The 71,065-nt window shown below is 46.4% G+C and overlaps 1 protein-coding gene across 2 annotated transcripts; it reads left to right on the forward strand.

Moving 5' to 3' along the window:
* Positions 1 to 2,498: 2,498 nt before the first annotated feature.
* On the forward strand, positions 2,499 to 47,655 carry TNC (tenascin C). Of its 2 annotated transcripts, XM_062505432.1 has the most exons (26): positions 2,499 to 2,961; positions 3,909 to 5,129; positions 6,346 to 6,609; positions 7,601 to 7,716; positions 7,798 to 7,954; positions 8,551 to 8,820; positions 9,845 to 10,030; positions 10,766 to 10,855; positions 11,480 to 11,743; positions 20,671 to 20,943; positions 22,893 to 23,165; positions 24,232 to 24,504; positions 26,795 to 27,070; positions 28,634 to 28,906; positions 30,324 to 30,596; positions 34,897 to 35,019; positions 36,239 to 36,382; positions 37,595 to 37,714; positions 38,269 to 38,412; positions 39,235 to 39,365; positions 40,304 to 40,436; positions 42,364 to 42,515; positions 43,339 to 43,435; positions 44,626 to 44,787; positions 46,035 to 46,198; positions 47,412 to 47,655. In XM_062505432.1, exons 1-26 carry the CDS (start codon positions 2,499 to 2,501, stop codon positions 47,520 to 47,522), a joined length of 6,153 nt encoding a protein of 2,050 aa, XP_062361416.1. In that variant the 3' UTR covers positions 47,523 to 47,655. The 2 variants fall into 2 exon arrangements, with proteins under 2 accessions (XP_062361416.1, XP_062361417.1); XM_062505433.1 differs by lacking the exons at positions 24,232 to 24,504; positions 26,795 to 27,070; positions 28,634 to 28,906.
* The last annotated feature ends 23,410 nt before the right edge of the window (positions 47,656 to 71,065 follow it).

Raw genomic sequence — 71,065 nt, forward strand, 5'->3', positions numbered from 1 at the left:
AAAGAACTGGGGAAAGGTGTCTTGTTTTGTAGATGTCAGATCCAGGAGTGGAGCTCAGCTAATCATGCTGGGCCCTTGGCAGATGGGATGGGAAACACCTGATAGGGATGAATTAGCTCAGACATCACACGAGGTGTCAAAGCACATGGGTTACAGAGCAGGCATGGAATGATGCTCCTAGACCACCGTGATGTTTCTCCAGAAACTTCCAAAGGATGTCAGCCAAGACACATTAATTCTTCCAGTATCTTCTGAGCTGAGAGGTTTGGCTGCCTCTGACGCAGCAAGTGTCCACTCAGCATCCTGGTGCTCATGTGGCTTTCATCAGTAGAGAAGGTGACAGTGACAGTAGCTCTTGCCAGAGTAGGTTTTTCATTTTCCAGGCATATTAAAGAAATCACAGTTTGTACCATGATTAAATGATTTGTCAACTCACACTGGTCAGCAGAAAAAGTGCAGTTTCCTTGGTTTGGGCAAGGCCCATATTCCTGTAGGTTGGGATTTACAGAAGCCATAAGGAAATGGATGCTCAACTTTCACTAAAATTCAGTGAGAATGAGATGCAGAGCTGCCTCCGCTTTGTTCCATTTTCCACTGATGATCCATCTGTCAAGCAGCCTGTCCCTTTATTTGAGGGTTAGGCACCAGTTCTAGATGTATGACCTTGTCCTGGGGAAAAAAGGTGCATAGCAGCACATGGAATTGCATGGGAAGCACTTTGCAAAGCCCACATGGGAGTGCTTGAGACTAAAATCCCACTTCAAATACAGTGCTGAACACGTTTCATGAACTGACAACCCAGTTTAGGGATTGAGTCAGAAATGAGACCTGGACCATGTCTGTCTCTGTTATTCTTTATTAACAACATTGTGATCTCTTCTGGTGCAGGCAGAAATATTTGAACAAATGGGGTAAGTGTTAGAAATGCCTTAAAGCTGAATGGTTTTCCGTAACAAGGAAAAAGCCTTCCCTGCTGCTTGTTTACTTCTGATTTATTCCCCAGTAAAAAGGGTGAAGTTTGCCCTTTGTGAGTTCAACGTTCCCTACAAAACCCACGGAACTTCAGTGAAGCGTCTGATGTGTTATTGTCATTCCCTCACAAAAGCAGCTGGGATAGCATGGGAAAAATAATCCCTCCACTTTGGGGGAATCAGAAGGGCGGAAGAGGTTGGTCTCTCATCTGACAAATAAATTAGCATCAAAACTATGACGTTTAGAGAATAAATTGCTGTTTCCTCCATTACTGGCATTTCATAGCTTGCAACCACTGAAAGCACAGTCACTGATCTATCCATTAAACCAAGTTCTTCTGGGAGTGGGAAGGAAAACAAATGCTGGGATGACATTTATTAGGTGTGCTTGTTCAGGCAGTCCATTACTGCTTTGGCTCCTCGCTCTACATGCTGAGGGGCTGATCCTGCATGGAAGTCCATGGATGTCTTTCTGCTCCCCTGGCTCACTCCATTGACAAGGAACATGCACAGACTGAGGAGGAAGAGGAAATATTGGAACTAATTGAAAAGTTTCAGGAGGAGCTGTAGAGCCCAGCCAGGTGATTGTAACTGTACACGAGTTACTGTGTTATAGCTGAGGAAAGATCAGGCAATGGGAAATGCTGCCTGGTGGAAAGGGCTATTGGCTGCTAAAAAGGCATTTTTACAAATGTAGTTTTATTGCTGCCTCTGTTGTTGAAGTCTCTGCTTCTCTTGTGTCTCACTACTTTTATACTAAAATTTCCCAGTGATACAAACACTGACACCATAACCTTCCACCTGCAGACAGCTCCATTTATCTTTGTGCTCTTGATAAATTATCATATGGCGGAACTTACTATGGAGCTACAATCTGGAGTTCAGATTCCACAGAAATCTTGGAGTAATTCAAAACATAAAGGAAAGGAATGGAATGAGCTTGGTGGTGTTGAAGCACCTTTTGGCAATGTCTCGAGTTTCTGACATGGTCCAACTTGAGCAGCCTTCAAGTGGTGGAGGGGTGGAGGAAATACAGAATGTAATGTGGGTTAAATCATAACAGAAAACATATTTATTTTATCTACCTCTGTCTTCAGTTGAGCTGAGACTCAGCAGGCATATTTGTCCCAGTCTTCTGCTTGAGGGAGTTAAACTTCCTACAACCCACTACATTTGCTCTAACCTGGAAATAACAGCAGCTTTCTTCATGTCTGGTGATACTTCCCTCAGAATCACACTGAGACACTAGAAAACAACTGTTATTATACATCAGAGCAAGCTCAGCATCTTGGGTGAAGTGTGATGGTCTGCTCTCTGAGGATGCAGCACACGAGCAGTGTGTCACACCTTTGTTGGGTGGTGTAGCTGCTGTTAATCCCTTACACTGTTCCTTCTTCTTTTAGGGAACAAAGGTACCAGGAAAGAAAAGGATCTTGCTTTGGCCTGGCTTTCCAGTTTCTGCTGCAGATTACAAAGGCCAAGCACACCTAAGACTCTCTCAGCCTCAAAAGGGAACTGAGCACCACAATGGGACTCCCCAGCCAGGTCTTGGCCTGTGCCATCCTTGCTTTGCTGTCCCAGCACGTCACTGGGGGACTCATCAAGAGAATGATCCGGCAGAAGAGGGAGACTGGGCTGAACGTGACCTTGCCAGAGGATAACCAGCCTGTGGTTTTCAACCATGTCTACAACATCAAGCTGCCCATTGGCTCCCTCTGCTCCGTGGACCTGGACACAGCGAGCGGCGATGCCGATCTGAAGGCGGAAATTGAGCCCGTGAAGAATTATGAGGAGCACACGGTGAATGAGGGGAACCAGATTGTCTTCACTCATAAGATTAACATTCCCCGCCGGGCTTGTGGTTGTGCAGCTGCCCCAGACATTAAGGACCTGCTGAGCAGACTAGAGGAGCTGGAGGGGCTGGTCTCCTCCCTGCGGGAGCAGTGTGCCAGTGGCGCTGGATGCTGTCCTAATTCCCAGGCAGCAGAAGGTAAGGCAGGCTGGGGAGCTGCTCTTGGGGGAAATTCCTGTGCTGGCTGCAGATGTTGTTTAGAGGGATACTCCAATCTCTTTCAAGAATGAGCACAAGTCAACCTGTTAAATTTGAAACATAATCAAAACTGGGAATGTGTTTGGCCAGCGTACAAGGTACATTCATTCACAGTTTCACGGCTTTAAGGATCTGTGGGTCAGGAGTCAGCCTGGGACCCTTTGTAACTTGGCACTGAGCATGGGCAGCCCTTGGGCATGGTGATAATCTGTGTCAGAGTTAAGATTAAAATTTACACAGTCCAAGCTCTTGGCTCCACTTTTTGTCCCCTTGAGGAAGCTGCCAATGTAACCATTTTCGCTTCCAAGTTTTCTTTAGTAGAGACCAATAAAAATACAGCAGGACATAAGGCAATAAGCAAGCACGAATAGTTATAGAAGAGGGAAAAATGTGTCTGTCTGGTTGATTTTTAAATTGAGGAAAGGGGTTGGTCATACAAGAGAAGAAACACAAATGTTCTTCGGAGCGATGTGTCTGTCTGAGCCTAGAGCAACCTCACGGTCGCTGATACAGCTGATGACACAATGTGCTGCCTGACTTTGTGTTCTGGGCTTAGTGGATGAATGATGTTCCATGGTGCATGGCCTAATGAAGCAGTCAGGAAAGCTGCTCAGTCAGTGGGTGAGGATTTTGAGAAGGGAGGAGGAATCCAGCATGCTCAATTACCAAGTCATTGCAGGGGCTCTTCCCTGGCGTTAGAGCGAATTAAAGTCTTCCTGGTAAAATAAACCTAGCTGGAAAAACAAAGAGAGTTTCTCATTTAAAAGCTTTCCAAACTGATGTCCTGTAGGGAACTAGGAAAATCAGAGCCCTTTTGGGTCATATGTGCCACGGGAGTGGCATCCTAGTGCCATGGGAGTAATGAGTTTTTGGGGTCCTTGGTACAGGTCGCCTGGACACCACACCCTACTGCAGTGGGCACGGAAACTACAGCATCGAGATCTGCGGCTGCGTCTGCGAGCCTGGCTGGAAGGGCCCCAACTGCAGCCAGGCCTCGTGTCCCTCCGACTGCAACGACCAGGGCAAGTGCGTGGACGGGCTGTGCGTGTGCTTCGAGGGCTACACGGGCCCGGACTGCAGCCAGGAGCTCTGCGCCCAGGGCTGCGGCGCCCACGGGCGCTGCGTGGGCGGGCAGTGCCTGTGCCACGAGGGCTTTGTGGGTGACGACTGCAGCGTGCCCCTGTGCCCCCACAACTGCCACGGCCGCGGGCGCTGCGTGGACAGCGAGTGCCTGTGCGACGAGGGCTACACGGGCGAGGACTGCAGCGAGCTCATCTGCCCCAACGACTGCTTCGACCGCGGGCGCTGCGTGAACGGCACCTGCTTCTGCGAGGAGGGCTTCACCGGCGAGGACTGCGGGGAGCCCACCTGCCCCAACGACTGCCACGGCAACGGGCGCTGCGAGAAGGGGCTGTGCGTGTGCCACGAAGGCTTTGTGGGCGACGACTGCAGCGACAGGAGGTGCCCCAACGACTGCCACAACCGCGGGCGCTGCGTGGCCGGGCGCTGCGTGTGCCACGAGGGGTACCTGGGCGAGGACTGTGCGGAGCTGCGGTGTCCCAGTGACTGCCACGACCGCGGGCGCTGTGAGAACGGGCAGTGCGTGTGCTACGAGGGGTTCATCGGGGAGGACTGCGGGGAGCTGCGGTGTCCCAGTGACTGCCACAACCGCGGGCTGTGCGTCAACGGGCAGTGCGTGTGCCACGAGGGCTTCACCGGGGACGACTGCGGCCAGCTGCGGTGTCCCAGTGACTGCCGCAACCGCGGGCTGTGCGTCAACGGGCAGTGCGTGTGCCACGAGGGGTACACGGGCGAGGACTGCGGGGAGCTGCGGTGTCCCAATGACTGCCACAACCGCGGGCGCTGCGTGGAAGGGCGCTGCGAGTGTGACAACGGCTTCACTGGGGACGACTGCGGCGAGCTGGCCTGTCCCAACGACTGCCACGGGCGTGGGCGCTGCATCGATGGGCGCTGCGTGTGCCATGAGGGTTTCATGGGTGAGGACTGCCGGGAACGCTCCTGCCCCAATGACTGCAACAACGTGGGGCGCTGCGTGGACGGGCGCTGCATCTGCGAGGATGGCTACATCGGGGATGACTGCTCCGATGGTAGGTGCACTGTCCCTCTGAACTGCTTCCCCTTGGGCCATCCAGCAGCCATGGACACCCCGTGGAGCTTTTCTGTAGAGCTGGGCCCTGTTGCTGCTCTTCCAACATAGTCCAAACAGGAATCGGAGATGCAACAGCACCAGTAGCTCTTGGCATCCTGAAATATCAGGGCTAAGTAGTGTAGCAGTTTCTGGTGACTTTCCGTGGCCACCAAGACAACAGGCTGCTGATGGTGTTGCAGTGTGTTTGTCACCTTCATTTCTGCTCCCACCACAATGTCACTGGCTGGGATTTGTCACCATGACCCTTCAGTTTCTCTTGATGCTAGAAAAAAAAGCTGAAAGAAGCTGTTCTAGCTGAGGAGAAAATGGAAATGTACCAGAGTCTTCTTACTACACATGTATTTATATATACATATAAATATATAAATGGATGTGTGTACATTAGATCTCACAGAAGCTTAGAGGAAAATCATGGGATCAGCTGGAGTGGAAACTTAGCTATAAAGTCACATGCTTGGTTTCCCAGGACCACTGACACTATGGAAATTGATAGAAAATGTTGGCAGCCTGATAATGACAGGCAATACACCATAAATGAGGTAGTTTTCTTTAGTAGATCCCAGGGGAGAAATTATGAAACTAAATTTTGGTAATCAAAGAGCACTTTGGGGTTGGGAACACTATAAAAGACAATGAATACCCTTTAAAAGAAATTCTCATCTTTCATCTCCTCCTCCTGGAAGGTGCCTAAGCCCCACTTTGTGATCTTGCACAGGCAGATCTATTGCAAGTATTTACTCAAATAATAATGTTTTATTTTACTTCGGAAAATCTGTGCAAATCCCAGGACTTCTAGCTCTACAATCACATGCTGCTGGCAGTTGAATTAAACATCTGAATCCCTCAGGACCCAGCTATAGCAGTCTTGTGCTGCAGCCATGAGAGGAGCAGCTGGAACACAGTCAGAGGTTGTGTGCAAGTGTGAGAGTAGAAATTGGCCCATGGCTTCTGGAAATGTCTGTAGACTCCATCAACTGAGCATTCCTTTCCTCAGCAGCTAATTTGTGGGACATGCCTTCCCCACTCCCTGCGTGTGAGAAGAGCCTTAGGAACTGATCCTGGGAAAACGTGAAACTGGACAAGTCATTATTTCCTGAGCCTTGAGAACTTCTTATAACTTTGGTTTGGCTTCTTTTTTCCTCCCCCATTCCCAGTGTCTCCTCCAACTGAGCTGACTGTGACCAACGTGACGGATAAAACTGTCAATCTGGAGTGGAAGCACGAGAACCTCGTCAACGAGTACCTCGTCACCTACGTCCCCACCAGCAGCGGGGGCTTGGACATGCAGTTCACCGTGCCAGGAAACCACACAGCAGCCACCATCCATGAGCTGGAGCCGGGCGTGGAGTACTTCATCCGTGTCTTTGCAATCCTTAAAAACAAGAAGAGTATTCCAGTCAGCGCCAGGGTAGCCACATGTGAGTTTAGTATTCCCTGTATTCATCCTTTTGTTACTCCATTTGCAACATTTTCTTGGGGTGTTGCTTGTTCTGTATTTTCTGTTTTCGCTTTGTATGTGTTGACTTGCATCCCTTTTTGGGGATATTTATTCTGCATTCTCTATTTTTGGTTCAGACATATTGATTGACTTTCCTTTTTAGGGGATATTATTTCTTCTGTATTTTCTACTTTCAATTCAAATGTTGTCCTGGAAAAAACAGCTGACTGCAGTTCCATTTTTTACTTTTTTGTATTACCAGGGACTGTGTTACAAGCGCAGTTCACAAGATTTTCTGCTCTCAATGTCTACCAGTATGGGGCCTTTGTGAATTAAGAAACTTGGCTTCTTTATTAAAAGATACATTTCTGTATTATCATGTTCACTTAAAAAATTCTGGTAATTCTTCCTGAGAAAAAATTAAAAATGTAGCAGGATGTAAAAGAGCAATATGAAAGGACTTGATTTCAAACCATTTTAGCTAAAATGGAGGTTATATTTGTTTTGCATCTTTTCTGTGTTCTACTACATCTTACCTTTTATCTGCCTGTCTGTCCTTTTGTTGTTCATCTTCCTTTTTGTTTTGTGCACATCACTGTCACATCTAAACATCCCAGTATCAGAAGATGTTCTTTGACTTCTGTCACTGATCTCATTTCTGGAGAACTGGGGAAGGATTCAGCTCTCCTGACTCCCAAAGTCAACACCAGGCTTCTTTCAAGGGGGCACAAAAAAGAGATTTCAAGGGTAAAATTCATTACATTCTAAGTTGGCATCTAAACCAGCCCAGGAAAGTCTCTCTGAAGCCACAATAACTGGATCTGAGGAGAGTTTAACCACGAGAGTTTAGCCACCTCAGCTGCAGATCCCCACCTGGCTGATATTTCTACAGGTGGAAAGATGTCCTACCCCATCACCCTATTTATGGGAATTTGCTGTTCATGTGAGACTATCCCTTTCTTCTGCCACAGATCTGCCTGCTCCAGAAGGTCTGAGATTCAAATCTGTTCGGGAAACATCCGTGCAGGTGGAGTGGGACCCTCTGAACTTTTCTTTTGATGGCTGGGAGCTGGTCTTCCATAATATGGTGAGGAAGCAGTTTCACATACAGAGTGGAAAAATCCTGGATTTTTATCTTTGTGCTCACTGATTGTCCCATGTGTTCCAGAAAAAGGATGATAATGGTGACATAACCAGCAGCTTGAAAAGGCCAGAGACATCCTACATGCAGCCAGGTTTGGCACCTGGGCAGCAGTACAATGTGTCCATCCATATAGTGAAGAACAACACCAGAGGACCGGGACTGTCCAAGGTCATCACCACAAGTAAGCACAGCCTGTATTTGATCTGGTTTTAGCTGGCCACCAACAGAACATCTGCTATTTGGGGGTTTTTAAACAAGAGAAAGTCAAGTTCTACACTGAGTTAATGCGGGTGCGGGGTGGCGGGGAGAAAGGAAACAGTGGAGTTGCTAATGAATACATGTGGGAAAAAAAATTCCTCTCCACATTACCTGTTTGGAGAAGAAAGGAAATTTATATGCAGCTAGAAAGTAGAAGGCAGTATGCATTTTATTCCTTTTTCAAGATGTGCTTCAGCAGGAACTGGAATCTGTTACTAGAATTTGTTTTATCCTGGAGATATTTGCAAGAAGAGTGTGTAAAGGTGGGGAAGATCTTGGGATTCCTGCTTGTCTTTCTTTTGGCAGCTTCTCATTTGAAGGAGTTTTGATGGATTTGCTTCTGATGGATTGATTCCATTTGTAGTCTAAAATTATGGGAACCAAAGGGAGAGCGTAAACGAGGATGCCAATTTTAACTTGACTCTGAATCACCAATTAAAGGCATAAGAATACGACTGTTTTTCATGGCAAGATTTCTTTTAAAAGCCCCTTTTCCCCCCCTCTTTTGCTTGGTAACAGAGCTTGATGCTCCCAGCCAGGTGGAGGCCAAAGACGTCACTGACACCACGGCTCTCATCACGTGGTCCAAACCCTTGGCTGAAGTTGAGGGCGTGGAGCTCACTTATGGCCCCAAGGACATGCCAGGGGACAGGACAACCATCGACCTCTCCGAAGATGAGAACCAATACTCCATTGGCAACCTGAGGCCACACACAGAGTATGAGGTGACGCTCATCTCTCGTCGAGGGGACATGGAAAGCGACCCTGTGAAGGAAGTCTTTGTCACAGGTAAGGGGCTGGGAAGGTGCCACAGGGACCACCCATCCTCCTGTGCTGTTTGTGTCTTGTTGCTGGATTTGGCAGCTACAGATCAGCACAAAATCTGCCCAGTTTTAGAGGTACATGAAAGTACAGAATAATTTCCTGTGCCTTTCATGCCTTGTTGGCTCACCGTAATATTTAGACCCTCCACAAGAATCTAAATGTATTTTAAAAATGGGAATTAGGTTATTGTGTCTCTTATCCCAAATCCTTACTTCAAAAAGTGAATTCCTCTGGATCATTTGTCTGTCTGATGAGCTAAGTATCTTCCACAGTTCCTATTCCATCTTATTTCTCTTTGCCTAATTAGTTTAGAAGCAGACAACTGTGTTTTTTTACTTCTTCAGTCCTGCAAATGTTTCCTGTCATTCTTGTATAAATTTATCATGCTCCTCAGTGATTCTGAGAATGTTTTTGGAAAGTGTGGGTCCTTTAATATGTTATCAAGGCTTGATGCATGAACAGATCTGCAAATTACATCCCTTTTCATCCTAAAATACAGTTGTTATTTTGGAGCAGGACTTGAGGCTACTGTATGTGTGAAAAATGAAAGGTCATTGAATTTATCTATAATATTCCCCTTTTTTTTGAGACTTAGAGTTTCTTCCAGCCATGAATGAAAGGACAGAAATTCTAGAGATGGCCAGTACTTTGTTTTTATTTCCTTTGGACAGCTGACGTATTTCTGAAGGAAAACAGTATTTTCATCCAAATATGTTTTGCCACAAACCTGTTTTGTAATAAAAACTAATTATTACAGGTGAAATTATAATTTTATTCTCATGAGATAGAAGTTAAATTTCATGAACTGAAGCTGGTGAACTCTGCTTTTCATGCTATAAGAACTCTGTTTTTTGTAGTTAAGACATAACAGGATCATGTGAGACAGAACTTTATGGGTCATTTCACCTTCTAAAAAGTGCTGTCACAAGAGACTGCTGTCAGAAGAGAAATATTCCTAATTATTTATTAATTGCTTGGTTGATTCCAGACCTGGATGCTCCAAGGAACCTGAAGAGGGTGTCCCAGACTGACAACAGCATCACCCTGGAGTGGAAGAACAGCCACGCCAATGTCGATAATTACCGAATTAAGTTTGCCCCTATCTCTGGTGGGGACCACGTGGAGATCACAGTGCCCAAGGGCAGCCAGGCCACAACCAGAGCTACACTCACAGGTAGGGAAATAGAGAGATTGTCACTAATGTCACACTGGTTTTGTTTCACCCCAGGGCACAGGACATGGGGGGAAAATGTCTTTGTGGTCATTACACATTAGAGATACAAACACATTTTGAGCAATCTCAGGCACATTTTTTGGGGACAAGAAGTTACAAATCTGAAATTAGATGTTAGGAAGGAATTGTTCCCTGGGAGGGTGGGCAGACCCTGGCACAGGGTGCCCAGAGCAGCTGTGGCTGCCCCTGGATCCCTGGCAGTGCCCAAGGCCAGGTTGGACACTGGGGCTTGGAGCAGCCTGGGGCAGTGGGGGGTGTCCTGCCCATGGATGATGGAACAAGATGATCTTTAATGTCCCTTCCAACTAAAACTATTCCATGATGCTATAGTTTTGAGTACACCCAATAGAATTAAAAGCCATGTGAAATGGACTTACACACCTGCAGATGGATAGCCAGCCAGCAGAAGGTATGGAACCATTTCACTTCCACATGCATCCCTGAATCCAATGAGTCATTCCCCTAATTCTAAGTGGAAGTGATTTCACACCCTGAGCTCAAAGGCATTTTCATCTGCTAGGGATGGGATTCACTGGCGCCAGTCTGCAGCTCAATTCTCTGCATAGAGGAAAGCAGATCTCTTACTTTGCATCCATTCAACCATCCTTATTCCAACAAATGCCTGCAGGCATATTCCATGGACAGGAGTTCATATTTCTTCTTCTCATCTCATAGGTTTGAGGCCTGGAACTGAGTATGGCATTGGAGTGACAGCAGTGAGGAACGACAGGGAAAGTGCTCCTGCTACCATCAATGCTGGCACTGGTGAGTGTCCTGATCCCATGTGGGCTCTGGATGAGTCAGCAGCTCAGGTGGAGCCATTCTTTCATTTCTAAGAGATGCTGGAAGAGATATTTTAGCAAGTTCTAGAATTTCATTTTGCTACATTTCCTGTCAAGGAAAAAAAAAATTCTCATAAAGTTATGATCTCTGAATTGGAATTCTTCTTCCTGTTCCTCTAAATATTCTGGGAGTTTCATTTCTAGGTGAGCTCCTTAATGATAATTATGCTTACACTGATCACTCTGGCCATCCTCTGTCTGTGAGGGTTTCTGGCAGGAATTCTGGTGGCCAAAATGTTGATGTGACAAAGAGGGGTTGCAGTACTGCTGACTGACCTTCCAGCCTGGAATTTTTCACACAATACCCCCTTTCCCAGGTGAATTATCTGAAGGCTTTACTTCTGCTTCTGGAGTGTAAGTGGGGGAAATGTGTTCTGGTTTTGTCTGTAAAGGAGGACATCATCCTCTACCCATTTCTAAAGGTCCCAAAGGTTGGCAGACCTGAGCTGCTGCCAGATCACCAGTGGAGATGTTTCCCTACATATGACTGAAAAACTGTCTCAGGGCAGTTCAGAGACCTCAACTTTGCTTTCTTTTCACCCTGTAGATCTTGATAACCCCAAGGACTTGGAAGTCAGCGATCCCACTGAGACCACCTTGTCCCTTCGCTGGAGAAGGCCCGTGGCCAAGTTTGACCGCTACCGCCTCGTTTACACCACTCCCTCTGGGAAGAAGAGCGAGGTGGAGATCCCTGTGGACAGCACCTCCTTCCTGCTGCGGGGGCTGGATCCGGGCACGGAGTACACCATCAGCCTGCTGGCAGAGAAGGGCAGGCACAAAAGCAAACCCACCACTGTCAAGGGTTCCACGGGTGAGTACAGCTCTGATGGTCACTGGGCAAAGATTAGCCCAGGGATGACTTCACCTGTTTTCTGATCCATTTCTGGGGATCCTCCTGCAGAGCAGACAGCTCTGCCAGCATGAGAGAATGAAGGATAGCTCTGTATTTCCCTCCCTGCTGTGTTCGCCTCCATGTTCCCAATGATTTCTTGCTCATCCTTTGAGAGGCCTCAATAAGAAACTCATCCACTGGTCCTGTATGGATTTAGAACTCATTCTTTGTTTTAGACGAGGCTGCGTATTTTTGTACATCATGTCTTCCAACGTGTTTTCTGTCTACAGCCAAAAAAACAAGGAAGAGCAACCAGAATGTGTTTAACATTGTTTGTTCCTGACTAACTGATTCTCTTCATAGCAGGCCATCACCCCTCAACAGGGCCAGTGGGGCTCTGGTGTTGCCCTATTTCTGTTCTTTCATCCAAAAGTGGGAAAGGCTCCTGCCCCAGCCTGGTTCCAGCCACCATTTCCACTGGGTACTGTGACTTATATTTGTCTGTTTCTGCCAACTCCAAATGTGCAAACTACCCCCACTGACCAATATCAGATGACTGATTGAACAAGGTTTTATCCTTTGTGAAACATTGTAAGCCGAAGTTTGCTGCATAGAGAATTTTATCTCAGTATAGAGCACAAAAAGTCCTGAATGTTTCGATTTCTCAGCCTAAATCCTGTGAGGCAAAGCCTTAACTGCTCTAAGCAAGCAGAAATGGTGAAATCAGAATCAGCTGGGCTAGTTATTGTCCTTAGAAGGTACCAACATGTTTATCTTTTTCTCCTCAAAGACCATCTGTGAGGTGGGCACCTGCCAGATATTGTGGATTTTGCAAATCAATAACTACACAGCTTAAATGATCAAAGCTGGGTTCATATTCTCTGGCAGGGCTCATGCCAGCACAACCTCTGAATGCTTTCTAGAGATAGCAATCCATCAGAGAGTTACATGGTCTGGGAACCATCAATCCTGAATGAACAGAACTTGTTTGATGCCTGAGTCAAGCCAGTGTCCAGTCCGGGGAAAAACTGGGAAGCCTTGAGAAACACAGAAAAAAAAGAAGCTGCAGGTTTGTGTGGCAGGAGTGAGCAGGCTTCAATTTTCCAACTTTCTCTGTTGGAAGTCTGAGAGGTTTCAAGGAAGTCAGCAGAGATGGTGAAGAGGCAGAAACAATGTGCTGAGGAATCTCACAGCCTGGTCTGTCCAGCATCAGCTTCCAAAACTTTACCGGGTGACTTCTTTTTCCTGGTTTGCCTTTTACTGTTTTTTTTCTTTAGAAATTCCTTCATCTGGCCGGTGTATTTGTTTTATGTCTTCACCCAGAGCCAGTAAACAAAGAAGGCTCTGCAGTGGGCTCCTGGGAGCAGCAGTTGACATAACCTGGCTCTGTGACCTTTCTCCTGCATAGGAATGGACAAATCCCAACACAGAGCACAGGGAACAGAAATTCTTTGGAAGCCTGGGTGGTACAAGACAAGTGGTCTCTTCAATTTGCTTTTCCATCTACCCTCAAGACACGCCTCTTTATCCATGTTCCAGCTCTTGGGAGGTCCCAAGTCCTCAGGCTAAAGCCAAACAATCTTGTTTTGCCCTCTCTTCTGGAGGCAAGCTGAAAGATTCAGAGCTCCTGAAGCTCTAGCATGAATCTCTAGCACAAAATCTTCCGTAGTACAGGATGGAAGCCACTGTTGCTTCTGCCTCCTCACAGGGATGAAGTGCAGCTCAAGTGACAAAGTCTTTTTTCACTGGGATCCCTGATCCTGCACTCAAGGGATGGCAAAGATTTCAGAATGAAGTTTTCTAAATTTGCTGAATAGGAAAGACTGAATATTTCACATTTCCATTTGCTTGTTTGTCTCTTGTAGCTCCATGTGATGTAACCCTAATGCAAGCATTGAGTCCTGAGCCACAGGAGCTCCCTGAAATGAGTCTTTTTACTCCAGAGGCTTCAGGAATGCGGGAGAATTCTGTGAGGGACCTTGTGGTCCTGAGGGGAACAGAGCACACAGCTTTAGTGTCTTGTGGTGTGTGAATACAGGAGCCTGCAGCAGTTCTGTGCTGGAGTACATGGAAGTGTCCCAGCAGAGCCCTTCCTGCCCAGAGAACCCCTGGGAGCTGGGACTGGCAGCCTCCAAAACAACACTTCTATAAAATCAAGGTGTGTGGATTGGCTGGAGAGCAGCACTCTGCTCCTCTGGAAGCTGTGGCTACAACAGGAAACTCCTTTCTCTTATTAGTGAAGGTATCAGAGGCTCCCTCCTAGCACTGCATGAAGGTTTGACTCAAAAATGAAAGAAAAATAAAGAAAATTAGTCATTTTACTCCTTGGAGGGACCTTGCCTTGTGCACGTCCCAGCAGATCAGGAGCTCATCTGCAGGGTGAGCACATAGCCCAGCTCTGAGCAGCTCAGCACTCAGACTGCAGCTTTGTTCTCTCCTGCTCTGCTTCTGGAACCCTGCCTGCAGAGCACAATGTGGGGCCTGGAGCAGGATGGATGGCAATACATCAGGCATAAGAGGCCTGGGGAGATAAATGAATGAGCATTAGAGGAACCAAGAGCCAAGCTCAAATTCCTCTGCTGAAGGGTCTAGATTGTGCAGCAACTGTTGATGAATCGTGGATGTGATACTGTCTTGCCTCTGGAATTGAGTTTGTACAGCAGAGCATGGCTTGGAGAAGTGACTTTTTCATCCTGCTGAATGTTTTTCAGAAGATTTATGCTGTTTACCAAAGGTCCTTGTCCATGTTGTGCGTCAGTCCCTCTTCCTCTCCTGGCTTCTCCAAGGCTCAGATTGCGCCACCCTTTTTTAGACAAACTCAAAGAAACATTAGCAAGAATGATTAGGAGAGCCAGCTCCATGGGAAAGTGCAGTGCTGACCACCAGGAAAATGAATTTGCCAGGGAAGATTGTCCATTTGTTCAGCTGACTCCTCCTCTAAGAGCACCTGGAGCCTGAGATCAGGATGAGGGATTTTGGGGTAGGTAGCTACTCCAGTATTTCTGGCTTGTGATGTGCTGCAGTGGTTTCTTCACAAAATTCAGAGGTGCACAGGCACTGCAAGCTCAGTTTAACCAGCTGATTAAGAAGAGAGTGGAAAGTGGTTTAGCCAAAGGGGACTAAAAAGAAAACTTTGGTGTTCATCATGATTCACATGAGAGATTGGGAAAGTGGTTGAGAGCCCCTCTTGGGGAATAATATAAAATCCCAGATTCAGAGTGAGAAGTAACACAGAATACTGCTTGCTCTATCCCAAGAAACTGGGGAAATGTCCTGGCAGTACACGAACATCCTTTTCAGCAAAATCACCAGAGAAACATTCCAGTGGAATTCTTCAAAAGTCCAACATCACACCACAGACATATTCAGGCCAGGCTCAGCTTGGAGATTTTACCAAGAGATGTTGAGCTATTTCCTAAGCTGACAGTAAGAAGTATTGCAGCCTGGGAAGGAGTGTATGTTTGTTATCCATCCAGTTTCCCTTTTACATAGCTTTAATTGTTCACTCATCTCACCACTGTGAATCATTCTCTGGCTGTCACCCACTTACCTAAAGCTCCCAGAGCTCTTTTTTCCTGCTCATCTATTCCCCTCATTGTTAAATCAAGTGTTTGAGCTCCACTGCTCCTGTTATTCTACAGTTTGATTGTTTTCCAAATTTTCCATTATCTGTTACAGCATTCTGCCTGCTAAACAAAGAACACTGATACTGTCTGTGGTATCAGAATATTTTCCATGTACTCATATCATTTTCATTTTTCTGTCTCCTGCTTGTTTGTACACAAAGACACATATTCCCCTGATACACATTAATTTAATGTGGGATATGTTATATTAATAACTGTGGTAGCAGAGATCCACTCTTTCTCATACACAAATTCATTTGTGCAGTCATTAGGTCCAAGGTAGTATTCAGAATTATATTCCCTGTGTTCCATGGGACAACCTGTACATGGAAACCTCCATGTAGCTGCCAAAGCTGGCACAATACAGTAAATCCACTTGTGAATCCAGCAAATTTCTGGATTCAAATCTCACAGATGTGGTTGGTCCCTCAGGTTTTCTATAATAGACTTGAACTGCTGCTGCATTTTCCATCCAGTCTGGAGTAACCAAGTCCTTGTATGGCTGTGAGAGAACTGGCAGGCATCTGGGAGGGATGTGGGGTGGTCAGGGAAAATGAGGGAAAATGAGAGGCCAGTTTTGACTGATCTTACACAGGGTACCCTCACACACTCTCAGTACATCAGGAGTGTTAATGCCACCCTAATTTTATGTTGTCTCTTCTATTTTTTGCATGTTTTATCTTCAGTTTCCAGATCAGGGTTCGTGGCAGGGTTTTGTCCTCAGTTTCCAGGCCAGGGTTCAGTTTCCCAGGGGACCATCCAGGCACGGAGCTGTTCCTGTGGGATGCACTGCTGCCCTCTCCTCCCCACTGGGCTGCCCACCCTTGTCTTCAGCAGAAACCCTCCCCGTAAAGCCCAGCCACCTCTGTGCCTGTTAACTGGACAACTTTTAGACTAAAGAAGTGCCAATGCTCTTGATGCTGTAATTTTTTGCCTGTTCCCAGAATAGGAAAAACCTGCTTGACACCTGCTGATGCACAAGCAGCTGGGAGGTGCAGAATGGTTCCAAACCTTCCTGCTTTGTTCCAGGAGCTCAGCAGCCCTGAAGCAGTCAGATAACAGTTCTGACATTGGTTTACTGGGACAGAGGGGATGCTGACAGTGGTAGGCATTGTAGCTGTGCTGGTGTGATGGAAACATGGTTATCTCCAGGTTGCAGCGTAGGTAGAGCCTGTTCAGGTCATGGCTGGGCTGATTTAAGGGCATTTATCAGCTAAATCAAAGGTATCAATGACATATGTAAATATAAATATTTATATTATATATAAATAGAAATCACTCTTTGCCTTACAGGCTTCTGTTCTTCCTGGAGGAGAGCTGAAACGTTTTCACACTTGTAGTTGACCTGAGAGTGTATTTGCAAGATAACATTTCTGCATCTCTGAAAACATTTCTAATTGATTTTGCTTCCCTGAAAATGTAGTTTTTTGTGATGTAAGTGTGGATTTGGAGAGGTAATGAATCCTGAGTATATATTTGTGCTGAGCTGATGGTGCTCGATGACTTGCTCTCTCTTGTTGAATGCAAGTGGAGCACGAAAGCAAAGAAGTCACCGAGGTGTGGAATGATGTGTGTTCCCACTAATGAGGAGATAATTCTGCATGTCAGAGAAATCCCCTGCCTGGGGCCTCGTGGCTGGGATCAGAAACACATTCCCTGTGATCTCCACAGCTCTCAGATTTCCAGAATCTGACTGTTCTACAGGACATATCCATAGATCACTCAGCATGTTGAAAGCCAGGGCTTTCCCCTTTCCATTCCTTGGGATCTCCTGTAAGAAATACTTCTGAAGTTCTTTCTATCCTAGTTTTTAGGCAAGAATGTGTGTCCCTTTTTTTTCTGCACATATCACAATGGATAACTCCTCCAAACCTGTTTTTGGTAGGATATGAGGAGCCTTAGCATGTTTCTGCTGTGATTTCTCAGCCTGGCTTTGGATGCGTTTGTGATTTTTGGCATGAATTCCCCTCATGGTTTATATCAGGAGCATTCACTGATGGCTGTACAAAAGACAAAAGGGCATGTTTGGATACTTAGAGTTCCAATGTGATGTAAATGAGCGAAGTCCTGTGGAAGCAATCAAAGAGAACTGATTTCCATCAGCTGAGGCTGTGCCAGCTCCCTGCTGGAAGCATTCCAGCTCATCCCTGTGTTTGCTGCTTGTTGCTCTGGATCTGCTGCTCAGGGAGGCTCTGTGAGAGCCAGGCTGTGTGTGCTGATGCTCCCTCTGCCCGAGCCCTGGATTCAGTCTCCAAAACCAGAACTCCCCTGTTTTTCAGAGCTCCTAATGCACACAGAGTGTGTTGGAGCAGGTGTTAGCTGTTCTTTGGGGGATTATTATCAGGAAATTTTAACTTGCAATTTACCTCTGTTTAGCACGTCTGGCCAGCACACCTGGAGGATCAGTCAGTGCCATGGGGCTCTTCATGACCTTAACACAACCCCCAGGACTTCCAGTAGCTTCACCCTGTCCTGGGTAGCATGGGATGAGGTATTTGATCAGTTCCTCATCACTCTGAAAGGCCTGTCCACTTTAAACAGAACACAGGAAATATTTTTTGCTGGGAAATCTTCAAGAAGCAGACATTCCCAATGTCCCAGCTGGCACAAAATTCCAGTTCTGTGGAAGTGCTCAAAGCCTGCTCTCTTGGTCCCTGGTACCTCTGGCTGCTACAGGTATTTGCCATGGATTCACAGCCACGTGTTCCTTTTCTGCTTCAAAATACAGAACTTCATTTCCATATGACTTTGGTGTGGATTTTAGGCTTTGTGAGTGATGATATTCCTCTTGGTTGGTTTGTTCTTCCTTTTGCATGGGATGAAACTCCTACAGCTATGGAATGAGAGCCTTGGGTGGTGCAGCATGGACAATGCCCCATGCAGTTTTGAAGGTGATGCAGCATCAAATCTCTCTTCAATCTGCATGCAAAGAGAGACGTTGATGCCTCTGCTGCTGCTAAGGGATGTGGGAGCAGAGAGATGCTGCTTGTGCTTGTCTGGATTGTGCTTGAACATAAGAGTTTGCAGCATTGGCATGGAAGTGGTGATGTCAGACAAAACAAAAAAATATTGTGACACACCGGATGTTTACCTTCCCAAAAACTCCCACCTCTTACCCCTATTCCATGAATTTCATGAGGTGACTGGGCTGAGTTCAATAATGACCAAAAGTACCAGGGTGGGTGTGAGCTCAGATCTGGAAACTAAGGATGTACTTGTCCATCCCTCAAAACCAAATTCCCAATACAAGATAAACTATTTTTGCAGAGAGACAAATATTTCACAGAGACAGAACAGTCTCACTTCTCCATGGCTTGTTCTTTCTTTTTAAAATTATGATGATGATTATTATTATTATTATTATTATTTTAAATAAGAAACATCATTCCTTGATCTTTATCATGACATTGTGATTGTTTTGTCATCTGTGTTGGATGCTGGATGGCTGAGGATTTTGGAGGTCCCCAACAATCCTGTTTGCTGCATGATTCCATGGGAGAATCCCTTGGTCCCTGGGGAGCATGAGAGGGTTTGCTTTTCTGTCTTGGCCATGCACAAGAAACAATGGCAGGAGAAGTGGCTCTGCATCTTGGGGGAGAATGAAACTAAGCATTTTCAGAGAGATCAGAATTGCTTTTAACCTGTGATGGTTTCTGCATAACTTATTATAACCAAGCTTCTATTTAAAAGATTTAACCTTACTGTAACTTTAGTTTCACTTTCTTTTTAAGGAAACATATTTGATTTTTTTGTTTCTGTTGCCACCAACAGATTGTGATCTCTGATGCAACCAGTTTCCTTTCTGTCCTGCTTTCTCTTTTCCAGATAACAGTCTTATTTTGACAGAATTAGTGTTTTACCTCGATGAATCTCCTTTCTGTTCCTGATAAGGGACGACAGCTCTGGATTAATGCATTTCTTTTACTGTTGTTGAACATAGTCCTCATGTCATAAATAATCTCTTCCCTTCTAACAGGATGGGAAAAGCTCAACAGAACTTGTGTTCCTGAACAGAAGCAATTTACTGATTTGTTAATGAGTTTGACTGAAGATCATTATGATCTACGAGTGTTCAACTTTGATAATCCAGCCCCAGCTGCCTGCCTCAGGCTTCCAGCAGCCATGCAATAATCACTCTGGTTTTACAGGGAGAAACTTTCTATGAGTGGTGCTGCTGAGCCTAAATTTCATTTCTTCCAGGGCCCCCTTAACTTCTGTATTACAACATGCATAAAGTTGAAGCTTACAATTGACAAGTCAGATCCATTTCCCTTCATGCAGCATCTCTTATGAATTCTCAGTCATGCACAACGGGATTATTCAGAGACACTCTGTTCTTACTGTAACACTTACGTGTGAGCAATTCAAATAAATCAGAAGGGTGCTAGAAAATCCTCAGGGGCCACAGGTCAGTGATAGAGCACACAGGAGTTTCCAGGTAGAAAAATCAGGCAGTGCTCTCTCATTTTCCCATCTGCCTGTTAATGTTAAGGAATCAGTTATATCTCCTTTGTAACAAAGAACTTTCCATTCTCGCTGAGCAAATGACCTCAACTTTCAGATTTCACAGCATCAGAGTCACCTCTGATGGCTCCCAACTTCCTTGGCCACCCCGTGGGGGATTGCAAGAATGTTAATTTCTGCGAATGAACGTTTTGATTTTAAATTAGTATCAGTAACTCTGAAAGTCCTGTCTCCACCCACAGGAAGGTTTTGTGTGTCGAATCATGCGCTAAAAGAGGACAAATCCATTAAAGACATGCAGACATGGAGGCATTTTCCTCTTCTTTATTGTTTTGTATTAGAAATAGTTTGGAAGCATAAGCAGCATCCTTCAAGTGGATGCACTTAAAAGCATAAATATCTGAATCGCAACTACTCTAAACCATGCTCTTCTCTGCCCTTACAGCACAGCTACTTCAGAATGGCAAACACTGAGTAAAGTTGTTATAGTAATACCTACTTATCTCATAGGGTGTTGTGATTAATGTTGACAAAACACTCACAGCTGTAAGATTCTCTATGAGCTGCTTTCTGTGAGCAGCCTCCAAATATTTATTAATTATTACAGTCCTTCTGTCACTGCTCTGTTTTGCCACGTCTCCAAAGAGACTTTATTGAAGTTATCTCAGGCAGCTGATAAGGTAAATGCGCGTGGGGGGGCATCTCTGTGGCCCTGATTAGATGTGAGATTCAGTAACACAGAACCTTATTAAATAATCTGACATCAGCACCGCTCTGCAACCCAAGTAACAGATTGACTTCTCTGTCCTTATCCAGAGGAGGAACCTGAGCTGGGGAAATTATCAGTATCGCAGCCTGGCTGGGATGGTTTCCAGCTCACCTGGACAGCAGCCGAGGGGGCCTTTGAGAGCTTTGTCGTTCAGGTGCAGGAGCCAGGCAGCCCCGAAGAGCCCCGCAGTGTCACAGTCCCGGGGGCACTGAGCTCTGTGAATGTCACCGGCCTCAAGGCCAACACTCCTTACTCCATCACCCTTCAGGGGCTCACTAGAGGCTACAGGACCAAGCCCCTTTCTCTTGAGACCACCACAGGTACCTTTCCTCCAGCCCCACGTTGTTCTGATGTCGATGTGAGCCGGAGCTGTCGTGAGTGCTGGCCAAGTCCTGCTCACTGGCTCAGCCTTGCCTGGGGTTCCCTGAGCTCCTCAAAGCTTGGCTGAACATCTCAGGCATGGAAATGCCTCATGCTCGGGCTTTCCAGCCAGAGTTTCAGTGCTCTGCTGCAGCCCTTCCCTCCCTGCTTCCCCCCTGTCTCAGAACAGCTTTTTTTTGTTCCCTTTCCTCACTTACCTGGCTGACACTAACAGCAAAACCCAGCTGGATGTGGTACCTGCTTGGGAAAGGCCAGGTTGCCAGGTAAAATTATAAAAATCTTCCCTCCATTGGTCCAGATAATCAAAGCCTGAATGTGTGTTCAGCTTCTACCCTTCAGAAGCTGCCTCTGAAATTCTGTAGTAGCTTCTGTATGAATTGAGACTCAATGTGGTAAAGTTGTGTATACCTGACTCAGGGCAAGGACAAACACCCTCTATATGTTCTTATATAGGAAAAGACATAAATTAATTCCTAATAAGACTAATATTATACATTAAGCCATCTAAGATCACAAAGCAAACTGATTGGTCTGAAAAATATACAATGCAAAAGATTCAATTCAGCAGAACTACCCTAGCATAAAACTGGCCCAAAAGGAGGCAGGTGAGCTCTGTGTTATCAGGAGCTTGCATGAAACTCATCAAGGGCCCCAAAATAATTTTCTGACTGATCATGTGAAAGACAACAGTTTGAAATAAGAGCTTATCACAGGCTTTGACCACAAGAGATAAATGTATATTTACATCTCTGCGGTGTGGCTCTCTGATCCTCCCAGGTGTTATGATAACTGTAATGAGCAGTGTGAGTTAATTGGCACTAAAAGGGCACCAGTGGCCTTTCCTTCAGATCATTTCTTTCAGACAATTTCTGCTGCCTCTGGGCTCCCCTACAGCCGTTTGCAACCTCCTGTGTCTGAGAGATAGCCAGAGCTGGCTCATGCCCGAGCCCAAGGCTCCCCCAAGCACAGAGAGTTCCTCTGATTAGTGAGAACTAATCAGAATTAAAGCATGCACTGCAGCAGAGCTTGCTTGCTCCTGTAGTGTTTTGAGCAGCCTGGCTTGGGCAGGAATGCGTCTGTGCTGTGTCCCAGTGGAAGTTCTGAGCTTTGAGAGTCCTCACCAGGAGCTGGGAGCAGATGCCCGTGGAGAACAGAGCAATGTGCTGGACAAAGAGACAAAGCAGGAAACACATCAGGGGTGTCCTGTCTAAATACGCAATGTGCTCCCTTCTTTACCCTCATGAAAACAGCAGAAAATGCCCTGCTGAGGTTTTCCCTTCCCTTTCTGGGTCAAGCTCAGCACCCAACTTTTCAAAATCCTCCCTTTTGGGGAGTTCCAATTGTTAGAAATATCTGAACCCTCCTGTAACACTATAGGGATGTCTGCAGAGAGGAAGAAACCCCAAGGCATCTCTCCCTGTTTTGCATTTTGGCTCCAGCTCCAAAATTACAAGCCAGCTTTCATAGATTTAAGCTGAAAGGGAAAGTAGAAGAGTAAACAAAACACAAGATTTTCCTTTGGATAAAGCAACGGCTATCATTTTAGCTTCTCCTAAAACTGGAAGCTGTCTTTTCCAAATGCCCCAGGGGCATTCCAGAAAGTTCTTTAGCATCTGCTTTCATGCTCAGACCTCAAAGACATGGCTGTTCCTGCAGGGAAAGGGAAGTAACCATAGTTTTAAATGTATTTTTTCTGTTTGTTTGTTTTTCTTATCTAATATTTTGAGGCACTTTGATTTTATTTCCTCCCCTTAGTACCTGTCTGCTTGTAGCAAGCTTTTACTCACACCCTCTTCCCCAGCTCGGAGTGCTGCCAGCACGGCAGAGAGGAGCCTTTGAGAGCAGGAGGAGGTCAGGGCCCTTCTGACCCCTGTGTTTCCCTCCCCAGGAGAGCAGCCCGGCGTTGCTGAGCTAATGGTTTCCGACATCACCCCCGAAAGCTTCAACCTCTCCTGGACAGCCTCCAACGGGGACTTCGACGTCTTTACCATTGAAATTATTGATTCTAACAGGTTGCTGGAGCCCATGGAGTTCAACCTCTCAGGCAGCTCAAGGACTGCTCATATCTCAGGGCTTTCTCCCAGCACTGATTTCATTGTCTACCTCTCCGGGGTCTCTCGCGGGTTCCGCACACAGGCAATCAGTGCTGCAGCTACCACAGGTACACAAACCTACCTCAGTGCTAACTCTGCTTTTTTGAACTCTTCCTTACAGGTTGTGTCCCCTTCCCTGCCCTCAGCTACCCCACCTGCCCACCCATTTCCCAATCCTCTGCTCTACGCCTCCTGAGGAAGACCAGCTGGGGACATTGTGAGCTGTGAATGTTGAGCCATCACCCCATCCAGCAAAGTCAGGCAATCACCTCGTGCTGGGATCTCATTCACACAATGAGCTCACACATTAAGGTTGGGGCAGCTTCTGAGGCAGATGAGAAACAAAGCAAATATCCCAGGAACCAAGCAGGAGATCATTCCTCACGTTCACCTTTCAACCTGTGTGTGCATCTGTCCCACAGCACAGAGCAGACACAGCTTCTCTCAGATAAGCTCATTTCTAGACACAGATTTATCCTGATTCTCCCAAAAGTTGTCAGGCATGTTTCAATCTGTGCCAGCACAATCCAGCAAGGCATATTCCCTGTTGAATTCAGCTTCAATTATTCAGGTTATGTTGGGTGAGAGATTGAAAAGTCCATTTGAGCTGATGTCAGGGAATGGAATAGGCAGGCACTGAGTTGTTGGCATGTTGCACATTTCAAGGTTTTACAGCTGACAGTTTTCTTTTCCCAGAAAAGACAGGGAAGTCAAAAGTTCAGGATGAGAATGGGAAGTGAGGACTGGACTACAGGAACAGAACATTGTTATTGTAGGAAGATAATGGCTCATGTTGTGATTGTTTAAGAGCTCCAACAAATTTTGCCCTTCTAGGAAAAATTGCCATAGTGATTGTCACAGGAATGGAGTAATGTGGTCAGTGAAAGCAAAGTATCAATTCTCGTCTATCAGAATATAATATCAGTTTCCAGCTGCAGCAGACTGTGAATATCCTCATTTGGTGATGGCTGGCAGGGTCAGGGTGATGGCAGGGGTATGGGAAACATAGGGAAACACAAGGCTGGGTGACCCTTGTGACCTGTGGTCTTGCAAATTCAAACTTCTCTATAATTTATTTTGTTGCTTTGGCTTTTAATAACTGTGATACATTTCCATTTGTTTTTCTTCCCGTAGTAGAGGAACTTCTCCTTAGCAAACTCAGTGTATCAAACGCTACCTCAGACAGCCTGTCACTCACCTGGGAGGCACAGGACAAGGCCTTTGACCATTTCATTCTGGAAGTCAAGAACTCTGACTTCCCCTTGGACTCCCTGGTGCTCACAGTACCAGGGGACTCCCAGCACTCTGTAGTGACCAACCTCAAAGCTGCCACTAATTACACAGTCCAGCTCCATGGGGTAATTGATGGGCAAGGTGGGCAGACCTTGACAGCCATGGCAACCACAGGTATTTCACTGTTTCACCTCCCAGGTTTGCTTTTTATTCTCTTTTCTCTTGCTGTCCACTGAACTGCTCTAAAATGTGGTTCCAACTCATCGTCGTCCCCGGGGGAATTATAGGGAGATCACCATGAGGGGAGGCTGAAATGCACTGAGAGGGCCTGGAAAAAGATCTGAAGCAGTGGAAAAGGCTGAAAAAGTGCCCCCAGCATTAAGAGAGCCGTGATGATTTCCTTATATATACACACCTGTCTGCAAGTTCAGTGTATATATAATTGCCTTGCTCCAGATGGTTGATGTGTTTCACACAACATCTTTGCACTTGATCTTGAATGAAGTTGTTTATCCCACCCTCCCTTGCTTTTCTGGGGGTGGGAGAGAGGCCTTGGTGTCATTCTCATTCTGGAGAGGCACCTGCATGTCAGTTTTGTCCTCCTCAAAGCCAGATGTCTCCCCAGGCATTTGCATCTCTGGTGGGCGTTTCGTGCCGCATGTGAAATGACCAACCCAAACTGCACAGAGTGGTCTGGCCACCTTCTGCTGGTTCTGAGATTTTTCCCTGCCCAGGATTTTTATATTCTCGGCACAGAGCCTGGCTCAAAAAGCAAATTCCCCTTTTCTTGGTGGTCAGCCCACCACTGTGTCCCTTGCATTGCTCCCTTTGAGTTTCCACGGTCTTGTCTTGTTTCCTTGGGTGTCAGAGCTTTTCCTGTGGTGGTGGTGGTGCTGATTCCAGGATGGCAGGAGATCACTAAGACTTGCCTGAGGATATGATTCCAGCTCATTTTGCATGCAGCATTCCTGGGAGTCAGGCTGTCATGCTGGGAATGTGCCTGACCCTGGATGCAGGTGGCATGTGAAGGAATGTGGCCATGCCATGGTGAGGTTGGAAAGGCTCCGTTTGCCCACTCGGAGCTGCATGTGGGGCTGAGGGCTCAGTTTTCCTGGGTTTTCCACCCAAGCCTGTTTGCTTTGTTTGGAAAATTTCTCATCTCCTTGCCTGTCTTCAAGAGCACCATGGTGGCATCTTCCCTGTTGGCCAAGAAGGCAGCCATGGTCACTGGTTGGTAGCATGACATCTGTGACATCTGTGACATCTGTGTCCTTAACTGGGGCCACTTCATTCACCTCTTCCCAGACAATTCCAGAGAAGGAGGTGGATTATTATTATTGTTCAAAAGTCTTGCAATGAGGGACAGGACTAAAAGTTGGAACATCTTGCAGCAGTTCTTGTTTTAGAAAGAAAAAGTTTTCACTCTTTCACCACTCTCTGTCGGTGGGACCCCTCTCTGTGACTTTTCTCCCAGCATGGGTCACTCCTCCTTCCTTATTTTTCTGTGTCTCACTGGCTGCATTTCCCAAGGTGTTCTTGGTTCCTACTCAATTGGCAGCATAAAAAGTAGAAAATCAGCCCAGAGAGCAAACACAGGATTCTCTGACCCTCTGACTGTTGGATCATGTTTGTTTTCTCTCTGGGATTTAATTAAACTTTAATGATTTTTGTGCTAAGTGTAAGAGGTTTAAAAGAGAATGGGTGAGGAGCTCTCACTCTCCTGAAAGGAAAAGTTTCTCTCCTGGCAGGGCAGAGATGTGAATTTGAATTTCCTCTAGCAGAAAGGGAAAGTCTTTGGTTCTTAAGGAGGTGCCCTGACCACTGAACAGCCAGGAAGGAGAGCAAGAGCAGTGTGGGGTTTATTGTTTATTAGACATTCTCTGATTGTGCTCAATCAGAGGATGAGGAACACCTTATCTGTGGAGTCCAGGGAGGTTTTGGCCTGAGATTAGTGCTGAGATAATCCCTGTTAGGCCTGAAATCCCTCATAAACCTCAGAGTCCAAAAATAGAAGGATCTACAACTCCAGGCAACAGAAACACCAAACAGAACCTGGGCTGTGATTTCAAGGATTCCTGCCTGAATCCTACTTTCTCTATTTCAAAATTGCTGTTAGGTCTGCATTCCCATCAAACTCCCAGTGTGGAATTTCTGCAATTTGTATGTGTATGTTGTTAGTGCTTCTGTAAACCAGGCCCACATTTCATTAGGCAAGTTGAGTTTATTTAAGAAAATTTAATGAAAAAATATAAAAGTCAGCACTAATTTCAGCGGCTTCTTTCCAAAACCTGGAAAAATCTCTCTTGCAGCACTGTTTTTCATTTATTTATTTATTTATTTATTTTTGTTTTAATTCAACCACATAAAAACAAGGTTAAAGTGTTGTTTTTGAGCACCTCTCTGCTGATTCCCCCACGCCCCTGGAGTAAAGCTGCCTGTTCACCTGTGTTCCTTTCTCCCCCAGAGGCTGAGCCACAGCTGGGCACGCTCACCCTCACAAACGTTACCCCTGACAGCTTCAACCTGTCCTGGACCACCCGAGATGGGCCCTTTGCCACGTTTGTTATCAAAATCCAAGATTCCCTGGCGGCACAGGAAGCCCGGGAGCTGACAGTGCCGGGGGGCACCCGCAGCGCCCACATCTCAGGCCTCACACATCACACTGCCTATGACATTCATGTCCAGGGCACCACCAGGGCAGGTGTCCCCACAGAGCCCCTCACTGCTTTTGTCACCACAGGTACCTGCTCCGAGCTTCGTAGTCCCTTTCTTGGCTCAGGGAAATGCGTACCCCAAAAAAGCTCTAGCCAGCAACAATGGGTTTGTTTGAAAACCTGGTGCAAGGAGAAGGCGGAACAGAAATGTTGACCTTAAAAAAATTCCTGGAAGTGACGTTAGCTTAGAGGGAGTTAAAAGGCCACCTTGGATGGGGCTCTGAACAAGCTGGGGTAGTGGAAAGTGTCCCTGCCCATGGCAGGGGTGGGATGGGATGAGTTTAAGGTGCCTTCCAACCCAAATTATTCTGTCATTCCACGATTCTGTCGTTAAGACCCCTGTGGAGCCTTTCTCCCATGTCTAATAATCTTTTATAACTCCTGAAGCTTGAGGGAGAGATTTGCCTGATGCTCAGCAGTCCATCAGACAGGGCTGGCTCGTGGAACACCTCCTGTCCCTGTTCCCTTCCACAGACCTACCCAAAACATGAATCTTGGGGATTGCTTGATTAAAAGTAAATAAGATGCAAAAATATCCCAAAAAGAGTATTCAAATATGTAAATATTAATACATAAGGACTTCCAAATTATAACTCTTCAAGGGGGAATGTTTATGCCAAGTTCTAACAAAATCCATTTCAGCACTTGTGAAATGTCAAAAGCAAACCCAAAACCCTTTTCAGGAGAAGGTTCTGCCTTTAACTAACTGGTGTTTTCTGAAGTGAGTGGAATTTTGGGTGGAAGACTGGGTGAATCAGCTCCTGAGCCAACACAGCGAGGCTGGACAAATACTGTGGAGAAATAGGAGCAATGCCTGAGATCCAGGATCAAGGCCAGGGCTTAGCAGAACCACCTGGGCTTCCCATTTGACTTGTCAGATTTTGAGTGAGCAAAATACACTGAGAATCTTGCAAAGCTTTGGCCTTTTTTTTTTTTTTGGCTGAGATTTAGTGGATAAATTTTGAATCGTTTTCCACGTCTTTTCACTTTGACAAATGTCACACAGATGTGAAAAAGGACCCCTCCATGGAATTTGTTTAAGTTTTCAACAGAGCACAGCACAGCAGCAGCTGATCTGCACTGGCTGTGACCCTGAGTGATTAATGTTCCTGTTCTGGCACCTCTGACCCCTCCAGCACTGAAAACTAAAGCTGGAGATATTCATGTGAAATAGGTAAAGAAGCAAAATACAGGAGTTGGGAATGCCCAAACTGAGGCTTGTCCCTAAAGCACGGATGGTGGAGAGAAGTAAAGAAAATTGAAAGCTTTATGTGCAGCATTTCTAAAGCAGTTTTGGTTATAATTTTCTTACAGTACAAGGGTAGCAACAGCAGCAATATGCTTACACAGGAAGCTTGGGAGGGGTTTCAGTGGAGCTTATGAGAGGACGTGCTGAGACATCCTTGAGGAAAATTCAAAACTGAGCTCCATTCAAAATCCTCAACTTGTGGTCCTGGCTGTTAAATCCACACTAGGGGGGGAAATATGATTTTTGCTTGGTGGAATCTGTGACACTTTCTAATTTGCAATGTTTTTCACTTATTTCTTTTGTGTGTGTGTGTGTGTTTTTGCACCTTCCCTTCTTTTAGAGGCCATGCCCCCACTGGAAAACCTAACAGTGTCTGATATGAACCCCTATGGGTTCACAGTGTCCTGGATGGCATCGGAGAATGCCTTTGACAACTTTCTAGTAGTCGTGGTGGATTCTGGCAAGCTGCTGGACCCACAGGAGTTCCTCCTTTCGGGAGCCCAGAGAGAACTGAAGCTTAAAGGCCTAATTACTGGCATTGGCTATGAGGTTTTGCTTTATGGGTTTGCCAAGGGGCACCAAACAAAGCCCCTGAGCGCTCTGGCTGTTACAGGTATTTCAATGTGAGCAAATTGTTCCCTTCCACCCTTTTCTCTCTCGCTTTCCTTCTCACCTGGAAGACATTTCATGCAAACTTTGGCTTTTGCATCCTCCTCTGCATCATGGCTCCACGTAACTCCTCGTGACTGATGGGTTCACCAGTGGAATTCTGTTCCCTTTAACTTGATCTTTCCCTCTGATGGTTCCTGTGGAGGAGCATGTGGGGGGCTGAGGGGTGGACGATCCTTATGGTCTTGCAGGTACCTCTAACAAAGTCTTGAAAGAAGAATGGCTGCATGCAGAGCTCGTCTTGTTAACAGCTGGGCACATCAGCATTGTCCAACAGCATCATTCTCCCACGTTCCAGCCATCAGGAGCTTCAGGAAGAGCCGTGGACTTCTTCCCATGGCCTCCTCTCTTTCCCTCTCATTGTGGGTCCCACTCACAGTGGGATCATTGCCACCCCAAAGCTGGTACCTCTCTCCTCAAACCAGCTCATGCTTCCAGCTACATCAGAGCTGCTGTTTTCCAGCAGCGCTTGAGCTTTCTTGGGAAATCATTGCAGGCTGATTCTCCAGCCCCAGAGACATCAGTTCTCATCTGCACATTCCTTTCTGGGCAGCAATGAAGCTGGGAGGGGATCTGGTGGACGGTTTGAGAGGAAATAAATGGGAATGGCTTTGTGTGGAAGGAAGGATTGCACTGGAGGTGCTGTAGGACATAACCACTCCAGCAGCAATTCTCCAGGGAACAGTGCCTGACCATACTTACTTAGAGGTGTTTGTGCAGGAAATTAATAATTTAGAGCCTTGGAATCCTTTTGAATGGGTTCATTAACCAAAGGCAGCAGCTCTTGCATTTGGATTGAAGGGTGCTGTTTAAGAGAGGAATTTTCATTATTCCCCTTTGTTGTTCAAGAGCACAGTAAAGGATTCATGGGATCAGAAGCATCACAAATGCCAGAAGTGCATGAAGTAAGGGGTTTGCATGGAGAAAAGGAATTTTCAGTGGCTTCTGTGTTGTCCTCCTAGCAGAGAGAGGTCTGAGAATGTTCCAGACATGCAGTTCTGTAACAGGAGCCTGTTATTATTGGCCATAAAGGAGTCACACAGGTAGGGAGGGAGAAATGCCCAGGAAACTCACCTTTAGCATGTGTAATTCTGCATGTGGGAGAAAAACCTGTGTGTCCATGCAGTGGTTTGCTGTTCAAGAGTGAAAGTTGGAATGGGCCTGCACACACACTCTCATTTATCCTATTCTATATAACACTAATATTTTTTTTTTTTTTTTTAATAGCTGGCAGATTGTTCCCCTTGCTTTGAACTGTGGTCGGATTCTTGCAGTGTGCTATAGCCAGATCTCAGGCAGGTCTCTGATCAACTGATTAAAAAATCATTTCTTCTCCCTACTGCTATCTTCTCCTTTTTTAGAAGCAGAACCCGAGGTCGACAACCTTCTGGTTTCAGACGCAACTCCAGATGGATTCCGTCTCTCCTGGACTGCAGACGATGGGGTTTTCAACAGTTTTGTTCTAAAAATCAGGGACACCAAAAGGAAATCTGACCCCCTGGAGCTGATAGTGCCAGGCCATGAGCGCACCCAGGATATAACAGGGCTGAAAGAGGGCACTGAATATGAGATTGAGCTCTATGGAGTTGGCAGTGGACAACGTTCCCAGCCCATAAACACAGTAGCATTCACAGGTATTGTCTTTGCAGTGGGAAAAGTGTGACAACAAACCATTCCCTGTTCCTTTCAGCAGCTCCTTTTCACAGCCAGCTTGTGCTGTTCCAAAGGTGTCCTGAACTATCTCCTGCATGTCCCTTATCCAAGTCACTGGCTCAGTGTGGTGTGGTTGTGATCAGTCTCAGCTTCCCAAGTTTCATCACTGTCTGTTTAATATAGTTTAATTGAATTACTTTAATGATCAGGAATTAGGCAGCAGTGTGGCAATTAAAACACTGTCTTTGAGGGCCAAGAAATATTGTTTGTACATCAGCGTTTTTCAGTGATTTTCTGTGACTAATTACATCTCAGCTCTGCACAACAATTTTACCTCTCTAAGAAAGAGTTATGACAAAATCAATTTACCAGGGCCATTGAGAAATTTATTTATGGCTTGACCAGCAAAGGCCTAAGCACCATTAACTTAGACTGATCTTACCAGGAGCAACATGTGCTCATTAATTCAAATTGACTTGAGTTTCTTTACAAAATCAAAGCTTTGATTCAGGTTCATAATTGAAGCTTTTCATTTTGGCACTTTGTAATGAAGAGTTTCAATCTTTTTTTCCACACCAGAAGCGTGGTTTCATTCTGAAACGTATTCAAGCCTGAAGCACATGATGCAATGTTTCACGAGCTAAATTTGGTCTTTAAAAAATGTTGAGCTTGCTGATGTGAAAATGTAGTAATTTGAAATCAAAGTAATTATGGGAGGAAAGAAAAAGGATGGGTACAGGACAGGCAAGGGAGATCTCACCAGGGGCTGCAGCTCCTTCTGAGAGGCAGCTCTGGGCCAGGGACAGGAGCCAGGGAACGGCTGGAGCTGGGCCAGGGCAGGCTCAGGCTGGAGATGAGGGAAAGGTTCTTCCCTGAGCCAGAGGGTGCTGGGCACTGCCCAGGCTCCCCAGGGAATGGTCCCGGCCCCGAGGCTGCCAGAGCTCCAGGAGCGTTTGGACAGCGCTGCCAGGGATGGACGGGGGGGATTGTTGGGGCTGGGGTTGGACTGGGGCTGCACTGGGTGATCCTGTGGGTCCCTTCCAGCTCAGGGTATGATTCTCAGTTCCATGAGTGAGCAAACCTGCAAGAATGCCTAAAGGAAGCATTTGCCAGCCAGCACCCAGGGAAAGAGCAGCAACACCTCAGCGTTGAACAGCTTCTCCAGAAGCAGCCTCAGAGCCCTCACCCTCCACCTGCTGCCTGTGGGCTCAGCTGCAGGCACAGAAAGGCCCCAGCTCCACTCCTGCCATCACAGGATGACATCACACAGCATCACATCACATCACATCACATCACATCACATCACATCACATCACATGCCATCGTGTCCCTCCTGCCATCACATCCCTGCCATAACCAGCCAGGCCACCCTCACACTCCCCCAGACACTTCCATGGTGCAGAACATGCACCAGCAGCCCCCCTTGGCCAGGCTCCTGCACGCCTGCTCCTAATGGAGAGGGATGTTTAAAGTCCACTGCAGTTGTTGGCAGCACGTCCCCCTCCTCCCTGCCTCCCAGGATATTTATAAGAGTTACCATTTTCCTCTTGACCACGTCCCTGTGCAGCCCTGGCAGGGAGATTTAGCACATGTCACCTACTGGACCAATAGCCCAAGAGATGCTTGTCAGCTGTAAATAGCCCATGAATAATGGACAACAGAGCCACAAAAACCCAGCTAAATTATTTGGGCTGCAGGTTACACCACATTGGGTCGGTGGCTGACAAGGCAGCCAACTATTTTCTTTTTTAGGAGTGGATTATTGCACAAACATATGGATATTTATAGCATTTCCAGTGTGGTTGCAAGGAAATATTTCTGTCTCTGAAGAGGGAATTTATCCACTGCTGCTCTCGGAGTTGGTGTCTTTTAGAAATATATCTGTAAAATCTCAGTTAAGCTGCAATTTAATCCTCACTGGGGGACCACAGCACACCTATGGTCCAATTAATATCCTTGTGGGAAGTATGAGTCTCATGCTGCTCCTTTCCTCTTCTTCCAGCAGTGTTTTGCCACACTGTGACAGCGTTTTTCTTTCTCCTGAGATGATTACAAAACACTTAAAATGCTCTTGATACGTGATAAATGCAAAGTGCTGCTTCCTGTTGATTGGAAGAAGAAAGCCAGGGAACATCCTCCTTTAGTCTAGGAATGAAAGAACAATTATTTAAAAAAAAAAAAAGAAAAAAAATCCCTAAGAAAATAGCTGCTCTCATGTACCATGGGTGTTTTAGCAGCTCTCAGCAGAGTTCTCTGTCTCTCATACACCTCTTTGGGAATGATGCTGCAGGATAAAGTAAAGATATCTCACCTGTGCCTGGCCAACAGATGACCTGAGGTTCTCTGTGAGTGCCAGGTCAGGAGCACGCTGGCTGCTTTCTATGCCTGCTTCATTCTGGCTTTCAGGTAGCCCAAGAAGATGATTTCCTTTGCTTCTTTTCCATTTCCCTGTGCTCAAAGGTGCAAATCTCTCCCATTTCTGGGATTCATTCCAGGACAGATGCTCTGATGGTCCATTATATTTCCTGCCAGGTTCTCGCCCAGGAAAGGTGCAGTTGGGGGACTTGGGGATGTGGAAAACTCACATCAAAGCTCTTTGTCATGCAGCTCACCTGGTGCAGAAAACAAGCCTGAGGCCCATGGAAATGTGCACAGCAGAGTCCAAGTGGGATGGATTGGGGATTTTCTTTTCTGGGAAAAGCTGAAATTTTCCAGGTGTATGAAAACCAAGTGCTGGTCCATCTCTCTGGTCTCCAAAATCACCACTGACCTTTTTCTTCAGCCACTCAGGCCACCTAAAATGTAAAGCAAAACCAATGTTACTTTTTATTTCTCTCTCTTTCCCACATTTTCTTTATTTTCTCCAATTTCCTTCAGTCTGTACTCAAATCAGCCACATAGCTTTTCCAACTCCACCTTGCTTCCTTTCTTATCTGAAATTCTTTTCTTCCCTTGGCTTGTCCATGTGAGCAAACCCCACCAGCACAACACTTCTACTGAGCTCCAGAGACATAATTTACATTTCTCTTGAGAGCTCAGTTGTTTTTCATTCCTTGCCTTTTAGTTGATTTAGTGCCCTGCTGCTTTGGGGACACATGGAACAAACAGCCTCTGACTCCTTTCCTGCAGGCACGTTCTTTCCAAGCTATTTCAAGCCCAATCCCTATTTTTTTTCCTTCTCTTGCCCCCCTTCCCCTGCCCTCAGCCTGTCTCCACTCATCTTCATGTGGCTGATGTTTGGATGTCTCCTCTTTGTTCTAATGGTCTGCTCTGTGTGTGCTGTTTGTTTTTTAATACCTCAGGGTTGTTTTGGTTACAGCCAAAAAAGCTGGAAAGATTGGAAGTGGGATGATCAATGTAAACCTGGAAGTGGCAGCTTTCTTTAGCACATCCTTCCGAAGCCCTTTCCATGCTTGTTCTGCAGAATCTTAAGCAAGCCTCCAACTGGAATGTTGTGTTTAAGTCTGGGTTATTTTTGGTAAAATCTGGTCTTTGTTTGCCCAGTTTACTGATTTAATTTATGTGGGCAAGTGCAGTGCTCAGGTTTTGACAGGAAAAGCTTGAGTTTTATGACAAAGAGCTGCAGTGGAGCCACAGGTGCCTTCCTCATGATGGCTGCACTTGGATGTTCCCTGGATGGATGTGCTTGAAAGAAAAATCATGGACTCAGAGAGAGATTCCAGGAGAAAAATCTTGTTGCTTCTGGTTTGAAGCAAACAGAAGTTCCAGGAGTGAGTCCTTGAGAGGAGCCTTGAGGGACTCCCACACCTGAGTCCAGGTCACCTTGGAGCACCCTGCATTAGGAACTTCATGCCCAGGAAGAGATCTGTCAATGGCTGTCACTGCTGTGTGTCACAGAAGGCTCTGGAACTCAGTGGAAGGTCTAAAACATCCTCCAAGTGAAACTGGGGTAGAAAAAAATCTGAAATACAGCATCACATGGGTAGCAGAATGAAATTTCTGTGCATATTCCTCTCTCCTTTTCTACAGCACTGAAATCTCTGTTATTTCTTTATGTTGATACACACTGGGCGTTTTTAACCTATGCAATACTGGAATGGTCCTGAAAAAAGGGAAAATTTGGACCAAGTGGGTTGTTGCTGTAATAAACCCCTTCAGTTTTGTAGCCCCTGCATTAATCTTGTTCAGAACAGAGCATTGACAGCACCAGCTCATGGTTTAGGGTGATAAAACAAATCAGTTTTTCAGCACTAAGGACTGAGAAACAAATGATTTACCTTTTCTTCCCCATGTGGTGTGTTCTCTGCTCTCCCCTGACAGTGGTTGGCTCTCCCAAGGGAATTTCTTTCTCTGACATCACGGAAAATGCTGCCACAGTGAGCTGGACCCCCCCTCACTCCCGTGTGGAAAACTTCCGGATCTCCTACGTCCCCATCACGGGAGGTGAGCAGGGACAGGGAAGGCAGGGAGAGCAGGGAGGGTTTGCTGGGCTGCCACCCCTCCTTTCAGCACATCTCCCAGGTGATGTTGCACAGATCATCTCTTGTTTCTTCAGCAATGAGGGTGTGTAACCACCCTTTGCCTGGGCACTGTGTCCTCATCCTCATCCTCATCCCATGGGCAGGGCTTGTAAGGCTGCTCAGAGGTGGATGCTGGAGTGGTTGTACTCCTAATTAATCTCTGTCTGAACCTCCTCAGCAAGGATTAGTTTCCAAACTGTCATTGTTTTGGAGGCACTTCATGAGCTGAACACGCAGGAAAAGATGGCCCTTGGAAATAATAATCCTAATCCGTAGATGTAAAAATTCTTCAAGGTAGTGATTTGCTCAGTGCTCCCCAACATTGTCTCTTTCTGGTTTGGTGTTCAACTTCAAAACCTTCCTCCACTTAACAGACTTTTTACCTAATTTAGGAACATCTCTGAAGGGAAACAGCTAAAGAGCAAACACTAGACATCAGCACAAAAAATGAAGTCCTGCTGTTGACTGAGACAAGGAAAGATTTAGGTCTTTATAGACAATATAGCCTGGAAGCACACATGCAGCTTTAAATATAGTGGTCCCAACAGAAGAAAAGGAGTCCAGTCATAAAGTTAGGCACTTGTCCAAGTGCTTTCCTGGAATAAACCCAGAATTTGGAGTAAATATGGGTGCTAAGTCCTCAGGCAGACACAGAGAGCCTTTTAAAATAACATGTACTATATCTTTATTCTAAATGAGGGGGGTAAAGGAGAATCTTCCAGATCTCCCAGCAAACAAGGCAAATCTAAACTGCAAGTCCTGTTCTCAAGGTCTTTGAACTCCCATGTAGACACTTCAGGGGTTTCTGCTTACACCTTCTCTGGGAAACTGTGTTTTTTCTGAACAGAAATCACAGAATGGCTTGCATAGGAAGGCACCTTAAATCTGATTTCATTCCAACTCTGCCACAGACCCTCCACTAAAAGTGTTAAGTTTTCTAACTGACTACAAACCAGTGATTCAGATTTAGATGTTATGGCAACAAGATTTGACACCAGTGGTTGTAACTAACTGGGGAAAACTCATCTCCTGCTGTAGAAGCACATCCATGGAGGCCATAGCATCTTTATTTTGAAAGACACCCTTCAAGCATTTCCTGGAGTGTTGTGTCACTCATCCCGTGGCATTTGACCTCATCCTAGGTACTCCAAATGTTGTCACAGTCGAGGGGAGCAAGACGAGGACCAAGCTGGTGAAGTTGGTCCCAGGTATGGACTACAATGTCAGCATCATCTCTGTGAAAGGCTTTGAAGAAAGTGAGCCCATCTCTGGCATCCTGAAAACAGGTAATAACAAAAAAAATACCAGGAAATAGCAGCTTTTTAAATGGATCATGTGGGCTGCAGGAGAGACTCAGGGACTAGAGCTGCAGACACACCAAGATCCCATTTTTGCTGCCCACACAAACTGTAGGAAGTCCTTTTTCCCACTCCTTTATCTTTGCATTTTACATGAAGATGGAACTTGTAAGTTTGGTCAGGCTCCCATTTGTTAAATACTAAATAAATCTGTGAGAAGGAGACAATTCATGTATTTACAGTTCTAATTCATCAGAAAAAAAACCAAAACGAAACAACAAAACCCACAGAGTTTTCTTGGTTCTTTTTTTAATTAATGGTGATTTTGAGATGAGGGAGCAAAGGGCCAGCTTAGCTGAGCAGTTCAGAACAGTTTGTGTTGTGGACTTCACATGTCCCAGGTTCCAGACTCTTCTAAGCATACGAACATTCTCTCTCCTGACTTTTTCCTCGTTATTCTCTCAATATTTTTCTCAATATTCTGTCTCCTGATTTTTTCTTTAAATGTCCCTGCAGGAAATGAGGGTCCCCTCTGCTCCTGCGGACCCCTCCTTGTACTCTTTTTGGGGAGCTAACAAACATTCAGAGAGCTGAGGGAAAGAACAAGATGACGAGTATTGGATAATGACAGGAGATTTATAACCCCTTCCAGCTGTTCTGGAGTCAAAGATCCATCTTAATTCAGGGAGAGCATAAACCTCTGTGAAAAATAGAGTCCTGTGAGGAGGCAAGGCAGGACGTGTGGGGATTTTGGATGCCTGGCTGGCTGTGGGATTGGTTTGTTCCAAACAAGCTGCTGTAGGGTCACAGTGACCATCAGCTGCCGTCACTTTGGTTATTTTTCCCAGCTCTGTCTCCTGAATTTGCTCTAAAAAACCGACCCAGATTTGAGGGTGTTGGGGGAAACACATCAGCTTTGACAGAGCTGTTGAGATCGATGGTATCAAGGGTGGTCTGAGAACATGGTTAGTTCTGTTTGTTCCCAGACTTTCATCTCTTCCAGCACTGACCTCCCTTTCCAGTGGAGGCTTTTGGTGTCTCTTCATAGGCACTGACGTCTTTCCTGCAGAACTCCACTATTCCAAGGGGAGTCATAAAAGCTGCACTGAATTTTGGGCACTCTCTCTCATGAATTTACAGCAGAGCACTGCACAGAGCTGAGGGTGTTTGTGAAATTCCTTCAATCTCTTTTTCCCTCAGCTCTGGACAGCCCGTCAGGCCTGGTAGTGTTGAACATCACAGACTCTGAGGCTCTGGCAACCTGGCAGCCAGCAATTGCTGCTGTGGACAACTACGTGGTGTCCTACTCTTCTGAGGAAGGTGAGAGGAGTGGGAATGGGTTGGGGAGCTGAGGGGTTAAAGCTCTCAAGAGGTGCTGATTGTAACTCCAGGAAAAACACAGAATATCCAGAGATGGAGTGACCCTTCCAGTGCAGCCCCTGTTCCTGCCCAGCTCCCCAACAATCCCCCCCGTCCATCCCTGGCAGCTCCTGGAGCTCTGGCAGCCTCGGGGCCGTGCCCATTCCCTGGGGAGCCTGGGCTGCTCTTTGGAGAAGGGGCTTTGCTGGGAGCACTGAAAAATGGATCACTTTAATACAGCATTCTCGATTGAGCCGTGAACAGAGATCAGCAGCAGCAGTGTTATAATTCCTGTGAACACTAGAGAGAGCTCACACTGTTAGAGAAAGGGCTCTGGAGTAGAGAAAAGACTCTGGAGGAGTCAGCACAGGCACAGCGGGCTCCGGGCTTCCATCATTTTGCGCTTGCACCCACGAGTGCGAGATAAAATAAATCAGCGAGCGGAGCGCGGAGTCGAGCGCATCGCGACGTGTCTGAATGACACCAGCATCCCCTTTCTGCTGTGTCGTTCTCAGAGCCAGAAGTGACCCAGATGGTGTCAGGGAACACGGTGGAGTATGACCTGAAGGGCCTCCAGCCTGCCACGGAGTACACGCTGAGCATCCACGCGCAGAAGGACGCGCAGAGGAGTGAGAGCCTCTCCACTCACTTCACCACAGGTGCCAGTCCCATCCCTTCTGCCGTCCCTTCTGCCGCCCCTTCCAGTCCCACCTGCTCCGTGTTCCACTGGAAACCCGCATTTCCACAGCCTTGGCACCAACCTTGGTCCGGTGGCAGCCTGCCGAGGCTGACCGGGGTGCTTTTGTCACCAGTTCTGCAGATTCTCACCCGGAGCTGGAGCAGCAGCTCTTCTTTGCGGGCTGCTGTTGGCTGCTGAAGGGGCCCAGTTGGTTTCATACTCTTGGCTTTCCGTGAGCACCGGTGAAATCGGGGAAGTTTCTCATTTTCCTGGCTTGGCTTGTCCCAGGGTGTTAATCAGGGAGCCAGGGGCTGAGCCACACCAATCCAATCCTATAATCACAGAGGGGAGGGGAAGCTGGAGCTTGGAGCCGGACCAAGCAGGAGAACTTTTACTATTCTAAAAAGTTTTCCTATTCCAAAAAAAAAAAAAAAAAAAAAGCAGCATTGGAACCAAAGTTTTATTTCCTGGGAATATGTAAATACCAATCTGTCTTCCTGTGAGAAATAATGAAATGCACAGTTTTGTCTCAACAGACATTTCAGTGCAACTGCTCATAAAATAAAGTGCCTGGAACAAGCCAGTATTATAACTTAGATAAAGTTAACACCTTTATTTTAAACTGCTAATGGAAAAAATAATTCTTAACCACAAAATTTAGATTGAAGCATTCTTTTTCACCTGAAATTTCTCTGGAGAGAAGGTTTGTTTTCCTGGCTTGTTTTAATACACGGCCCACAAGATCACTTGTGGAATTAATTTAGAATGGATGTGATTGTAATTGCTGTGGTGTGTCCTGCAGGGCTGGATGCTCCAAGGGATTTGAGTGCCACTGAGGTGCAGTCAGAAGCAGCTGTGATAAACTGGAGGCCTCCCCGTGCTCCAGTCACTGGATACCTCCTCATCTACGAATCCATTGATGGCAGAGTCAAGGTAAATAAACCACAGGGGCTGTGCCTCAAATCTGGGCAGTGGTGATGTTCTGAAGTGTCCAGCAATGCAACATAACCGTGTGCCTTAATTTAAACACCTAATTTAAAAATACTAACTGCCTCTTTCAGTGCTAGACTGAACACACATGCATTTAAAACCCATTAAACTACTTTCTTACATTATACCCTGAAACAGCAGGTCCATTGCCGCCTGAATTTTGTCTTTCATCCCTCTGCAATACAGATAAAAGCACAAACATTTTCCTTCATTCCAGACCTGTATCATGGAATAAATTCACACCCCCAAAGGATGTGATTCACTCTTCTAAACTCAGGGGAGTCCCTGTACAAAGGGGTGTCTAAGGAAGGATGAAGTGCCTGTGGAAGTGCCTCTTATTCTCCTATAATTTTATTTTGTTCCTACGTAATTAGATTACACTAAATGCTTAAATCTGAATACCAGAAAAAAAGAAAATTTTGGATGCCTAGCTTGGATCACTGGAGAGAATTCTAATTTTCAGGAAGGCACATTCCCCAAGCGCACTGAAAATCAGTCTTTTAATGTCACAGCAAAACAGCCTTTTAAAGCCTGGAGTGCAACATTTGCTTGTCCTAAAGGATGAGTTTCCCAGGTTTTTTTAATGAATTTCACAATCTGTACATTCAGGGCATGTAAACATTTATTCTGCCTTGCTTTTAAACTTCCCAGCTTGTACATTATGACGGTAAACATTCATTTCCAAGCAAGCTTTATTGAACTTTAAAAGTTTAGCTTAGTAAAAATCTTAGAGGAGTAGCTTTATAGTAATTAATCTAGGTGGTTAAAGATACCATCAATAATTATGATAAAAAAAATGTGGCAGACTAAAATAAGTAACCATTCTGGTCACAATTATTTATTTCTCTGAGATAGCCTTGTATTTTTTCTTTTCTCTATAGGAACTCATCCTAAACCCCGAGACAACTTCCTACAGCCTGACAGAGCTGAGCCCCTCCACGCAGTACACAGTGAAACTGCAGGCCCTGAAGGGGGACCTGAGGAGCAAAACCATTCAGACCATTTTCACCACCAGTAAGGACATTAGAACACAGCTGAAATAATCCAAATTACTGCTCTCAGGACAGAGCTGAGTTCCGCTGTGAGGACACACAGACCTCACATAAGATTTTAATCCATTTGTAGGTGCAAAGTCCCTGTTCCCCCAGATCTGTTCCCCCTTGGCAGGATGAAATTCCAATATCCATCCGCATCACCCTCACAGTCCTTTTCTCTGGTGAAACATCCTGCCTTCCCCATGTAAAATATCAGCAGGAATTCTTTAAAATCCAGCTGACGCCTTGATTTCCCCCTGTATTGATCCCGGCAAGGGGAAACAAATCAGAGTTTGGAGCTGCAATGAAGCAAACCACAAAGGCACACACAAGTCAGTGCTGGGGGCTGAGGAGATGGATTTCTGGGCAGGTTTTTCTTCTCTCTCTGAGATGGGCTGTCTCAAAGCCCCTCTGCACATCAGCCCCAGCCCAACAGGACAGCACTGCCAGGATAAATTGGCTTCTCTGAAGGTCACTTCACAGCTGACTTTAAAAAAAAGAAGTTGTTCAGTATTAGCTGTGACACTTTGCCTGTCATTTGTCTCACTTTTCTCAGTTTTCAGCCTTTCAGGCCCAGCAGGACCTTCAGTCATTCCCACTCCCCTTCCTGCTGCTGGCACTAACTCCATCCCAAGGACTGCCAGAAGTCACCCAGCCCCACATCTGCCCTGTCACTGCTTGTGTAGTGCAGGATGGGCTCTACCAGCACATCCAGAAATAGGGGAGGAATTAAATCTGGGTGTATTTAGGTGATGTTTGGCAAATTGACCTTGGTCAGGTGCCTTCAGCCCTGTGAGCAGTGCCAGACTCATTCAGGCAGAGGCTTAAGCCTGGCCTTAACTCTAAAAATGCATTTGTGTCTGTTGAGTGACAGGGAGACACTGAAGGAGCTCCCTGTAGAGTCACTTTTCTCCAAATCCCAAAGCTGATGGAAACCTGCCTGGCCTTAAGTTACACCAGGGAAAGTTTGATTTGATATCTGGAAAAATTTCTTCATGGCAAGAGTTGTAAAGAATTGGAATAGGCAGTGTTGGAGTCACCATTCCTGGAAGTGTTCCAAACCTTTGGAGGTGGCACTTGGGGACATGGTTTACTGGTGAACATGGTGCTGTGACTGCGTTAAAGGTTGCACTTGATGATCTTGAAGGCTTTTTCCAACCTTAACAATGCCATGATTCTGTGAAATTCTCTGGAGCTGAAGCACAGGCAGGGGTGTGTAACACTGGCAAGGACCAGCAGCCATTCTGAGAAGCTACATTTAAAAACAATGTGGAACAGCACATAATTGGGTGGAAGAGCTAATGACCTGAGTGAATAAAAAGAACAAAAAAAGCCTTTATGGGGGGTAGTTAGAAATTGTTCTGACTGCAATGATTTTACTGGCTTTTGTCATAAACAAAAGCTTAACAACATTTTCCTGTAGTTTCAGCTGTTGCTGTTTGCTTTGTTCTTTAGAAGTGTAGATTTATAAAGCATTTAATATTGTCCTTGCTAGCAAAACACTCACAATTAATTTATTTTTGATTGAAGTCCTGTCTTTGTATCCCTCCTCCCTTTTCTGTCACATGATCAGAGATTGGTAGATTTGTTTTTCCCCAAAAAACTGCCACACAACTCCTGAATTTCAGTCTTTAGCTGGAGGATGCACTCCCATCCTAACAGGGAGTAGTCATCTCACATTCCCAGCACTTCCAGAAGTGTAGACAGATGTGAAAAAGCACATTCAAAAGAAGAATTCACCTCATCAGCTGTATGCTGTGGATGTTAGGTATGGAGGATGTAATTACAAACCTGTTCCTGGGACCTGTAGCTGACCCACAGGGGATTTCCCTGAGCCACTGGCATTCAGCACATTCCTTGTAACTTCTGATTTCCTAAGGAAAGCTTTCTCTTCCCTGTGTGCGCAGCTGGGCTCCTCTATCCCTACCCCAAGGACTGCTCCCAGGCCCTGCTGAATGGAGAAGCCACCTCAGGGCTCTACACAATTTACCTGAACGGGGACAAGGCTCAGCCTCTGCAAGTGTTCTGTGACATGGGCGAGGACGGGGGCGGATGGATCGTGAGTATGGGGCAGGGCAGCATCTCCCATCCCTGCCCATCCCAGCATCCTCACATTATCACAGCAGGGCTGTCTTGTCTATAAATCTGGGGAGTTTTATCCTGGGTAGGACACTCCAGTGCCCAGAACAGGGTTGCCAGCTCTTTCTGTAGGTAGAGGAGAAAGAGGTGTCTCCAAAGGATGTCTCACACCCCTGGTTTCAGCCCTGATCCTCCCCTGCTGGTGTAAGGGCTGCTGAAATGAATGTTAATTGGATAACACATTTTTCTAAATAATCAGCAAGGAGAGGGGAGGGTGAACTGATTCTAAATGAGAGAGGGAATGAGGGAGGTTAAAGCACAGCCACGGGGTGCAGTGGTTTCCCAGGCCACTGTGCTAGGGACACATCCCACCCAGACACATCCCCATTCCAGCGGGGGAATGGCAGTAAAATGCCACCTCTCCACACTGACATCCCCAAATTTGAACAAGTTGAAGGGACCTAGGGCACAGAAAGACAGGAGGAGCTGGAGGAATGTCTGGCAGGGAGATGAGGGGATAGGGAAACCCTTGGCTGAGAAATCCAGAACTGTAGGATGGGTTAAAAAGGGTTGAGAGCAGGAACTGAGAGGTCACATCATGGAGAGAAACCAGGGAACCCAACGGAGAAATTGGAGACTTAAAAAATACATGGAGCATCCAACAGCCTGGGTGCAAGTCAGTCCTTGCAGTGAGACTCTGCTGGCAGGGATGAAGGCAGGGCAGAGCAACGCTGAGCTCTGTGCTTGTAAAAGCTCCTTCCCTCTGCCCAGGGCAGTCTGTCCATAACATTTCCTGCTTTTAGGTGTTCCTGAGGCGTCAGAATGGAAAGCAAGATTTCTACAAGAACTGGAATACTTACGTGGCAGGTTTTGGAGATCCTAAGGATGAGTTCTGGATAGGTAAGTGCTAAGAAATTGTATTTTTGGAAAAAAAAAAATATAAAATATAAACACAGCCCAAAAGTCCAGGAGCCTCCATTTAGCTGGCAGGAGTACTGGCAGGAGTATTTGTAAAGGATAACAGGGACACCCTCTGTGAGAGAGACTGAAAGGGCCAGACCCAGCCAGTCTCCCCAGCTGCAGTCAAAGGATGCCATGCTGGGGTCACCGAATGAACCCACCTGATGCTCACTGGGGCTCTGGGACAAGTCAGAGGTGACCTGGGAAGCAGGTTCTGCTTCCTGTCCCCCTGGGACACCCCCAAAGCAAAGGCTTACCATGCAGGGAGGAAAAATAGGACAAATAGAAGTAATAAACTCACATTTTGGTAAAACAGAAGTAAAACCTCCACATTTTCAAAGGTTGTGCTGCGTTTTTCTGGTTGTAAATGGAAGATGATGACGATGATCACTCAGCACAACTTTGGTTGTTTTGCCCAACCTGTTCCTATGATTTGAAGAGAAGATCTCTCCCAGTCAGTCTGGGATTATTTATTTGCTTTTGTGCTGACATCACCCTACAGCTGATCCAGCTCAGTATCCTCACCAGTGCTGGCATCCTGCTCCATTTGTACAGTCCAGTATGACCTCATTTATGGAATTATGGCATGGTAGAGAAAAATCCTTGGAGAGACTGGTGCCTTAAGGAACCCGGAAATAAAACAACAGACTTTTGAGATAATGTTAGTGTAGGAGGTAATGTAAAGGTTGGCTTTTATTGGAGGCCTCTATGGAAAGTATGACCTCTATGGGGCAAGTATAGAAAATATCCACAAAATCCCCCCATGGGGTGAGCACAGTTTTGTAAGTTTAGCAAATTAGCATAATTGACAACAAACAGCAATTAGGAGCACAAGTGGTGGTGCAATTTCCTCCCTGTTCAAGCCCCTTCTGAATCCTTCCCCATCAGGTGGAACTGAACTTTGTTGATGAAAATGTGCCTCAAAGAGTTGGATTTTGGCCTGGGTTCCCAGGGAGAACCAAGATGGAATAGGGAACATGTTTTGTCTTTCTGCCTATCAGGGCAGGGAAAAGCGCTGGGAAAACAAAGTAGGGATGCAACGGTGTGTAAAGAATACAGAGCGTATAGAAAAGAAAAAAAAAGGCAAAATATCATTCAGCATCAAGACAAACATTCCTTCCTGCCCACAGGTCTGGAGAACCTGCACAAAATCACCTCTCAGGGCCAGTACGAGCTGCGGGTGGACCTGAGGGACAAGGGGGACTCAGCCTACGCCGTGTACGAGCGCTTCAGCGTGGGGGACGCCAAGAGCCGCTACCGCCTGCGGGTGGATGGCTACAGCGGCACTGCAGGTGACAGCAAAACCCACTTCTCCTCCTCCTAATTACTGATTTCCTCCCTGCTCGCTCAATGTAACCGTGTGGCTGTTGCAGAGCAGCAGGCGCCTCTCCTGTGTGAGGTGTTTGAAAATCAAACATATCGATGTATTTTATGGTTCTGTTTTATAGCCTCCAGGCGTTTCGGTGCCGTATTTTATGGCCTGCTTATGGCAGGATTGAAACAAGTGTATTAAAGCACAGTATATCTCATTTGGCCAATCTTAGCTGTCATTTATACAGCCAATAATAGCCTGGCACAGCTTCTTTTCTTGTCAGTAGAATTTGCAGCAAAGCCTCACTGTAATGTGATTTATAATTTTGCTGAACAAATCATCTGCCTTTTGTAATCATACTGGGGCAAACCCTGCAGCCCTTGGTGAGTCCTCTTCAGGATTTCAAAGGATTAAGAGATAAATCCAGTTTAACTACGTGTCTTAAAAGGAGATAATTTCACACTGCTGGGTGCATAAACCAGAGCAGAGTGGGGTGTGGGCTCTCCCCTGTGACCAGCATTGGAGTTTTTACCCAGACTACAGAGATACAAAGGGAATGCAGCAGCAGAATTAATCTCTATTTATTTTAAATGGGATATTGGGAAGGAATTGTTCCCTGGCAGGGTGGGCAGGCCCTGGCACAGGGTGGAATTCCCAGAGCAGCTGTGGCTGCCCCTGGATCCCTGGCAGTGCCCAAGGCCAGGTTGGACACTGGGGCTGGAGCAGCCTGGGATAGTGGGAGGTGTCCCTGCCATGGCAGGGGTGGGATGGGATGAGTTTTAGGGTCTCTTCCAACCCAACCATTCCATGATTCTGTGATTTAAGGCAAATTCTCTGGTTCAGAGAAGTAGTTGCTGCTATCATTAGTAGGAATCAGCCTCCTTTAGTCCTAATTCCTTCCTTGTGAACACCTCTTTGGTCTTGGCTTGTCCACACTGTAAAATCCAGCTTTATCAAGAAGTGCAGAAATTCAGCTGCATGAAAACAAAACAAAACAAAACCACTTCATATATTGGGAATTAGACACCACCTGAAAAAATATTTTTACCTGCAGCAATACCAAAAACTGTGCATTTCCATCTGTAGTAAAACAAGTAATTTTTAAAAAAAATTTAGATGCAGACAGGGCATGGCACAGTAAAAATGTTTTCTGCAGAATGGGCACACCTATTGAATCTAAACCAGGCAACCCCCTGACCTTGCTCTTTCTCCTGTCCCCCCATCCAGGTGACTCCATGACCTACCACAATGGAAGGTCCTTCTCCACCTTTGACAAGGACCACGACTCTGCCATCACCAACTGTGCTCTGTCATACAAAGGAGCTTTCTGGTACAAGAACTGTCACCGAGTCAACCTGATGGGCAGATATGGTGACAACAGCCACAGTCAGGTGAGTCTGGGTTTGAAGGCTTCTCCATGACATGAAGAGGAATTGCAATTATGGGTTTCTCTGATGGCTGAGCCAGCCAAAAATCACAGCATCCCCTCCTCCCACTCTTCAGGAACATAGGGAAATGTATGGGCAGTCACTCACAAAAAGGAGAATTTAACATCAGCTGGTGAACTCTTGTTGGCTTTGTCTGATTTTCCAAGGGATATCCCAAGTGTGCAGGGAATAATTGTAGTTTTCAACATGTAAACCAAAAATGTTCTTCCTGCCATGAGAGCCAAGCAAAGAGGGAGAGCTCTGAGGGACAGAGGTTTAACAAGACCTAGCTCAAGGTTCTGCCCCTGGGTCAGGACAACCCCTGGGATCAGTCCAGGCTGGGATGAGCAGATGGAGCAGCTCTGGGAGAGGGACCTGGGGGTGCTGTGGGGGAGAGCTGGACCTGCCCCAGCCCTGAACCCCCTGCCCTGGGCTGAGCCCCAGCGTGGGCAGCAGGGGAGGGGGGATTCTGCCCCTGGGCTCAGGTGAGACCCCACCTGCAGAGCTGCCCCAGCCCTGGAACCAGCACTGGAAGGAGCTGGAGCTGCTGGAGAGATCCAGAGGAGGCACCAGGGGGATCAGAGGATGGAGCAGCTCTGCTGGGAGGAAAGGCTGGGACAGCTGGGATTGTTCACCTGGAGAGGAGAAGCTTTGGGGTGACCTCAGGGTGGCCTTGCAGAGCCTGAGGGGTCTGACAAGAAACATGGAGAGAGACAATTTACAGGGGTCTGGAGTGCCAGGACAACGGGGAATGGCTTCAAACTGACAGAGAATAGGTTTAGATGAGATCCTGGGAGGAAATTCTCCCCTGTGAGGGTGGCAGGCCCTGGCACAGGATGCCCAGAGCAGCTGTGGCTGCCCCTGGATCCCTGAAAGTGTCCCCAAGGCCAGGCTGGAGAAACCTGGAACAGTGGAAGGTGTCCCTGCCCATGCCAGGGGTAGAACAAAATTATCTTTAAAGTCTCTTCCAGCCCAATCCACTGTGTGTTTCCATGATTCTGTGACCTCATGTGGGTGGGTTTGTACAGGCTGGACATTCCACAGCCCTGGTGCTTCCCAAAGCTCCTCCACTTTGTGGTGCCTCTGTGCCCAAATCAGAAACATCCTCGGCCTGAACCAGGGCAGCGAATGCAAGTGTGACCTCCCACGTCCCACCTCCCACCTCTCACCTCCACAGGGCGTCAACTGGTTCCACTGGAAGGGCCACGAGTATTCCATCCAGTTTGCAGAGATGAAGCTGAGACCCTCCAGCTTCCGGAACCTGGAGGGGCGGCGGAAGAGAGCGTAGAGCCCGGGGGGCTGCAGGCAGGGGCTGGGGAGGGCACAGGGGGTGTGGGGAGACCCTCGGGCACCGCTGGCCTGGGGCTGCCAGCAGCTGGGACTGCTACCAAGCATCGCTGACCCGCGGCCCGGCTGAGGCTTTGCAGCATTCCAAACAAAACAGCCTTAAAGCATCCCAGAGTTTCCAGCAGAGCAGCTCCAGCTGCCCACCAGGACCGTCCTCCACACCAAAGACAACGATCTCAAGGGTTCTGTGTTGTTTTATTATTTTTTTTTTTTATTATTATTTTTACCAGAAAGCGTCTGGGATAAAGTTCTTCCAACATCTGGCGATCTCTTGGGAGGCCCGGGGGAGGGGAGGGAGAACAGCTTTGTACATTGGTAGTTTGTTTTAGAACCAGCCATATTTTACACACAGAAATGTGTACGATTAATTATCATCATTATTATTATTATTATTATTATTATTAGCTATAAGTGAAAATAATTGGTGGATTGAATGTTTTTTTTTTATATATATCAAGTTCCACAGAGAAGGAGGGAACAGGAAGGGAAAGCAGTATGTTTTTAAACTTAAGAATAAGATTAATATTATTAATATAAAGACAAAGTAATAATAATAATAATAATAATAATGGTAATAATAATAAGCTACATTTTGTCATTTTTAAGAAAATCATGCTTTTGGAAACACAGCAGGACAGTGTCTGATTGTAAATTTTTTTTTATAAATAAAAGCACAATTACTTTTAAATAAATTTCTACTTTTTTTTTATTTTTATTTTTTTTTAATCCATGTGGAGTTTGTGCATGTCCAGGATATATTTACTTAGATGGGGAAATAAAGACAGACTGAGAATAATTAGGGTGCTGAGTCCCAACTGAAAACTGTTCCTTTTGTCAGTGACTGGTTGTAATTATTCTGGTGGGTTTGGTACAGTGAAATGCCTGTGAGGATTTGGGTTCTTTTAGAACAGATTTTTTTTTTTTCCCTGCCCAAAAGCTTCTTCCATGTTTTTTTCTAAGTGTTACTGACCAATGCTTGCTCCATCTAGGTGGGAATAACTAACAAAGCAAAACAAAGAGAACCCAGAGTTGTCATTAGGTACCATGGGCAGCTTTGAACACTTGTGTAAATAAAGGGCTCTCTCTTTTTTTTTTTATATGAACAAAAATCCATGTAGTTCCTCTGTATCACACTCTGCAGTTCAAGACAATAAAAGATCTCTTGTTTTAATCCAGTCTCTCTGCCCTACTTCAAGGTTGCATTTTGCAAACGTTTTGCAAACTTTTTGGAAATGTTTCTTTCCTCCCTCCTGGGTGAAGCTGCACTCCTGAACATTGTGTTGCATGGGAAACATAAATCTCCTTTGACCCTCCAGAGCACTGGCAACACCATATAAAATTAATTCTCTATAATTAATTGCCCTTCCTTGGTGTTTATCACAGTAAATGATAGGGAGCATAAAGGAGAACAAATCCAGTAATGAAGAAATGTGCTCTGCTCTCCAGATGCTTTCCTAGCTATTAGGAAATGGCACTGGGTCTGTGTTGCTGGGCACTGGAAAGCCCTTGCAGTCTGTTTGCAGACAGTCAGGGGAAGAAGTGACATTTATGGAATGAGTTCCTCATTTCTAGTAACATCCCAGAGCTGCCTTGCTCTGCCTCTGGTGTCTTTTACCTTGGCAGCTCCAAAGAGCTACTGGAGACAGGCTCAGGTTTGTGCCTCAGCCAAGACTCGCACACCCTGCACAAAAGGAAGATGATATTTCCTGTAATTACTCACTGACAGATGCCCTGCTTGATATTCTCTGTGATCCCCACTGTGAGAGGGAAGCTGGCAAGTCCTTGGAGTCAGACCTGCCAAAACACCCTTCAGAGCTGACACAAGCTTGATTTGGGAGCAGCAGCTCCACCACCTTCCAGGCTTCTGGAAGGGAAATTCACTGCCTTTCCTGTTTGTAACTCGTGAGAAGAGTTTAAAAACACGCTCAGATTTGAAATCTGTTCGTGAACCTGCCAAGCCTCAGTGCTGGTGTTCATCCTTAGCTGATGAAGCAATTTGGGAGCCTCAAGGGGGCAGGAGAGGAAGGGCTTCAAAAAATATTTCCTTAGCCAGATTTAAGGTCCTAAATGCACTGCAGGGGATATCTGGGGGCACGAGAGGGATTTATGGGGTTAAGACTGTAGCCTTGAGGTATTTTCGAGACAAGTGGATGAAAACCTTCTTTTCCAGTGTCACTGTCCTGACCTTAACTGCAGTCTGAGTAAGATTTCAGGCTTGGATTTCTTACTTCAGTTTGGGTGATGTGAAAATTTCAAGCCAGGTGTGTAAAAGTCAACTGGATACATAATTTGGGGAGGGAGGCTGAAGCTGATGGCAGCTTTCAAGTTATTAAATTCCCTGGCTTTTTGTGAGGCTTGGACTGCGAGGTGATGTGGCTGTTTCTGACTTGAGGCGTGAGTGTGCAGTGATTAGAGCACTCCAGGGTGATGTGGGAGATGACAGATACCTTAAATTCTTCCTTGTGCCACAGTAATACCTTTGTGTCAGCTCAGCTGGAGCACCCACATCTGCTGCATCACCTCTGGGTGCAGCTCCCTCCCCTCCTTTCCTGATGCAATTCCAGTCAAGGGAACTGATCTCACCCTATGCTGGGCTAAATGTCACCAGAAAGCCAAGGAATCTCACCTGAGCCTGCAGTAGTGAATAAATAGCCCAGTGATTTGTGACAGAAAACACAATTTTCCCATCTTTTCTGCCCAAGGATGTCTCTTCAATCAAAATTACAAGTTTAGCTTGGTTTGCTTTAAGAGTAGTTGAGCATAACTGAGGGTCAGAGAGCATGAAAAACAAGAAATTGAGTACACAGTGATCAAGTGGCTGCCCCTGCTACTCATTTGGTCTCAGTCTTCACCACCTGAATCTGAAACTGCAGCCTTGAGAAACCTTCTTGCAGCTGCCATGTTAATCCTGGGGGCTGTTAAACTCTGGAGGGGCAGTATCTTTTCTTTTCTTTGTTTTGTTTTTCTCTACTATCTCTCCTATTCCTTCTCAGCACTCTTTGTACCTGACTCACTGAACATTCTCTACCAGAACTTGATTAGAAAGGAAAGCAGAATAGAAAAGTTTAGGTGGCATCAACAAGCAGCAGCTTGATCCCAGAAAATGGCAAGGAGGTGGCATCAGTCTCACAGGTACCTTGCCACTTCTTATTTCTGACTTGTAGGGATGAAGACAAGATGATCCAGGGTCCTGGAACAGAGCTGGGGTTGCTGAGATGGTGCTTGGCTGGTTGCTGCTGGCTCTCTCCATCAGGAGAAGGCAGAATGGAATTCTCACAGAGTGTGAAAAACACAGGGAATTGACGGAATAATAACACTTATTTCATGGGAAGTGGGAAAAAATAATGTGAAATGAAAATAAAGGAGATATGAACCCTCCAGCAGCTTTGGAGCCCCTGTTCAGAATTGCCTTAGCATTTTCTTTGAAAAACATCTGCTCCAGCCTTTGTTCCTCCACCTTTTCCTGGGTGATTTCCCCAGCAGGTACAGAAATCTCATCCTGCAGAGCTCCAGCAGCTCTGTGTGTGTACAACATATGTTGATCCTGATAAACAAGGTGTGGTTTGTCAGCAGGAGACCACGAGCAAAGCTCAGCCAGAGCTGCACGGATAATCTTTATTCTTGGAGGGCCCTGGAAAAACACCCATCTTAATCATGCCTTCAATCTAGAGGTGAAGGAGTTGGTGTAGGTGAGAGGGAAAGACGATTCTCAGAAAAAAAAAAAAAAAAAGAAAAGAAAAAAAAAAGAAGAAAAAAAAGCAGAATAAAAGATGATGTAAGAACCACCCCGGTTTTCTGGGTCACCCTCGCCAGCTCACAAGCTGTTCCTGGCTCCATCCCAAAAGGTTTAGGAGTAGAAACACAACCTGATGATTGTACAGTGAGGTTTTTCACTTGACTTGCAGCCTTGGTGAGGAATTTCCACAGGGCTGAGAATGAGTCTCCATCCGGGCTTGCATCAATCATGTTCCTGCTGCAAAATTAATCAGGCCTGTTGCATTTTGCAGTGGAAATGAGTTCCCAAGGGGAGGAGGGAGCAGGGAAATGTAACCACACGCAGGCATTTCAACAGCTCTGTGAGCTAAAGGAAAGTTTCCTGGAGGCGGTAGGAGTTATTGGACAGGGGAAGTTATTGTAAAATAAAGAGGCTGGTGCTGTACCCAGCTAGACCATCTCTGTATTCCTTCCACTCCTACATTTAGTCCCACTCGGCTGAAAATTCCTCTTCAGCTTTAGTCACTCGTCAAGTGTGGGGAGCTCATGGTCTCCCTGAGATGGCATCTGCAGGGTTACTCACTTGTGCCCTTCCACCTGACACTGAGGATAAAGGGTTGGGATTTTTAAGGCAAAAGTCCCCTTCCAAGACCTCTGAAACTTCAAATCTCCGGGCTGAGCTTTCTCAAAGGGTCTTGCAATGGAGGGGGCCCAGGTCTCATTCCTTAGTGCTGCTGTTTGGCTTTCCCAGCTCAGATTCTTGGCAGCCTGTGGGGAAGGGACAGGTTTGGAATGGCAGCTAAAAATGGGGCTGGCCCTCCCTAAAAGCCCTTTGTCCCTCCCCAGGGCCATCCTCACACTGCCTGGATGCACAGAGGGGCTCCACCACCACTCTGGGCACAGTGACTGCGCTTTAAGAGGGTTTTGGTGCTCAAGGTGCGGCATCACTAATAAATAAATATCTGCTGTTGCTCCCAAATTCAGGACACCCTTTTGTGGGATTGCCACAGGGGAAAAGCCAATCCTCCTGTACCAGCCTGCTGACCTGGCAAAAACCACCTCGAGGTCCAAGGCAGCACCTGCCTGGAGCCATCACTGCATGGGCTGGGGTGGACCAGAGGGGCTGGTGATGACTCTGCTCCTTCACCTCTCTGGCAGGTACTTTCCTCAGAGGAAATCATTCAGCTTCCTGTGTTTTTACTGTAAATTCTGTGCTGCAAAGAGGAAAGAGAGAAAGAGACCAACACAGATAGAGAGATTGAGGTGGGGGAAAATCCAACACCCAGTGGTTTCAGTGCAGATAATCCCTTTTGCTCCCACTTTGGTGGCTCACTCTGCCAGAGGCATCCCCCTGTTTTACAGCAGCAGAGAGGCTTAAAAGCAACATCTAACCTGAAAATTTGTCCCCTGCTTAAACTGAAACTACTTTCAGGACTCAAAGTGCTCATTTCCTCCCCGCCCTTCCTCTGCCTCTTTACTTTTACTTTATTTTGTGCCTTGTCCTTCTATTTCTGTGATTCTGTGAAAGCGAGAGGAAAAATAATATGAAAAAGGCTGGGTTTTGTCCAAGTGAAAGAAAAAATGCCTGGCTGTGTCACTAGAGAGCACAAGCATTCAGATTTAGTCTGAGAAATCATTTCCACTTTGTCATCACACCAATTGCAAAAGTCACAGCTTTAGGAAGAGCTGGGACTTTTTTATTAACAGGATATTCTAGGCTTTCATGTAAATAGAATGCAGCTTGCAAAGAAGGTACTCAGCAAAAAAAAACAACCAACCAACCAAACAAACAAACAAACAAAACCCCACCAGGTCTTACCTAGAAAAAGCTTTTAAAGGACAGTTTGGTATTTTTCAACTCCATTATGACCAACCAAAGAAATGTAAATGGCTGAGAGAAATTGGAAACAAAAAAAATCATATTCTGAGGTGCCTTATATCCTGAGCCATTTGACTTTTTCCTAGAAAATAACTTCTAAAAATTAGACTGGATCCTTGAGATTGCAATTCTTATTTGTTTTCAGTGTAATCTACGTGCATCCTCTGCTTTATGGTAACCAGACTACCTGGAAATTACACACACCACAGCACTGGCACAGCAGACAAATTAATTGCAATTTTTTCATGATTAGAAGTATATACAGGTGGCAGCTCTGTGTTTTGGCAGTCTCACATCAGCCTTGAGGAATTTCCTCTGCAGCCCTTTGTGTGAATATATCCCAACCCTGGCCATCTCTGGATTCATGGGTTCTGCTCTTGGCTTTCCAAGCACTCATAGCTCCAGCCACTGCTCTAAACTCTTCTCACTGAAATGGGGAAAAGCCTCTCAAATTTCAGTGTCCTGCAGCAATTCTGAGCCCAAACTGTCTCTCATGCCAAACCCTTCTCATCTCACTTGGCCTTGGAGGGAAAAGCAGCTCTTGGATGTAATGACACCTCTTTTTTTTTTTTTTTTTTTTTGCTACCTAAAAACAGAGACCAGACAAAATGAAGGGAATAAAAAGCAGTTCTATTTATTGAAGGGCCTTCAGGTACATTTTGGGCAGACAAAGCCCCCCAGGGGCTACACCCAGAAACAACTATGGGTTATAGGTTTTCATTCTTTTATATTTGGTGCATTTCTATATTGGGGTTTAATCTTCCCCTAAAACCCTAAGCTTTTATACTTCCAATATATTTGTAATCTTGCAATTCTTTAGTGTATAACTCTAAAGGATATATGGATGCAGAGGTGTGTACAGACATATACAAACTATCCATGTCTGTGTTTGCCCACAAACACCCACATATAAATATAAAACTAAATATGAATATATACAAGAATTATAAAAACTATAATAATTTCCAGGCTGGGACTCAGGCCCCACGGTGCTGCCAGCTCAGCAGAAATGTCAGTGTTTCCTGCAGCTTAGAAAGCAAGAGGAAACCACCGAGGTTTCAGGTGGCAGCAGGTGCTGATCTCAGAGCTGACAGCACTGCCTGGGGCTGCTGTGGCCCTCAGCCCCACATGAGGCACTCAGGGACCACCAGCACTCCCAAATATTGTGATGGATGCCCCCTCCCCTCCATTCTAGTGAGTGAATAAAGCACAATGTTCTTTCCCGTTAAGGTGTGATTATGTGTAGGAGTCCTCTGATTCCTGTAGAATCACTGATGTCTGCGCTTCAAAGGACACGAGAGGAAAAGAAAGGGAGACCAAAGAGTGTCCCTGTGTCCTGGGAAGGATTCAGCCCAGATCAGAGCTTGTGTCGTGTGCCTCAGGCTCGAGCAGGTGATGAACAAAGTTAAAGTAAAGGAACAGTAATAGTGTACTCCCAGCTTTAATGCTCCTATCTGGAAAATTCTGCATCTACCACAGAAAACTTTCATCAATCTGTGCCCTCAGAGCTTCTTTCCTTGTTGCAGTTCGACACTTCTCAACAAATTTCCCACCTCAACAGAGCGTTGATTTGGGAGGCTTTGTGACACCCAGGCTGCTGGGAAAAAAAAAAACCTATTTTCCTCTTCTGAGCTGAACACTGAATAATAATCACCACCTGATCAGGGCACCTCTGTGGGTACCCAGGGAATGCTTCAGTGCAGCAAAACCAGGGACACACAGCATCTCTGGGACAGGAAAAGAGCAATTTTCATGTGCAGTAAAAGTGAGGATTTTCCCTCAACTTCTTCCCGAAGGCACCAAAAGCAAAGGCAGCTGCCAGGGCTGGACTGTCTGGAGTTGGAACAGAGCAGGAAAGCAGCAGGGGCTCACATCAGAGGGGTGACTGTGTGCACACCTTGGATCTGGAGAAGAAATAGCAGTGGGGATGCAGTGGCTAGCAAGGGGCTTTTATTCCAACTGCAAAGTGACAGCACATGGGGAGACTCCAATGTTTCTGTAGCAAAAAAGCTCTGAGCATTGCATCTGCCAATGGCCAAAGAAACTTGAGCTGCTTTGTTTTTCATTTCAAGGCTGCCATGACCAGCTGCATGGCCAGGAGCTTTGCAAGGGCTTCGCTCCCTCCCAGGTGCTCAGACTGCCCAGGTACTGCAGGTACAGCACATTTCTGGGTACAGCACACCTGGCATTTCTGCACAAAGACAGCCCTGTTAAGTGGCCATGTAGAGATCTGACAACCCTCACGGAGAATCTTGCTGTGTGTTAGTTCATAGAGCCACAGCACCACTGAATCCCAGGGTGGCTCAGGCAGGGAGGGACCACAGTGGGTCACTGGTGCCACCTCCCTGCTCCAGCAGGGCCATCCCAGAGCACAGGGCACAGGGCTGGGGGTTCTGGAACATTCCAGGGAGGAGACTCTGCAGCCTCTCTGGGCTCTGCTCAGGGCTGGGCACTGCCCAGAGCAGAAGTTGTGCCTCCTGTGCAGGGGGAACTCCTGGGTTCAGTCCCTGCCTGCTCCTTCAGTCCCTGCCTGCTCCTCTGGTGCCACTGCTGGGCCTGGAGCAGAGCCAGGGACTGCTCTGCCCTCCCTGAACCCAGGGACACCCAGGGACATGGAGGGACAGACAGGGACACCTAGGGACAGACAGGAACAGACAGGAACATGGAGGGACAGACAGGGACATGGAGGGACAGACAGGAACATGGAGGGACAGACAGGGACACACAGGGACAGACAGGAACAGACAGGAACACCCAGGGACACACAGGGACAGACAGGGACATCCAGGGACACCCAGGGACAGAGACACCCAGGGCTGAGGGCCCCTCAGACATCTCCTGGTATAGGTGTGGATGTGCACATAGACACAGACTCAGGTTAAGAGTGTATATGAAGTGAATATATGATAATAATGTTTTGTTTCTTATCATAAATAATTTCTATTTTAGACAAATGAGTTATTAAAGATGTTAGTTATATCCTAACTAATAAAAGTTCCTTAGATTAGTGACATGAGTACGTGGGTATGTGTGGGTATATATTTTTGTATATATATATGTATATATACATATATGAGAGATTACAAAACAAGTAGTGACAAGAAAAAGGGAATGGCTTTAAGCTGGCAGAGGGGAAATTTAAGCCAGATATCAGGAAGAAATCCTTCCCTGTGAGGGTGGATTTCCAGGTGAGGCCCTGGCACAGGGTGCCCAGAGCAGCTGTGGCTGCCCCTGGGACAGGCAGGGGTGGGATGAAATGAGCCTCCATGTCCCTGCTCCCCCAGGCCATGGTGTGACTGTAAGGATGTCACAGAGAGCTGTCCTGGATCTCCTGTAAACAGCCCAAGAAATGCCCCATCAGCACAAACTGAGCAGCACCAACAGCAAACTTCAAACATCGTGTGGAGTGCAAACATTTCACAGAAGGCTTTGGTGATGATTGCTGTTATTTTCCTGCAGAACTTCCTAGAAGCACTTGCCCTGGAGAAGATGAAGCTGCTGATCAGGGCTGCCGGGCGAGCTCCTCACTGCCTGGCACCAGGCCCAGCTCCCCTTTTCTCAGAACAGCAGCTCCCAAAAAAGGATCTGAGTGCTCCATCCTTGGGTGGCTGAGGCTGTCTCTGCCCAGGCGTTTTCCCACTGACAAATCACCCCAATGCCTGGGCTGGTGCCTGGGCTGGTGTGGCACAGCCACGTTTCTCTGAAAAACAACCTCTCCATCTTCAAAGCCCAGTGATGTCAGGGGTCAAACACGCCAGAAAAACCAATGGGCCAAGGTTGTCTGTGGGATCTGAGTGGAGAAACCTGTTGTGGTCATCCCAGCTGACCCCAGGAGAAAACAGCAGAGGAGCTGGCAGGTGTTAGCATCTGCAGTGGGCAGAGTGAGAAAATAACAAAGGAAGACAGGCTGTCAAAGAGGATTTTTAGCACCGGTACTCACATTAATCCCCTGACCTACTTTCTGAAAGACCTATATAAGGAAGAATATTCTCCACTGAGCAAGCAGCTAACAAGCAGTGCCAGCATTTAAGAGTTGGGAGTGCATCAGTTCTGAGATTCAGTTATCTCTTCCTGGAAAAAAAAATAAAGCACAGAAAACAAATACTCTTAAACTAGAAAAGACATCCACTGGCCCATTTATTTCTAACGTGAGCTTTGTACCTCAGCAGGGCTGTGAGCTGGCACCATGGTCCCAAAAGCTGTGTTTGTGGGTGAGCTGCACAATGGGCCTCACCAGAAAGAAAAATTCCTGCCCTCAAATTGCCACAGCTTATTGGAGTTGCTGCAAACATCCTTTGAGCCACAGCAGCCGTGGTGCAGTCTTGGCACCAAACTCTTCAAGTTCCCTCGTGGGCTTGGAGCAGGTCCAGAGGAGGGCATGGAATTGGTGAGGGGAATGGAGCATCTCCCCTATGGGGACAGGCTGGGAGAGCTGGGAATGTTCATCCTGGAGAAGGAGAGGAGAGGAGAGGAGAGGAGAGGAGAGGAGAGGAGAGGAGAGGAGAGGAGAGGAGAGGAGAGGAGAGGAGAGGAGAGGAGAGGAGAGGAGAGGAGAGGAGAGGAGAGGAGAGGAGAGGAGAGGAGAGGAGAGGAGAGGAGAGGAGAGGAGAGGAGAGGAGAGGAGAGGAGAGGAGAGGAGAGGAGAGGAGAGGAGAGGAGAGGAGAGGAGAGGAGAGGAGAGGAGAGGAGAGGAGAGGAGAGGAGAGGAGAGGAGAGGAGAGGAGAGGAGAGGAGAGGAGAGGAGAGGAGAGGAGAGGAGAGGAGAGGAGAGGAGAGGAGAAAGGAAAGCAGAGCCCTCAAAGGCTTCACTGCTGCTGGGTGGGAGCTCCTGCTGGACTCTGCCTTCAGCAGATGCATTTTTCTGCCTTATCTGCCCTTCTGTCCTGTGGAGAGGATCTGTCCCCGTGTCACTGAGCAGGAGTGTCACTTACAGGGAGGGGCATTTCCACCAGCTCCAGTTTCTTCTGAAGATGATGGCAAAGAGGGTCAGCAAGGAGAAATCCTGCCTGTTCCTTGCTAATTGCTTGCAAAATGTGAATGCTGAAGGATGTCAGGATAATTTAAGGAATATTTAAGAATAATTTTTCCACCGTTCAACAAAAGCCAAACATAAAAAGTGAGTGTGTGTGTACTGAGCTCGCACTGGCCAGCACCAGGTGCTGACATCCCCCAGGAGCACAGTCACTGCTGTTAGCCTTTATTTGCTGTCTCTGCAAGATTTGGGATGTTCTTTTTCTTTTTTCATGGCTAAAAAATGCCTCGTGGCTCATGGAAAGCAGGATCCCCAGCAAGACAGCAGTGGGAGTGCAAGTGAGGGTTTCACAATCTGCTCCCCACTCTGCTGCTGGGGTGCTGGTAGGTGCTTCCCAGCAGGGAGAGAGAGAAATGCTGAATTAGAGAGAGAAATGCTGAATTTCTGTCCAGGAAACACAGAATCCTTCAAGGAGACACACCTTCAGCATGGCCCAGAAAAGCCAAACTGGTGGAACTGAGAAAAATGAGTCCTCTCTCCTGTACTGCGAGGATGATTTCAAGGAAGGAGCCCTGCAGTGGGTGACAGGTAAGGGAGCAGCTCACTGGTAATGGGGGAGGCAGATCTGAGCTCAGTGTCCTTAAAATAACCACTGACAGATTTTATCAAAGATGCTCTGCTCTTTAGCAGCATCTCACTTGTGAAAGAACCAAAACATTGTGGATGTTTCAGCATTTTGGGAAGGGGATGGAGATGCTTTGGGTTTGTTTTTTTTTTTTTTTTGGAATGCCTGATATGCAGAAATGAATGAATCAACCTATTGAAAAGCAGCCCCCTGCAAGTCCTCTCCTCTTGGCCTTTGAAGCTGAGAAATCTTTGGGAAACTTGACCTCTGCTGGGGGCAGCAGGGGAGGGGGGATTCTGCCCCTCTGCCCCTGGGCTCAGGTGAGACCCCACCTGCAGAGCTGCCCCAGCCCTGGAACCAGCACTGGAAGGAGCTGGAGCTCAAGGAGAGATGCAGAGGAGGCACCAGGGGGATCAGAGGATGGAGCAGCTCTGGGATTGTTCAGATGGAGAAGTGATTTGTTTTGATCTCATTGTGACCTTGCAGTGCCTGAAGAGGCTGACAGGAAAAATGGAGGGACAGGACACAGGGAGTGGCTTCCACTGCCAGAGAGCAGGGATGGATAAATGGGATATTGGGCAGGAATTGTTCCCTGGCAGGGTGGGCAGGCCCTGGCACAGGGTGGAATTCCCAGAGCAGCTGTGGCTGCCCCTGGATCCCTGGCAGTGCCCAAGGCCAGGTTGGACACTGGGGCTGGGAGCAGCCTGGAACAATAGAAGGTGTCCCTGCCATGGTGGTGGATGCTCTTTAATGTCCCTTCCAGCCCAAACCATTCTGGGATTTTATGATTCTATTATTTTGCTATTCTGTGAATCTTTCCTTTTTTTATGATTTCAAAGTGCATATGGCTCTGATCCTACAGACCTGTGGGGAAGGCCCAAGTCTGGCACAAAAGGCTCTCATTCAGCCCCTGTGACCACTTCTGGCTTTCTGGGAGCCTTCATTTCCACTTGGACAAGGTGAAATGTTTCAAGGGCTCTTCCTTCAGCCCGTCTTAGATACAGGACCTCCCCTTTGAATTCCAGTGGGGCTGAAGGTAGTCAGTATATTATTATGAGGTTTATTTTACTTCAACAAGTAGGATACATAAAGCTGTTGTCAAAATCAGATCATTTTTGGCAGCTCTCATTTCACTGCTCACACTGCCTCTAGGGAGTAGACAGCAAAAAATTATACTGGTGTTATTTATGTTTTAATAATTTGAAGGCTACACCCTTAGTCCTTGCCAGAGTCACAAGATTATTTTTCACATCTTCATCCCTTCAGGAGTCATTTCACACATTGCAGTGTCTCAAAGCTGCTTACCATCATTCAGGACAGAGAAATACCAGAAATTCTACCAAAGTGCCTTCCCTGGTGAGAGCCCGGTCCTCTTCTGAGTTCAGAACATCAGCTCGAAGCAGCCTGGTCCTCAGGATGAGGATGTTTGGGAGCCCCTGGGAGAAAGTGAAAGTCCATTGTGTGCTGCTGTGGTTGGGGCAAGACAGATGGGCTGGTTCATTAATCAGTTCATTAATCACCCAGTGTCATTGGCTCTACACCTTTCTGACATTTTGCTCTCTTCCACCTAGGGAAGAGGGTTTTCTTCATGGAAAAAACCTTTCCTTAAAGCTTTGCTTGTACTGCCACAAAACAGCACAGCCAGATAGAGGTGTCCACGTGGGCATGGTGAGGAAAGTAAAATAAATGTTTCTAATCTTTCCTCTTCTTCCATTAATTTTTTCTTCTCACAGAGAAATCTACTGGAAAACACTTCCTATTGGAACCCCTCAAACACACCAAATCCTGGGGATTTCCATTTCACCTTTGTCAAAACCTGAGCACAGAGACACAAACCGGCCAGTTGAATACACTGAGAAAAATCACTGCCAGAGCCCAAAGCATCATCCCCTTCCTCCCTGCACTGCCATCCCTCCCCATTGCTTCACACCCTCACTCCTTGAGGCACAGGGGTGGGCACACAGACAAAGCCTGCCTGGCTCCTGCTGTAATAATTTCCACCCAATGTCCTCAGTGAAAGAGAAAAAATAAAAAACAACAGAAAGTACCTTAAAGCGGTTTTTTGGGTTTTTTTGTTTTTGTTTTTTCTTTCTTTTTTTTTTTTTTTCAAAACTAAATTCTCTAGCCCCAGGGGAACATCTGACACAACCAGCTCCCTCCTCCTGTTCTTTCTGCATCACTGTGTGCACACAGGGTGCCCTGTGGGAGGCTCTGAAATGAATTTGACACAGGTGCTGGTAAAGACAAACCACATTCTCCTTGCAGCTCCAGAACCTCATTGGCACATCCCAGTCCCCGAGGGGCCACCAGGAACCTCAGGGTTTGTGCCAGGGGCCAGCAGACCAGGGCAGAGCCACAGTTTGTGCCCCTGGGTAACCTCTCCCTGCGCTGACCTGTTTGTTAGAGCACCAAGCACTCAGGCACTTGTGGGTTTTTGTAAAGCTGAAAAACAAAAATGTCCCCTGATTCTCAGGAAACCTTACAAAACCACACCAGAAATCTGTCAGGCAGCCTGATGTGTGTTCTCACTGCGCCTGCATCTGTAGGGATGGGAGAAATAACAGACATCAAAATTAAAAATGACCTAGCATCCGCTGAAATGAAAACAAACATAAAAAGCTGCCTCAGCTCTTTTAACGAGAAAATAGCATTTCATTTTAGTTTTTCTTCATGATTTCAGAGTTTTCTGCCCTCAGATAAACCTCTGAAGGCCAAGCAGAGCTGCTCAGTGCCTCCCAGCTGGGCTGGCCTCAGGAAGGGCAGCATCCCTGCTGCTCTTCATGCAGGGGACGGGGTGCAGCTCTGCTTCCCCATGGTCCTGCAGCTTCATCCTAGAGACCAGCAGAGACACCTTCCCCTTTGCCTGTGCTCACTGCTAATGGCTTTTTCTCCAAGGTGAAACTCAGGCACTTTCTGTCCTCGTCCCACAGGGTCACAGCTGTGACCCTCCGGGTCTGGCTGCCCTGCAGGATTCATATCAAGACCACACCTTGCTTTTGATTTTCCTCCTTCTTCCCCATTGTCTGAGACTTCAGGCAGTGCTGCCCTGTCCAGACAGGCTGTGTTTGCCCAGGTACTGAAGTGCTCCAAGGATGGAGCTCTCTCAGCTAAAGCTGATGGCAGCAGAGTCTCTGGAGAGGGACAAGACATGAGCCATGCTCTCCTGAACCAGATGCATAAAATAAACTGCATAAACCAAATGCATAAACCAAAATCCGCTTTGGAAAAGTTCGATTTCTCTCTCGTGATTTCAAAATAAAGAGATTTCAAAGATCCCTATTAAATCTTGACTGAGTGGAGGCAGCGAGCCAGACATGAATCCAGGCCTTAACCCAACAAACCTAAGGAGCATGCCAGGAAAACAAACCCTTCAGGATTTAAAATAAATTAAAAGATTGTTTGTTTTCTACATTGCACAATGAGATCGCTGTCCCAGGGTGTAACTGGACTCAAACAGAAATTCACTCAGGTGAATGCCTGCTGTATTTTAGCTGTTGTTTTCCTCTCTCCCAAAGCATCTTGTACTCAGTTATTGCTGATGGTGCACTGGGCTGCTCTGGCTCTTTGCAGGGACCAAAGACAGCAGCTGGTGACCCTGTAAGTGTCCAGGGACCATTCTGTGATTCCATTGATTAGCTGGCTCTGGACAATCTGTCCCTGCTGGGCTCCAGAAAGTGTTTATTTATTGATATATGTGTTTATGTATATAGTTATTTATTTATTTATTTATTTAAAGTATGTATGGAACACACTTTTCTGTGTCTATTGCTGCTCCTGGCACAAAAATAAAGATAGAACTCTAAGCCAAGGCAGAATTTCATCTTTACTCAGCTAATACTGAAAGGGTTGTTGATCTCTGTTGAGTTCAGGTCATCAGTGGCTGAATTCACAGGCTCCTCTAACACATACTCATTCTGTGAGTCCCAGGGAGGGAATTTTAGGTTGCATTTTTCATGGAATTATTATCAGGTATTTTCCTGTGACTTCGTTCAGATTATGGTATTGTAATTTGTGCATGCTGTCACAGTCATGATTTCTTGAAGATGGGGGAAGATTGCTCAAATCTATGCTCTGAATTACTCAGAGAGGAGATTACATCTGTTATTATGGCATCCATTGGTAAATTAATCAGCTTGGTAATGGATGAGGAATAATACCTCCATCATCTCTCTCGTGTTTCGGCAAGACTCAAACCAAGCAAGCAATCTTGGATCTAAACCACTGCTTTATCTTGTCTAATTCTGATGTTTCAGTGCTTCCAAAACTTGTGGTTTCACCTCAATCACTCAACAAAACCCAACTCAAATTCATGAACAGGCTTGGTCAACCTGAAAGTTCCTTTTCTAATGAATTGATGAGTCACTGAATGATTTTCTCCCAGTTTTGGAGCCCCAGCATCCCATGGCAGGCAGTTCTTTGCTCGCAGAGATGTCTATCACAGCCCCTTCTGCCGTAGGAGTGTTGAAAGCTTGGGCTGTGGGCTGTGCAGCTGTCCAGGACTGTATCCTGTGCTAACCTGAGCTCTTGGGGCACCTCCTCCTCTCCCTCTCAGTTAATCCAACAGATTAACAGCCATTCAGTGGCTGCACCCAGTGAACTGCTCACCAGACTTTGCTCTGGGTGGGATTTGCTCTGACTCGCAGGTCCACAATGTGCTCTGTCATTTTGGTTTCCACCTGGTTGCTTTCCTTCCCTTTTTGCTGCACACTCAGCTGGAGGTCAGGCTAAATATTTAGATTTTGACATTATAAGAACACAGATCAAAGTCTCAAAGGCTGCCCATAGAAAATTCCTCTTTGTGTGGAAAATCCTTGATCCAACTGCTGGCTTTAATCAGAAAAATATTGCCCAAAAAAATTTCCTAAAGAAATTCAGTGTAGTCACCAGTGTTTTTTTGCTGCTCTGCTGGAGCTGCCTGACTCTGCCTGGCTCCATCCTGTGACAGTGCCCTGCAACGATGGGCATCTTTTCTCATGCCCAGGTTCCATGAAACCTTCATGAAAACATCTTTCCCATTCCCTTGGACACACAAGTTCAATTTTAAGCCATCTAATCTTCACTTATCCCTACAGCTCCTTCCTTCTCCACCTCTTTCCATAATCACCTGTTTTTCCTAACTGCATGTCCCTGTCCCCTCTTGTGCATCATTATCCAGTCTTTGCTGCTCTAAGGAGTTGTTTGTTTCTTCAGGAAACAAAACAAAACTGGTCCTTTTCCAAAGTGTTACAAAATCTATTAGATTGGCAGGAAGGGAAGGCTTCCTGAATTGCTGAATAGAAGTGCTGACAGAGTTTGCTATCACTAAAAAAACACCAGACATGCAAATATTTCATCAGGAATTAATTAGCTGTTGTGTTTGGTTTGTAATGAGGCAGCAAATTCTATTTACAAAAAAATTCCTAGAAATGTATCACAAAGAAAAAGTCCCTTTCTCCACCACTAAAGTGTAGCAAGCATAGATCAAAAGGTTCAATTTTCCACATAGTTTCAAGCTGAATAAATACACTGAATAAATAAATTAATAACCAGCAGAGAGTTCCAAAGCAAAATGTCATTTTTATAGAGAAATTAGATCATCCTATTCCTCAAATTCTGAACTTGTGTCTTTCAAGCGTATTAAAATAAAAGCTTTTGTTTTCATTTAATTAATGAATAGTTTTACCAGATTTGTCATCTTTCCAAAATCCAGTTTTGCTTTTAGTGAAACGGCATTTCTGAGTGGAGGGGAATCCACTGCAATATTTCATAGAATCCCAGATTGTTTTGGGTTGGAAAGACCTCACAGCTCATCCTGTCCCAGCCCTGCCACGGCAGGGACACCTTCCACCATCCCAGGCTGCTCCAGCCCCAATGTCCAACCTGGCCTTGGGCATTGCCAGGGATCCAGGGGCAGCCACAGCTGCTCTGGGCACCCTGAGAAGCTCCAGCTGCTTTCAGACCTGAGTGCTGAGGCTTTCCTGCAGGTCACTCTAAAGCCTCACTGGCCACATGTGTCCCCAGCGCACCCCAAATGTGCCATGGCACCCCCAGGGTTCAGGGTATCCTGGGTTTGCTGATGCAGCTGGCACAGATTTACCAGCTGGCACTTACTGGGACTGTTCCCCGTGGCCACAGCTCACCTGGGCACACAGAAATGCCTTGGGTGCCTCAGAGTCCCAACTCCAAAGGTTTTCTCTTTCCCTCTCCCCACGGGCAGATCCATCCCCTGCAGCACTGAAGGCTTTGCTCCCACCCCAGGGATGCACCAGGAGAGCAAGGGCAGTCCCTGCACTCCAGACTGGGACACAGAGCCTCAAAACCCTGATCGATGTGCTGGGCTTCTCCTCCTCCTCAGCCTCTGCCCCGATGAGGCTGCACTCACCAGACTAGCTCAGAGTGTGCTTGGGAAGCACGCCAGACCACAGCTTTCCATTGCTGGCTGGCACCACAACACCAGCAAGGCTTTGCCAAGGCTAAAACACTTCCTCAAGTGCCCTGCTCACCCTGTCCAGCTGTTTGTCAATGCCTTTATGTCTCATTTCTACTTTTTAGGCTTTTGGGTCTTCGTGTGTCTGCCTAAGGTATCTTTTGGCAAGAAAAATGCCGGTAGGGACGTAAATAATACCACAAAGCCGCAATAATCCCAGCCCCAGAGCAGCAGTGTGGCTGTGCTGTCCCTCCCTCACCTCTATTTGGTTTGTGGTGAGCCCAAACCTGGCTCATCTCAGCCTCAGCCCCTGCCCTCCCTTGCTTCATATTGATTATTAATAACAACAACTTCTCTGTGGGCTGTTTACCACCCACAGTTATCCACCCCCAAAAAGCCCCAGAGGAAATAACAAGGGGTAACTTGTTGTGTTTTTTTTCTATTTATAAACAGAAAAAGACAATTCCCAGCCATAAAAGAGACTGAGATGTTTATCTTCTACGGCAGAAATGTCGAGTCAACGTTGAAATTCCAAATGTGAAGTTTCCTCTGCTCATGTCAAAGCTACTTCATGTTCTCTCACAACCTACACCACCACCTCCTCAAGATCTTCACCACATCCCTCCCTCATTCCTTGCCTTGCCCAGCTCAGGCTCAGCTGGGACAACAGGGACAAGCCCCTGGCATGAGAGCTTGTGAGGCTTTTCTCTGGACAGTGATCCTGTTGGAATTCAGGGAAGAACTCCACCGCAGGTCCAAGGACCCTGCTTGCCCAATTCGTCCAGCAAAGCTTTTGGGGATCTCTGCTCCATTTTTCACTTCTCCACTCCCTGCCCAAGATTTTCTCTGTAAAATGGTAAAAATCAAGATTTTGCTTTGAACAGGATTTGAGCTGTGGGGTGAAAATAGCTGGATTTAGACACGTAGATTTATCATTATCAGGTGCTTCTGCTCAGAGCCGGTTTCAAACATCTCCTTCCCAAGGTGTTCATGGAGCAGCAGAAACGCGCAGAGCACATCTTGGTGGCTTTCCTTGCAGAGTGCTCACTGCTCCTCTCCCACTCTTTTCCCTTGGGCTTCTGGCCTAAGAAACTCGAGGCGAAGCCCTGAATATCTCCTCTCAAATGATGTTCCATTTCCAAGGGGTGCTGACACCCTCCCAGGTCATGCCATGCTCCTTTCTCCCAGAGCCACCGGGGTGGGACACGGTGGTGACACAGCCCTGGCCAGCCACCAGATGTGAAACCAGATTTCCTCCCAGTCTGGGCTTTACCCACGGGCCAATCTCCTCTAGAAAACAGTTCAAACCCAAGCAAAGCAGCCAAAAGCAGTGTATCAAGACACATCCTGAAACTGCCTCGTTACATTTAGCAGTGGCCACAGAGAAAGGGGATATTTTCTGCATTTGCGTGGGTGCCTCAAACTTTCAATTGTTTGCTGTGTTTTTATTTTGTTCACTCAAAACACTGTTTGAAGCTGCATTTTCCCATCCTGCGTGTTGTGAGAAGTCACTCACTCTGTTGAGCAGGGGAAATTAGGTACAGATTTTCCCTGTTCAAACACAGCAGGAGTGAACAAATGATTTGGGGTCTGGAAAATACCTTAACTGAGAGAAATTTGAGCAATTTGGTTTGTCTGTTTATTTATTTATTTATTCTTACTGCAAAGGAGGAAATCTGAACCTGGGTTTATGTAAGTTTAATTATGAAAAAATAAAGTTTTGACCAGTGGAAATAAGAGTTGATGGCAGCTGAGGGAAAATAGTCCACAAGGTTTTCCTCTTTTCTCTCTGGGTCTGTCAATCCAACAGAAAAGAGAAACAAATCCATCAGACTGGAGTTAAACACTGTCGTGACTCCTTGGAAGAAGTGGCAAGTCCATCCTGACTGGAGGTCCTTGAGCTGAAACCTGGCTGTCTTCTAACATGAAATCTTGCAGTCCAGTTGAGTTTCCCGGTTCAGTTGTGCTCAATAAGGTAATTTCTAAGGAATTCAGCAAAATGGATTAGTACTGATGTATCCTGGGTGACAGAATTGGCTCAGTAGCCTTTGGAAGTGTACCCAGGAAAAACACACACGCTTGTGTATCACTAAAAATGAGATATATTTCAAGACAAACTTTCTACAGATTTTCTCCAGTATTGCTCACCCTCCATCTCACTTCTGTTTTCATTTCTCTGCTATTTGATTATCACAAATTTAAGGCTGAAGTTGTCTTTCATATGGACCACACTCACATGAGTGTGAAATCCTGAGTTACCAAGTGCTTGATCATTTCCCTTAGAAATGGTCCAAGTTTTAATCTCCCCTGGAAGAATCCCCTGTTAATCAGTGAGAGAGAGCAACAGCAAGTATTTTCTAAATCTCTTTAAACCATGAGATATAGAAGATGTAGGCTTGGCTGTGCCATGCCTGCACTGATTTCCCACTATGAGGAAGAATCCATGATTTTTTGTCTTCCAGACATGGGCTGAAACCACTGTAAGAAAACCAAAGCAGGGGCCTAAACCAAGCTCAAAGCTCAGGACTAAAGGAGGGCAAATAAATCAATCAATTTTCACTTCAAACCAACTGAAGCACAGGAATGTCCCTTGGCAGCAAAGATTTCCATTGCCAGCCATTATATTCCCAGTAGGCGGAAGTGGACAGGTCTCAACTCAAAGTTTTGTGTCTATTCTATTTCAGACTCCATGAAATTTTCATAATGAAACCCCAAGAAACAAGGTGAGCTGCATGGTTTAGTCTGGAAACCATGATCAGTTCTGTGGTTTTGCTTAGGTTTGTACTGAAACCAGTCCGAACTGGGGAGTTTCTCTTAGCTGAATGCAACCTGAAGATATTGAATTAATTCTCACCTGAAACTGAGAGCGAAATTTAGGGGGCATGAACCCACGCCGACTAAAAGAAGGAAAAAGGTTTTGCATGAAACCACAGGCCAGGTTTGCTCACTGAGTTCAGCATCACCTTGAGCTGCTCTAGGAGGTGTTTGCTGCTGACTCACCAAACCACAGCTCCTGGACCCCACAGGGCTCCAGGTCCTTAGGAATTGTCAGCCAGCTCTGGGAACACACAGGACCCCAAGTGCTGCTGTAGGTATGGCTGAGCTTCCCCTTGTGGCATTCCTTCATCTGGGAGAAGAGAAGGCTCTGGGGAGATCTTAGGGCACCTTCCAGTGCCTGAGAGGACCTAGGAGAAGGTTGGGAAGAAACTTCCATGAGGACAGGTTGAGACAAGACAAGGGGGAATGGCCTGAAGCTAAAGGAGGGCAGGGATAGATGGGTATTGGGAATAAATCCTTCCCTGTGAGGGTGGGCAGGCCCTGGCACAGGGTGCCCAGAGCAGCTGTGGCTGCCCCTGGATCCCTGGCAGTGCCCAAGGCCAGGTTGGACACTGGGCTTGGAGCAGCCTGGGGCAGTGGGAAGTGTCCCTGCCATGGCAGGGGGTGGGATGGGATGGAATTGAAGGACTCTTCCAACCCAAACCAGGCTGGGATCTATGTAGGCTGGCAGGCCTCCAGTGTGGAAAATCTAAGGGAAAAGTTTAGAAAAGTAGAATTGCCAGAAAAATGCTTTCTTTTTTTTTACAGTGGCTCATGTTGATGGGTTCTCTTTAGTGTCCTTCAGCCATCTCAGTACCTAGCTCTTCTGGACAGAAGAAAATCCCACTTTTCCACCAGCAAAACCTGCTGTGTGTGGTGTGCCCAATAAGCCCCAAGACATTGGCACAAAGGCATCAAAGAAAGGAATAAGAGGGGGGCAGAATTCAAGAATGGGCACGATTAAATTGTTCAGCCTGCATAAGCTGAGAGTGACATTGCAAAGAGTCTGAGGTTTCATTAATTCAAGAGAAGCTGGAGTAGAAATGATGTGAATATCAATGGGAATGCACAGAGCTTTCGTATGCCCTGACTGAAATCCAAGAAAAATACCAAACTTAATTGCACGGGGGTAAACCAAACAGGATCCAGAGTGGATGTGTCCTTCTTGTGGCTTGGAAAAACAGCTCTGGAAAGGCTTTGGATAATTTCAGAGTAACTGTTCCAGAGAAAATACTGGCAGATGCAAGATTTTGCCTGCAGGATTTTGCCTGACAATTACCTCTGTAGGGACAAACAAGACTGTCACTCAAGGCTGAGTATTTTGCTTTTCCTTTTCCGTTCTTCTGCGATTTTACATTTTGTGGCTTGCGGAAATGAGCAGGCAGTGGTGATGCCCTGGCAATCATGGCTGTTGTGGCACATGGCATGTGTGACACAGGGATGCCCCAATTCCCTCACCCACTGTCCCTGCTCCTCTCCACATGTACCTGACTGCGATGGCTCCCAGCTCCTGGACCATCCCTGTTCCATGATAGCCTCCCATCATTTCATTTGATGACTGCCACCCTCGGAAGGGTGATGGCAAAAGTTGGGGGTGATTTTTCACAAGAACCATAATAATCCACCTACCACCCTCCGCCTGTTAATGAGCCTCCTGCTCCCAAATGAGCTCCTTCTCCCAAATGCTCTCAGTAATTTCCCTTGCCTCTAGCTATCTCAGAGATATCTAGACCAAAGAACTTGCCTGGGCTGGTTCTGTAATCAGCCCTGGTATCGATAATTACAAACATTAACCAAACTGATCTGCCAGAGAAGCCGGGATGAGCCACTTACCAAGAAAGCACTGTATTTACAGGTACCACCTCCAGAATTGGCCTGGGGAGCCCAGAATAATTTAATCCTAAATATTTTTGAGAATCTTGCCTCTTGTGGATGAGCAGAGCCTGTGAGGAGCCCAGCAAATGTGAAAAAGCCCTGCAGAGCAGTGCGGATCCAGAGCTGTGCATTGGCACAGCCCAATTAGCAGGATCATTAATTGGTGAGGGCTGGGATCTCCACAGCTCCACAGTTTGGAGATGTTGGTCAGCCAAGTGCTGCACTGCTCCCAGGAGGGAACTTCCAACTTTTCTTTTGCCTTTTCTGGTGATTTCTGTCTTTAACTGTGCTGATGGAAGACCATGAAAGCAAAGACCAATCACCATGAATAGAAAGCTCCAGGTGACTTCCATCCTCTAAGGCATTTTAGGGCATAATTCTTAAGATTTTAGCAGTTTCACATCTGGAGAGAAAGTTCCTGTCCCCCTTAGGAGACAGGTTATATTGCCTTCTTTTAACATCGATTTGGAGAGGGGGATTTTGACAGTGCTCCAACCTTTGCTGCAGCTTTTCTGTTTGCTTATGCTCCTGAGTCATTTGTATCACCTTTGCAGAGTCTTGGGGACTGCCTCAGGGAGTCTTTGGGGGCACAAACACCTCCAGAGGGTCCTCAGACTGGAGGGCACAGCTATGTTTAAACCCCGAGGTTAAACTGAGGCACTTTCACCTTCTGATGTTCCATTGCTGTGTTTTAACAGGGACGTAGAGGAGGAACCAACGCTGACCCACCTCAGCAACTGCTGTGGGGATAAATCCAACCCAGACTGAGTAACAGAAGGTGACCCTGGCACCTAAGGTGCTCTTCAGTGGGAATTTTGCAAGATCTTTCCTTATTTGCCTCATAGGGATGGAAATAAAATAAAATTTAAAAAAAACAAACTTCACAGTTTCTTGCCTGAGCAGAAGAGTGATGAAGCTTTCTTATTTTGAGAAAGGTGAAGTAACAAAGCCTTTCAACCTGCCACAATTATAAATAGACTTTCCCACCACATTCCTGCACTTCCCTTGATGTGCAGACTGCATCTCAAGCTAGTCAAATGTTGATTTTTCAAGGGTTCTCATATTATTGCCCAGTAGGGTTCAGTGTATGAATGCCATGCTGAGCAGATCCTGTTTGTAGGACACAGGGAGATTTAGGAGCTGTCAAATGCTGAATGCATTTGCTGAACTTTTGGGGGGTGGTTTATTTCTAACCT

This window comes from Cinclus cinclus, chromosome 19, assembly GCF_963662255.1.
Source record: "Cinclus cinclus chromosome 19, bCinCin1.1, whole genome shotgun sequence".
Taxonomy (NCBI): Eukaryota; Metazoa; Chordata; class Aves; order Passeriformes; family Cinclidae; genus Cinclus; species Cinclus cinclus.

What these genes read in the sequence shown, in the direction of transcription:
- TNC (XM_062505432.1), top strand. Translation starts at nt 2,499, where the DNA reads ATGGGACTCCCCAGCCAGGTCTTGGCCTGTGCCATCCTTGCTTTGCTG. An exon ending in AGCTGGTCTTCCATAATATG is followed by an intron (nt 7,717 to 7,797) that starts GTGAGGAAGCAG and finishes CATGTGTTCCAG; the next exon opens with AAAAAGGATGATAATGGTGA. An exon ending in GAGCGCTCTGGCTGTTACAG is followed by an intron (nt 28,907 to 30,323) that starts GTATTTCAATGT and finishes CTCCTTTTTTAG; the next exon opens with AAGCAGAACCCGAGGTCGAC.